We start from the raw sequence: 72,089 nt of genomic DNA, 5'->3' as shown, positions 1-72,089 counted from the left end.
TCATCATAAATTTCAGGTTTTGTTATGGCTGCTTATTATCTGTAATATTTTGCATCACATTAGAACGTGGTAGCAGTTTTGATACTTGGAAAATCTTACAAAAAGGAACAAAAAATAGCGTTGACTTTGACCCTGAGACTCTCCCACCTTAATTGTAGGCACATTCTTTGTCATTATATATAGGCCAACATCACAAAAACAGTTAGAAATATGGTATTGGGGGACAGGTAAATACTTTTTGCTATAAAACTTTTCCTCAAGGTGTATTTTGTTGTATTAGCTTTAGAAATATATATGGGAAAACTCCGATTTTGCTGAGAGTTTATAAAATAATTATCACCTCTGACCATAAATACAGTTTGAAACAGATTTGAAAATGTTTTTATTTATAATTGGCCTCCTTAGCCTGCTTCTGGGTGGGACAGATAGATAAGATCTCTCTCCTTTCATCTTCTATGTTCTCACACACTTCTATTTCTTGCCTTTACAGATATAAATATTAAATAATAGGTTTTATTTTCATTATATCCAGAGGTTCCAATCAGGATCAGGACTCCATTGTATTAAGCATTGTAAAAAACACACACCAAAAATGAGGTGCAATTCTGGCCTCATTGAAGTCAATGCGAGTTTTGCCATGGAATTCAGTGGGGACAGGATTTCATCCATAGTCCTGGACCTGAAGAGTTCACAATCTGAGAAACAACTCATGTAATTAAATAATTTATTTTTATTACAGTAGCACCTAGGAGTCCTACTCATGGACCAGGAATCCAGTATGACACCATTTATTTCACCTAGCCTATGTTGTCTGCCAGTACTGGCCCAGATTTACGTGTATACTCCAGCTGTTTTGAGTCATTCTAGTGATGCAGAATACCCGTAGACATGGCTTGACCAGCCAGTTAAATGGGGTTTATGACTGCCTTGCTTTGCTGGAATAGCTCAAAGTCATGGGAGCAAACTGGAGAATCTGGTCCACTGAGTTTTTAAATAAATTCAGAACATATATTGGGATTGTGTACTAATCATTTGATATAGAAAGGTTGATTTTGTTTATCTATAAATCCTGGGCTATCATGTGTGAAGTGGTGCTAAATTAACTGAAGAATGATTCATTGGGATACAATGTAATTCATCTCTCAATCCTTGGAAGCAGTAGTTTTGATGGTTTCCCTAATGGAAATAGACGTTGCATCAAGATGAATCTGACTCCTGTTGAACAAGAATTAAGTCATTGCTAGCCAGTTATGGAAAATGAAAATTTTCCAGTCTGATACTTTTCCACTGATTCAGAAAATGAGTATCCAAGGCTGGTTTGAATGCTGAACCAGGATATAACCTGAGCCAGGAAGTATTCAGCATCCACAGAACCCACAAGTAGAGGGTAGAAAATTTTCTTTAACTGTGATAATGATCTTTCAATTATATAACCCCATTAATCCAAATGGGCACTCAAAGTACTTTACAACCAAAGCAGGTTATTTCCTAGTAGGGGAGTGGAAATTTGTGAGGCTCACTCCTAGAATATAGTAGTAATAATTATTTCTGAGGGATCAGGTTTTCTTCACTCGCACATGCGTCCTTCCGCCCTCCATGAAACACACTGATGGGTTCCACTCTGAGTACATAATTGAGGGGATTTGCTTGATATGGGTCACTCAGGCCTTAGACATCGTTGTTCCAACAGAAACCATTTTGCTAGGAGCCCCTCTAGCTACAAATGCCCATCAGTCCCTTGGGTGGTCTAAGCCTTCAGGAAGTAGTGTAACAACTATCTGCTGTAACTTGAGTCAACTTCCGCAGTAGGTTTGGAGGGGATAAGGGAGTAAGATAATCTGGCAGCCTAATCTTTGTCTCTCTCCTTAACCCACCCACCAACCTGTCCTCCTTTAGTCTTGTCTACTATTATTTGTGATTTGCATTGTGGCATACACAGCCTCCATACACTGAACTACTAACTAGTGAAGTCTCCAGGCTTTCTGCATGTGAACTCTTGTCTGATATATCATTTTTGTCTGAGACTGTAAGAATTTTGTAAAGGGGATTTGTCCAAGTGTTTTATAAAGTGCCATGTACAGTCCTAGTGCTCTGTAAATTATAAATAACTACCACAGCTGAAAAATAAGCTTTAAATCAAAATGATACCATTTTCATAGATATTCCATTGACTAGGAAGAGCCATTTTAGGACCGAGTGCCCTAAAAAGCTATGAAAGGACAACTACCACTTTTACATATAATGGGATAAGATTTACTTCCTCAAAGATTCCTTTGACACAGCCAATCACAATTATACTTTGCTACATACATTTAAATATAATTTGAAAGAGTGTCATAAATGTATCCTTTTTAATTGGTTAAACTCCCTACATTAAAAATAATCATGGGAACATTTAGGTTAGCATTGGCAACAGTGTTTCAAAGAGGAAAATCCATGTAGGTAGTTCCTGTTTCAGCTCTCAGCAAATGCTATCTAGAAGCAGGAATGGCAGACCCTCTCCCAAAGTGCTATTAGCAACAAGATATGGAAACACAGATTGGACTGGAGAAACTTGGCTGTACAAAACACCTATTTGAAGTCCCTTTAGTCATTTGATTTTTTTCCCCTAATGAAATGAACCAAATTTTCCTTCGAAAGTATTGGTTTTTGCTTTATGCCTCTTCTAATATGGAATAAGAAAAACAAAGAGTATTAAAGGTATGTGGCGGCGGGGGAGGGGGGGGAGAGGGAGAGCTGCTGCTTCTTTTTCTTTTTTTTTTTTGGTCCCAGACTCATTTTCCACCTGTAACTACATTCTACGATTGTAACAATAACTCTGCCTCTAGGAGCCAAGTTGCTTAAGGGTGTTGTGATTTTAAAAAAAGTGTTGTTAAAATAAAAGGTAATTTTAATGGGGTAAACGTTGGGCATCAAATTACAGTAGCGAAGTACCACATGGAATCTATTGCTTGAGAGAAGTTGACTATGTATGGCATGTAGCAAAGTGTGAAGCAAATCAAATAGACCCTGTACTCCTTCTGTTACTGGAGTCATTGACAACGTGTGGGCTTCTCAGTGATGCTGTAAACACAATTTGCCACTGGATTTGAATAATGTATTGTCTCATTTAGGACCTGGTCTAACCCCCATTACAATCAATGTGACTCTTTTCACTAACTTCAGTGGGAGCTGGATTGGGGCCCCAGTCCTACACTGAATTCTGCACAGTCGGAATCCTGTGTATGCATGGAACCCCACTGATTTGGATGGGGTCAGTGTGGGAGAAAGAGTCTGTCTGCATGGAGCTTAAGTCATCACAGTGCATAGACAGCAATTTTATCAATAGCTGACAATATCAAGTAATTGGCAGTACCAACTGATTAAGTAAAACATTTATTTTGCATATCTCTATAACTGTGCACTCTGTAAGCCTGAAGGTACTAAACTGACAGCAGAGAAAAGGAGGAAAATATTTTTCAGACATTTCCAAGTGTTGCATGAGTAGGATTAAAATATTTTGTGGAATATGGCATCAATTATTAAAGATCAAAAACAGTTTGAGCACAAAAAGTATGTTTTACTTTAGTTTTAATGTGCAGTAAAAAAATGCCAAAACAACTCTTTAAATTAGGAATTGCACTTATTGTAGAACCAGAACACAAAAATAATTCTAAAACAATTATTCCTACAACTATTGCCAAATAATAGCCTGATCCTGCAAACATACTCACACAAGTGCTTCTGCTAACCTCCTTTTCTCAGTGGAACTACTCACAAGAATAAAGAACTACAGTGTAAGGGCTGGTCCACACTACGGGGGGGAAATCGATCTTAGATACGCAACTTCAGCTACGTGAATAACGTAGCTGAAGTCGAATATCTAAGATCGGATTACTCACCCGTCCACACCGTGCGGGATCAATGTTCGCGGCTCTCCCTGTCAATTCCAGAACTCCGTTGGGGTTGATGGAGTTCCGGAATCGATATAAGCACGCTCGGGGATCGATATATCGCGTCTCATCTAGACGCGATATATCGATCCCTGAGCAATCGATTTTAACCTGCCGATACGGCGGGTAGTCTGGACGTAGCCTGAGTAAGAGCTTACAGGCTCGAACACTGATGGTCCAAAGGATCTGTGCCACTTTATACCAGCAGAGAAATAGGCCCTGAGAATCAAAGGGCTAAATTCAGAGATGACAAACATGGTGACGTTGCACATTGGTAAGACAATGTAAGTAGGCTACCCTGCTTTTTCTTACACTTTCTCAAATCCTCCTGCAAGTGTCTTTTCCCACTACACATTTCTACAATGAGTGAGTTACATGAGATAGCCAATGTCAATGTGTATCTTATGCTATCATTTTTGTCATCTCTGATTTAGTCCTTATATATATATATATAATTTGTTTTTGAATTCAAGTATTCTAAAAGAGAAAGAATCAAAGTTGGTAAATGTTTTAGTTTGTCACATTTAATTTTTTTCAGCAGGACCAAATTAAAAAAAAAGGAACCTATTGGAAAATGACATTTATGGATATCAACACATGGAAACACATTACTTTGGAAAGAATAGAAATAAAAATACAGGTCTATAAAATACGACTTGGTAGAGGCTAAAAGAACATAAAATTGCATTACAGTCATTTTGACTTGGCATTAAAGTTCTGTGCTGTATGCAGTTACTATTTATGAAAAAATATATACCAGGTCAATGTTAACAGTAATACATTAGTAACACAGGGTACATTGCCAGCAAAACTTTACTGCTTATCAGTAAATGTATTACAAAATATTTTATTATCAACTTAAACTCTATACTATAGTCTTCATACCATGAAGAAGTAACATTAAGGGCAAATTTGACTTTAAAAGAGTTTCTCTGGATTTGCACTAGTGTAATTGAAGGAAAAATCTGGCCCTGTGGGACTAGACTTGAACTCAAAAGAGGAAATTTAATGTTAGAAGTTTGATTCTGTTCATTAACGTCAATAGGAGCTTTGCAATTAATTTTAATGAGAGCAGGATCAATCTCTGAGATAAAGATTTGGGGATCAGTTTTCAGAAGTCTTTCTGACATTGGACCCTAAATCCTATTAATTTTCAATGAGGCTTAGGATGTGTGTATCTTGTAATTGGAGGGGTAATTTGTAGTTTGTATATACATGTCCACGCTATCTGTACCTTACGTAATGCAACTAAAAATAGCAGTGAAGACACAGTTGCACAGACTTCAGTACAGCCTGTACAAGCCTGCACAGTCCTCCTCAGCTATAATTGTATTGCTAGCCCATGCTGAAGCCCATGCTGCCATGTCTTCAGTGCTATTTTTATCAAGCTAGCTGGATTAAAACAGCTCTGTGTACACCTACATGAGCTGCACATCCTAAATCTGATTGCAGCCTAGACTGCAGGGGCTTCTAGGGGCCAGATTTTAAAAGGTGTTTAGGTGTCTATAGAGGCAGATCAGTTTCTACTGGGATTTTAAGTGTCTAGGAGCGTAACTTCCATTGAACATCTTCCCATTTCTCTCTGAATTTCTTATATTTTATTCAGTATCTTCTAGTCATAAGTCTGGCACTTAAGGTCCTCCAGCTGAATGTTGAAAAGTTGTCTGATGCCAAGCCTGAATTGATTGTTCTGGCAAAGGAAGTTCTAACTGATATCATTTGTTTACAAGAGATTCATGTTGCGCTGAATGAAGCACATCTGTTTAAGATAATTGGGTTTGATCTGTTAAGTCACGATCTTCATGCAAAAGATGGTTGAGCCACATACATCTGTAGTGATATATTGGATTCTCTCCATGTAGAATGTTGACCCTTTTGTGACATGACTGAAGTTGGTGGGTTTCAAATTGCAAATCGTATATAAGCCACTGGGTGAAACATGGGGTCCACAAGTTCTCCCAAGGCTTATGCATCTAGCAGTGTAAGTTGGCAACTTTAATAGTCATCATAGCAAGTGGGGTTATGTGACAGCAGACCTAAAAGGTGAACAACTGTTGGAGTGGGCAACAAAGAATGATATTTCACTGGTCTGTGACCCTAAGCAGCATGGTACCTTTCATTCAGCACGCAGGAATAGGATCTACTGCCTAGACATGTGCTGGGTTACATTGTTTGCCAATCACCTGAAGCCAGCAGTGTGTACTGAACTTAATGATTTTCCACGTAGCCAACATCATTCATTGTTGATGCAGATAGGAATACATCTTATTATTATAAGGACCATATAGATGTCAAGATGGAACTTTCAGAAGGCAGACTGGGGCTGCTTTACAGAGTACTTAGAATGCACTGTCATAACCATCCCATTAAACATCATCTCTGTGGAAGATGCAAACTGATGGGGTAAGGGTTGCTATAGCCCCGCAGCGAAGTCTGAGCAACCACTCTGAGTCTTGGGGTAGTGTGGCCTCATGGCCAAAGTCAATACAGCTGCCCTTCTACAGGGTGAGGAAGCCTTATTGACAAAGTCGATACTGCTGCCCCTTGCATCGGGGTGGGGTGACCTATTGGCCAGAGTCAATATAGCCAGCTTCTCTATCAGGGCAGGGTGGCCTTACAGCCTGTCATGGTACAATTCCCCACTCTGAACCTTAGCGTTCAAAAGATGGGGTACCAGCATGAATTCCTCTAAGCTCAATTACCAGCTTAGAACCTGTAGCGCTGCCACCAACCAGGAATTCCAGTGCCTGGTACACTCTGGTCCCCACAAAACCTTGCCTGGGGACCCCCAAGACCCAGACCCTCTGGATCTTAACACAAAGAAAATAAACTCTTTTCCCCCACCGTTGCCTCTCCCAGGCTTCCCCTCCCTGGGTTACCCTGGAAGATCACTGTGTGATTCAAACTCTTTGAATCACAAAACAGAGAGGACAATTCACCTTCCTCCCTCCTTCTCTTTTCCCCTCCCAGACTCTTCCTGAGAGAAAGTAATCCTGGCACAGAGAGAAATCAGCCTCTCTCTCCCTCTTCCCTCCTTTCTCCCCACCAATTTCCTGGTGAATCCAGACCCCATCCCCTGGGGTCTCACCAGAATAAAAAAAACAATCAGGTTCTTAAACAAGAAACTTTTAATTAAAGAGAGAGAGAGAAAAACAGTAAAAATTATCTTTGTAAATTTAAGATGAATTAGGTACAGGGTTTTTCAGCTATAGACTCTGGGAATACCCTCCCAGTCTAAGTATACAAGTATAAATTAGAATCTTTTCAGCAAAATACCAGTTTGAACTCCTTTCAGCCAAATACACATTTGAACTCCTTCCAGCCAAATACACATTTGCAAATAAAGAAAACAACCATAAGCCTAACTCGCTTTACCTACCTAGTACTCACTAGTCTGAACTTATAAGAGCTTGTATTGGAGAGAGATTGGAGAGAAACCTGGTTGCACATCTGCTCCCTCTGAGCTCCCCGAGTGAACAACAACCAAAACTAACAGCACAGCACAAAAACTTCCCTCCCTCAAAATTTGAAAATATCCTGTCCTCTGATTGGTCCTCGGGTCAGGTGACAGCCAGGCTCACTGTTCTTGTTAACCCTTTCCAGGCAAAAGAGATATGAAGCAGTTTTGTTCTATTAACTCTTACTTATCTGTTTATGACACAGCCAGAGTCAATAAAGTTGCCCTTTCTGTCAGGCTGAGTGTCCTAGTGGCCTGAGTCAATAGGATTGGTGAGATGGGCTGCTCCCCAGGGTCAGCGGCAGCCAGGGTAGGAGGACCTGGATCCTCCATTTCCACCAGGTTCCAACCCAGGGCCCTGCTGGTGGCTCAGTGGGGATCCTGCCAAAACACGACGAGCTAGTCTCCAGTTCTATAACCAATTCCCTGCAAAGTTTCCCTGGGTCACTTCCTACCCATTTCTCCACAGTGTGCCATCGCGGTCACTCCTTCTGAGGCACCCAGACTCTGGGGTTTGTGGGTCATCACTGTCTGATTGGCCTCTGCATTCTGAAGTGCCATCCGTCCTTCCACAGGAGCCTGCAGCGCACTTCCTTCTCCAGTGAACAAGCTGGACTGCTCCCTTTTATACTTAGTCTCTAGCTCGAGCATGCCCAGGAGCGCCAAAGGGGCATGTCCTCCTTGACCCAAAGAGGGGAGCTAACCCCTGCAGTCCCAGTGTGGAGCATGTGTGCCCTGTCATAGCATCTGATTTCACAAAGAATTTCACCATGTGTGGAAGGCATGCTGGCATCAGACCAAGCTGATTTTCGCTGCAGTCGTAGTATATGTGATCATGTGCTGGCACTTAAAATTTTCTTTGGAAATGGATTCCAACATAAACTGAAGACTGGTTCAGTTTTCCTTGACCTGACCATGGCATATGATATGGTTTGGCACACAGGCCTTTTGGTAAATTATTTAGAAATGTGCCAGGTTGGTTAGTATGTGCAATGGCTCTTTCTGAGAAATTGCCATTTCCGTGGGCATATTGGTGATAGAATAAGTGCCTGGAGACACTAGAAGAATGGCTTCCTGCAAGGATCTGTATTATCTGCAAGTTATTCAACTTATATTCAAATGACCTACCATATACTGGGTCTCGAAAGTTTGTTTATGCAGATGATATATGCCTCGGAACACAGTCACACTCCTTTGACATACTTGAGAGTGTTCTGAAGATGGCAGCTATGGCAGATTATTGTCATCAGTGGTGCAGAATACCAAGTGGCAGTAAGGCGGTGTCAAGTGTCTTCCACTTATATTATGCACAAGTGGGCCGAGAGCTAATTATAGTTCTCAATGGTCAGCGAATAAAACAAGATTTACAGCTAGTCTATCTAGGCATCGGATAGAACTTTCATTGGATAGAACTTTCATATATCATGACCATCCTACAAACACAGCAACTAAGGTCAAAATGCGCAACAACCTGCTGGGAAAACTGGCCAGAATGACATGGGGTGCCAAGGCCCAAACGTTATGCACTTCAGCCTTGTCACTCTGGTATTCAGCTGTGAATTGCACTCCTGTATGGGCTCGCTTATCTCACACAGTGATCAAGGTACAGCTTAATTCCACCATATATATTATTTCAGGCACACTTAAATCTACTCCTCTATCGTGATTACTGATTCTCTGCAATGTTGCTCCATGCAGTGTTCGCAAAGAGGACAGCATAGGTATGCCATATCTACCATTAATTAAAGACTTGTTTAATCCACCACATGGTCTGCCCTTCTGGTGCCTGTTGTGGATAAGTTTACCGAATGAGTGATTTATAGTAGAGGCATAGTGAGTTTCATGGTCCACAGAGAAAGTGACAAATAATTATCTTATCTTGGACCCCATTCAATGCTGGGTTTGATTTACCATAAAGGCAATGGAGCTTTCTGAACCGGTTTCATACCAGACATGAAATTTGTGCTGCAGTAGAATTTCAATGTCATTTTAGAGACAACCCACTATGTCAATGTGGGCAGCCAAAAACCATGACACATATTGCTGCAAAATGACTCAACTTCCTAGAAGTCTTCATGCCTTGAATATTGTTGATAAGAACACTATGGCTTGGCTAGACCAGATTGCATACGCCAAATAATAATTCAGTATCTTTCTAGGAATGTGCTACTCAAAAGATAACATTCTAGGTGTCCACACACCAGTGCTCTATGTAGAGAAACTACTAGCTACTAACTCCCTGCTCTGCGATGTAATCCCTTTGTACATTTAGCACAAAATTGCACTGAATCTTTTAGCAGCTATATTCCATTGCAAATGCATGTGTAGTTTGCTGTCTACCTTATCTTTTTGAGCATTACTTCTTCCCAAGTTTCTCCTTCCTACTGAATATATATAATTTAGGTGCCCCCGTCTCCCCTGCAATTTATTGTTTTCTGCCCATGTTTCCAGTCTCTCTAGATATCTTGTATTATTTCTCTGTCCTAGCAGCTCCCTCCAATTTAATATAATCTGTACATTTCATTAATGGCTGTTTATTTCCTCTTCTGGATCACTTGTGAAGAGGATAAAGAAGACCAGATGTATCACCAAACCCTGGAATACCCCCAGTAGACACTCTCTCCAACTCAATACACTGCTGTTTATCATTACCCTCTGTTTACAACCAGCTAGCTAGTTTTCAAACCACATTACAGTGTCAAGCCAATTTGAACTGAATTAATATTTCAAGTAGGTTTTTCAGGAGACAAAGTATTAAATATTAATTAAAATCTAACAATAGCACAATTGCTGTGTTCTGCTCATTCCCCAATATTATAATTCTGTGAAAAAGTAATCGAGTTTGTACCATCAGACACTTCTGCACTGGTGTTCACTGCACATTCGATCTGTTGCGTGTTTTTACTGTCCAGATATGCAGCTATGCACACACACCAAGATGTGTACAGTGATGCAGGCACCTCTACATTGGCCGAACACTGCACCATCCTGTTTACTAATGGCATGCATAATGGATATCACTGGAAACTAACCCTGTATGGTGCTATGGGCAATATAGAGTCACAGATGTGTAGGACTGGAAGGGACTTCAATAAATCATCTAGTCAAATCCCTTGCACTCAAGATAGGACTACATAATAACTCTACCATTCCTGACAGGTGTTTGTCTAACCTCTTTTTAAAAACCTCCAGTTACACAGATTCCAGAATCTCCCTAGGCAATTTGTTCCAGTGCTTAACTATCCTGACAGTTATGGAGTTTTTCCTAATGTCCAACCTAAACCACCCTTGCTGCAATTTAAGCCCATTGCTTCTTGTCCTATCCTCAGAGGTTAAGGAATATAATTCTTCCCCCTCCTCCTTGTAACAACCTTGTATGTACTTGAAAGCTGTTATATGTCTGCCTCCTCAGTTTCCTCTTTTCCAGACTAAACAAAACCATTTTTTCCCCAATTTTTCCTCATAGGTCATGTTTTCTAGACTTTTAATCATTTTTGTTGCTCTTTTCTGGACATTCTCCAATTTGGCCATAATTTTCCTGAAATGTGGCATCCAGAACAGGACACAATACTTCATTTGAGGCCTAATCAGCATGAAGTAGAGCTAATACAACTATTTCCTTTGTCCAGCTACATGCATACTGCTGCCAAGTAGTTCGTTGTCCTGGCATTATTGCCGTCCTGTCTCTGGTTCTTGCAGTCAAGATACCAATGTAGCCAGGGAATGGAGTTCTCTTGCTAACTCAGGGTCCAAGCTGATGTCACCTCTGCCTAGTGGGGATGTGTAAGTGAGCAAATGGTGTAAGTGAGCAAAAGTTACAACAGTTTGGACCCTGCTCTACATGGTCACAAAGCACTGAGGAAAACCTGGGTTTGGAAAACTCATTTGCATGATAATCCAAGAAAATCAAATATTTTGCCCAGAAAACTGCGCTGAGTGGCTCTGAAAAGCTTCTGGCTTCTTCTCTGTAGTGGAAGGGAAGAAAAATAGCAGAATGGCTTTTTTAACTGGCTTCTTTTTGTTTAATAATAATAGCATTTTGCCAAGTTTAAGTCCTAGTTTTCTCCAGTCTAATTTTAAATAATCCAAAACCACGAGGCTTATACCACACCCTCTCTGATTAAGCAGCTGGCAGAATCCTTATGAATGATACATATTCAATAAAATAATGCATCTTTGCTCTGCAGAATACACTAACAGCTGGTATAAAAAGACTTTTGCTGAAAAGTATACACAGTTAATATTCTGAGTAATAAAGAATGATTAGATTATGCAATATTTGTAATTTTCCATAATTCAAAAACAAAGGACCAAATTTCTCTTGATGTAACTATTAGCCAGTGGAACTACATCTGGCCAAAGATACTACTTGCTGCCAATTCAACATTAAAGTCTGCATTACCCCCCAAAATCTTAAGGAACATTTGTAAAGAATGCAAGCAAACACATCAAAAACCATTGTGTTCTTTCAAGCAATAATCAGTTAGTAAGAGGATGGGGAGGTTATACAACAGGAAATCTAGGAAAAAAGTTAATTCATATCCATCTTGTGAGCACTCCAAACCTTAAAGTAGACCCCTGGAACCTACACTGTCAATTGAAATGATGATATGTTTTGTACAAAGTATGCCTCATGAGGTGGTATTTTAAAAGTCTTAATCTTTTGAACATTAATATCCTATTGGATTGTATGTGCTATCATTGTATGGGAAGTTACCAAGTATTGCTAAATGTGTTACTGAAATATGTTCTGAGGCTGGGAACACTCACAACCAGCCTTTCAGTTACAACGAAGGAGCAGCCATTGATAATCAGTCGTAATCCACTATCCCAGAAACTCCTTAAGAGAAGGCACGTACACAATGGAGTCTGCTTGACCAATGCGGACTGCCTGATCCCCACATCACAGCAAGGACCTTTATAGCAGTTGGAAGAAAGTATAAAAAGAGAGACAGTGACATCATCACTGGACCTTTCTCCCCGACCCCATCTCAATACCTAGAAGCACATTTGGTGTACAAAGACTTTGAACTGGGGAAATCTGGACAAAGGCTTGAAGGGAGTCCCAGCCTGTGTATTGAGGAACTGTAACCTATTTGTACCATCTGTCAGGATGAGAAAAGCTGTTTGATTCCGCTCTTGCTTAGACTAAAAGTTGAGGATTTAGAATAGGTGTTTACTTTTTACTTTCTTAAGGTAATTATCTCTGACCTTTATGCTTACCACTTACAATCACTTAAACTCTACCTTTCTGTAGTTTAATAAATTTATTTTAATGTTTTATCCTTACCATTGAGTTTTTCTAAAGTGCTTGGGAAATTTACTTAGGTTACAAAAGCTGGTGCATGTCCACTTTCCTACGAACAACTGGCGAACCAAGTAATTAACGTACACTCATCTGGCTTCTGACAAGTACAAGATGGTACAATTCTGGGATGCAAGACTGTGGAGCTGGGGGAATTGGCTGGAGTCTCTCTATTGATGGTTCATGAATGACTGGGAGAGCATTCATGTAACACTGTTGGGGGTGTCAATGCCTGTGGATGTCTCTGTAAGTGCAATACTTGCCAGAGGTTTGTAGCATGACATTAGCATCACAATGTGAGGATACCCCAAGCTAGTGGGTTTTGGAGGGCTCAGCAATCCCACAGTCCAGATTACACTTCAGGGACCCCATCACAGATCCCGCCTAAATAATTACCTCTTCTCCAGGGCCCACACAAGAAGTGAAATAATAATGACTATGAAGCGCCACATTTAAAATAAAAAAAAACCCAAGTAGCTCCCTTCTCTGAGTCTCCCAGTGTGCCTTGCCTTTTCTGTGTCTCTTTTCTGTGCTGTGAACTCCTCTAGTCAGGGATTGCTTATTTTTGGCCATTGTACTGCACCATGCACCTCACTACTGCTTATCAAATAGTAAATAAAAACAAGACTAATCCAATTTAATTTTTGATGTTATGACAAAAATCCTATCTTACTAATGGATCAGCCAAACAGAAGCAGGTAACAAGCACATGAGCTGATTGTTTCATTTGGCAGCTGCTCCGCTGATGTTTTCACACACCCTTGTAGTTTTAAGAAGTGGGAAGGGTTTTCATCTTTGATTTAGGAGAGGAAAAAGCATGTGTGTATTTCAATGTCGGCACAAAACTTAGTTATTACATTTAAATCTCATCCCAGCATTATTCTGGCTTCTGATTGTTTAAACAAAATTGCTTTGGCTCAGAGCACGTTAGCCTTTTAATGGATTGTTTCATCCTTCTTGTTGTTACTTGCAGTGAGTACAAATGTTCTGTGCCTCTCTTATTGCAAAATTAGGGCTCAAGACCACTCTCGCTGAAGTGAATGAGAGTTTTGCCATTAATTTTACTGGGATCAGGCCCATGCTATTTAACCGGCATAAGGTAAAATCTAGATAGAAGCAAATGATTTTAATGGTATCAGTCTCTGTCTCTTATAGGAAGAAGCCCACTCCATATGGAAGGTTGTATGGAGCTGGTAAACGTGTTGACATTGCTCAATCTATATAGACATTGTGCATTGTAGATAACTAAGAGGCTATTTATGCTGCATCATCATTTCTGTTCTTCCTCCACAATCAGAATCTGACTGAAATTATGTTGTAATAAGAAATGGAAAAAACTCATCTTCGTACTATAGAAACAGCTGAACAGAAGTTGTCCAGGTCTGTAGATCATTTGCACTCTGAAGGTGAGAAGGAGGAATGGCCAAGGCCCCAGCAAATACCTACTGCCACAAATCCCATAGGGCTATGGCAAAAGGGAGTGCAGATCTGAGAAGATACAGAGCTGAACCAGGGCCAAGCTGCTGTCCAGCCGCCCTGAATAGGGAAGTACATGCTACCTCCCCTTGGTCTTTATGCTGGTGAATTCTCCACCCCCACTAACACATTTTGGTAGCTTCCCCTTAGCTGCAGAGTTCTGTTAGACAAGAGAGTTAAGAATAACCCCAATTTGATCACCTGCATGGCAAAACACATACCCTTTCCCTAGCCTCCCTATGACACACATACTCTACAAAAAGTTACCCAAACAACCCCAAATCCACCTTCTCTCCCACACAGGCTTTCTTCACTGCACAAAAGGTATGTGTTTTTATATTGAGATAGCTGCCTTGGTGTAAGATGCTAGTGGATATAAAGTACTGTAACTTCTACCTTAATGTAGCTAGTCAGGGCAAAACGTGTGGAGTATAGGATCTTCCTCAGCTAGCTCCCTCTAGGTAAAACTACCTGTACCTTGTCTCTACTAGGATTTTACCTTGAAATAGCTATCTTGCTGTAAAAAACACTTTTTGTGACCCTGCCAGCAGGTAGGGGATCTTGGGGGACAACTACTGCACTGGTGGGGTGCAAAATAAACTTTATTAAGAAAATGAAAAAAAAAAGGAAAAATTCAATAGTGAGGGGTATGGGGTTTGTTAAGGTAGACAATTGGGGCGGGGTTTCTTTTAGTAAATAGTATAAGGGGTTTCAATAGTGGGGTATAATACAGTGGGGTACAATACAGTTGGTAACCAATTAACACTGAAGTATAAATGTAACAGGTAGCTAACAATTTCTGTGTAAAGGGTGTGTCACAGCAGCATATAACCAACTAACAGTTATGGGTAAAATGTGTTAAATAACCAACAACGCTAGGTAAAAATGTGTCACAGTGGTGTAAATGTAAAATGTGAGGTGTGTCAGAGAAAAAGGGTAACCAATGGGGTTTTATGCTAGACTTCAGTAATACAATTGAGGTTTGGCAGCAGCAGGAGCAGGGTGAACATGTGGGGGAAGGGATTAAAAGAGAGGGGGAGGCAGGCAGCGGTAGAGGAATGAGGTTGAGGGATAGGGGAAGAGGAGCACATGGTGGAGCAGAGACCAAGGCAGAGATGCTGCGGAGGGAGATTTAAACTCCGGGAGAGACAGAGAGCAGACAGGCTGCAAGTTTAAACAGCAGACAGACTGCAATGAGTGATTAGGGAGCTTGGGGGGAGACACGGGCAAGCTTGTGGGGGGGGGGGGGGGAAGGTTAGGGCAGCGGGAAGATGGACTTAACCACAATTATACAGAACACAGCAAAATCTTATGATCTAACTTAGCCAAGACTACACAAATTAGCAAGTAACAGAGCACAATACAAACAATTCTTTAAACCTAACAACCACAGCTATGCAAAATGAAATTACAACTTATCTAGAGTAAGAACCCGATTCTAATAGGTGCACCTTACACTATGCCGATTCTTTGATTGGGAGGGGGAGCAGTTCCAGAGGGCAGAGTGGTGTGTGCCCAGGGTACAGCCCCCGGGGTGGGGGGTAGCTGCAGCAGTGAGGCAGCTGCAAGCTGGCAGCCCAGGATACAGTCCAGGAAGGCACAGCTTAGCAGCGGCATAGACTTATTTTTAGCAGCAAAGGCACTGCGGAGCAAGAAACAGATTACAGATACAGACCAAGGAGTTAGCTTGGATCTGTCTGCTGGGGAAACAAGGCCAGCAGCTAGGACAGGGGGAGTCTGTAAGAGGGAGTTCTTACCAATCCCCAGGACAGCAGCAAGCACAGAGGCAGGAACAGCAGTAGCATCGGAGGATGGAGCGAGGACTTGATTTGCTTACAATAATCAGGAGATCTCCAGGCACAAATTCGTTGTTCGTGGGAAGGGAGTTTAAAAATGGGGGTATGCTCAAAAACAAATGAGAGCGGGGAGAGGGCCCCCCCAAAGACCCATAGCTGATCAGACCAGGTGGCAAAGCAAGGACCTTCTCCGAGGTCTGATCAGAAAATGTCTGGCTTTAAAGGCAAACTCAGGCAGTTTCCCACCAGTACTTTTGATTGGCTCCTCTTGATACAGGGGAGGAGAGAAGGCAGGGAAAGGCTGCAGGTAAGCATAGGCATGCCTGGGCATGTTCTGAGCCACAAGTATGACTCATATACTTAATTAATTGGCCACTTCAGGTCTTGCATTTCTGGGCAGCGCCCCCCACACCAAGCCCGGGTCTGAAAAAAGGAGCCAAACAAAGAAGCAAGAAGCCCCCTCCCTAGGCAGAGCAATGGCTCCAGTTAGTCTGTACAAGCCATTTCTATGAATAGGGCTGTGACTTTAGTTAGCACAATGGCCGGGAGGGGTGGCCACACAGGACAAACAGAAAGGAGAGGGGAAAAAGGAATGCAGCAGGGGAACAGCTGTAACAGACATTTTATAATGAAGACAAAGCCAGACACATCTGACCCTGTTCTTGGAGTAGGCACGAAAAGAATAAAAATACAGTATTAGAAGGATAAAGTTCTAGACAATTCCTTTCCTTGAGACATATAAAAGAGGAAACAAGCACAGCTTTCTGCATAGCTCACTAGCATGCATTTATGTAGTTTCATAAATCACACAAATATTTTGTTGATGAAAACAATATAACTACCCACACAAGGACAGAAATTTGACTACAGGATATCATACATGCTTAATGCAAAATCTTTTTCAGGTCTTCCTGAAACACATGCTAAATGGAATAATTTGCTTAGGATCTACAATCATAGAAATGTAAAACTGAAAGGGCCCCCAAGGGGTTATCTAGTCCAGTCTCCTGCACCGAGGCAGTAATATTATCTAGATCATCCCTGACAAACGTTGGTCTAAACTGTTCTTAAAAACTTCCAGTGACAGAGATTCCACAGCCTCCCTAAGTAATTTGTTCCAGTGCTTAACAACCCTTTTAGTTAGGAAGTTTTTCCTAATGTCTAATCTAAATGTCCCTTGCTGCAATTTAAGCTCATCACTTCTTGTCATGTCCTCAGCGGTTAAGGAAAACAATTTATCACCCTTTTCTTTATAACAACCTTTTATTGTACTTGAAGACGGTTATCGCATCCCCCCTCATTCTTCCTTTCTCCAGACTAAACAAACCCATTTTTTCAATCTTTCCTCATATGTCATGTGGTCTAGAGTCTAAACCTTGACTCATTTTTATTGCTATTCTCTGGATTTTCTTCAATTTGTCCATGTCTTTCTTGAAGTGTGGTGTGCAGAACTGGACACAGTACTCCAGTTGAAGTCTTCTTAGTGCTGAGTAGAGTGGAAGAATTACTTGTCATGTCTTGCTTACAACACTTCTGCTAATACAGCCCAGAATGATGTTCCCTTTTTTTGCAACAATATTATATTGTCGACTCATATTTAGTTTGTGATCTACTATAACCTCCTTTTCTGCAGTACTCCTTCTTAAGCAGTCATTTCCCATTTTGTATTTGTTCAGTTGATTGTTCCTTCCTAAGTGTAAGTACTTTGCATTTGTCCTGATTGAATTCCATCCTATTTATTTTAGACCATTTTTCCAGTTTGTCAAGATTTTGAATTCTAATCCTGTTCTCCCAAGCGCTTGCAATGCCTTCCAGTTTGGTCTCATCCTCATTACTTCATAAGTGCACTCACTATGCCATCATCCAAATCATTTATGAAGATTTTGACTCAGACAGAACCCAGGACAGATCCCTGTGGGATCCCTCTTGATATGATCTTCCAGCTTGACCCTGAAGCATTGATAACTACTCTCTGGGTATGGTTTTCCAACTAGATGTGTATCCAGCTTACAGTAGGTTAATTTAGGCTATATTTCCTGCAAAGGAGCAGGTTACAATAGACTTGTCAAATGTCAGCATTGAAACACAAATTCCCGACAGTGTTCTTTTTATGATTACTAGATGCTCTTTTTCCTCAGCAGGGTTAGCAAAGAAGAACTTACACCCTAAATATTGCCTTGTTTTATTCCCTCCTTTTACCTATCATTGTAGTAACCAACCTTCTCACCAAGACAGATGGATGTGCTTGTATATCACATATTTTAGGGAACTGACCCCAAAGTAACATTTTAACAGACCATTTAACATTTTTCTCCCTATAGTAGAACTGAGAGGACAGTAACTCTAGAGGCTCCAAATTTCACCCCCGTCCCCAGAGGCTGAGAGGACATTCAGGTCCCATTAACACCACTCCTTTACTTTCCAGGTGCACCACTGATGGGGAACTCAAGTAACTCACTTCCTTCTCCACGAACTCAGCATATTAACACCAAAGCATTCTACATAGCCTCAATCTGGCCTACATAGTAAGAGTATTAAACTAGGAGCTACATGGAAATATGCACATCATTGTTCAAAAACTGACCTTCATGATATGCTAGAGCTTTCATCTGGGCAGACAGAAACCATTATAACTTTATTATTTGCTGGATTCTTTTCTTCCTCCCACATATCTTAAATAAAGCACAAGAGGTGCAAGAGCTTCAGAATAAGGAAGAAAGCATTTATTTAAAGTCAAGGAGGATATACAGCAGCAGCAGCACAGGGCTTAGATCTACAGCATTTATAGATATAGGGTCAGATTTAACTTTATGCAGGAAAGAGCAAAATAGCAGGACAGGAGTCTTCCATGGAGGTCTGTCTTTCCCCCCTACCTCCCCTATTCTGAGCTGTATTGTTCCCTTTTCAACTCTGTCTCCAAGTGGAGCATGCTCTACAGGGCTGGAGAGGCAGGGACACTTGGTCCCAGTACCGCCCTTTACCCCACCACACCCATCATAAGCACATAGGGCATGCCTACACTGCCTCAGGGAGTGAGCCTCCCAGCTCAGGTTCACAGACTCATGTTCATGAAGCTTGTGCCAGTGCTCTAAAAATAGCCGGATAGACATTGCTTTGACATTGTGGCTTGGGCTGGAGCTCACAACTATTTTTAGAGCACTAGCATGAGCGCTGACCACAAGCACAAGTCTGTGGACCTGGGCTGAGATTCTTGCTCCCAGATGCAGTGTAGATATGTTCATAGAGGCCTGCACCCATTCATACAAAAATTGTTCAGTTATTTCCCCGCTGATCACACACCTGCACAAGAATGTTTTGTCCTCTTCATAGCCTCAAGTAGCTATGACTTGGAATGCCCCCCTGCAGGGAGGTCTTAGTGCTGCCATGCCTACTGGCACTGTATCAAATTGGAAATGTTACTCAGTGTTCTCTTTAGATTAACTTTCAATGCACACAATTTACAGTAGCGGCTGCTGAACAGTGATGGCTACATTTTGTCGTTAAGTCTTCTTTAGGGAGGATGCAGCAGGGATTGCATTGTACTGGGGATTCCAAGAGGAATTCTGATTGATTCAAATACCTCTTGAGCCTCATTTGCATCCTCTTTTAAAATGTCACACTATGAACTTCCCTCACCATACCAGGCCAGCTTTGCTGGCTAGCATCAAAGCACATAACCATGTGTATGTTCATGCTCTTACTCAGGGCCTTCTAAAGGCAAACGCTGATGATGCTGCTAGGTAGGAAAAATGCCTCTGCTTCGCAACAGGATTGTGCTCATTTCTTAGGTCTGTATCTTTAAGACCTCAAAGAATGTGAGACTTGGCTAGTTTAGAGAGCCGTGTCCATCACTTAACTGTCAAGAAGGTTATACTCAGTTACTGAAGCTGAGAAAGCTCAAGGTAAAATTTTCAATAGCTGGGGAAGAGTGTTCTGAACTGATGCTCTTAACCTGTAAGTGTTTGTTGAGACCCTAGAGATGTTTTTTGTGAAAAAAAGATTGCCAGGTGACAACCACCTCTACCAATACACTCTTCCCCTTGTCCATGGGGAAAAAGCCCTCTGTTCTTCACTCAGCAATAATAAAGCAGTTGTACTTTATGGATCATAGCTGCTGGAACTACAGGTTCCTGGGATGCTGCTGCACCTTCTGGGTTGAAGTACTTTCCATTATATACACAGTTTACAGTTTGGCTCTCAGCACCCCTACTATGAAAATTGTTCCAGCATCCCTGTTACAAGAATTCACAATCCTTAAATTAGTGTTTTGGCTAGATAATATAGTAAGTAAATAGAGAGGGCTACAGACAATTAGAGATGCAGGCAAGGTTATTGCTAGGGCTGTCAATCACAGCTAACTCAAGCAATTAACTCAAAATGAATTAACCTGATTAAAAAATTAACCCCAATTGCATTTTTAATTGCTCTGTTAAACAATAAAAGAATATCAATTGAAATGTATAATATTTTTGGATTTTTTTCTACATTTTCAAATATATTGATTTCAATTACAACACAGAATACAAAGTGTACAGTACTCACTTTATATGATTACTACAAATATTTGCACTGTAAAAAAGATATAGTATTTTTCAATTCACCTCATACAAGTACTTAGTTCAGTCTCTTTAGCCTGAAGTGCAATGGTAGTCAAAGCATGAAGGGACATACAAATATTTAGCATACCTTGCAATGCCAGCTACAACAGTGCCATGTGAATACCTGTTCTCACTTTCAGGTGACATTGTAAATAAGAGGCTGGCGGCATTATTTCCTGTAGATGTAAACAAACTCGTTGAGACAGCAATTGGCTGAACAAGAAGAAGGACTGAGTGGACTTGTCGGCTCTAAAGTTTTATACTGTTTTATTTTTGAGTGCATTTATGTAAAAATAATTTTACATTTGTAAGTTGTACTTTCACAATAAACGTATTGCACTACGGTTCATGTATGAGGTGAATTGAAAATATTTCTTTTATCTTTTTATAGTGCAAATATTTGTAATAAAAATAAAGAGTGAGCACTCTATACTCTGTATTCTGTGTTGTAATTGAAATCAATGCATTTGGAAATGTAGGAAACATCCAAAATATTTAAATAAACGGTATTCTATTATTGTTTGACAGTGCAATTAAAAACTGATTAATTGCAATTTTTAAAAATTTGTGATTAATCATGATTAAATTTTAATCATTTGACAGCCCTAGTTATTCCTAAATAACTAGGTGGAGAAGACAGTGATTCTGAGGGGAAACCAAAGTATCTGTAGCACTGGGCTTCTAACACACTGTTTAGAAAATCTGTTTGTGGATACAGGCCAGATATTAAGGAACTATGTTACTTTTTTACTCTGCTGAAGGGAAGGAACTGGCAAGTGCTGAATTCTACATATTGTTTACTTTGGCTAAACAAGCATTATTGTAAGGCGATGTTCTACAGTTGACAACTGTACAGTAAAATGGTTATGTTACAGTATATAAATACTTCTGTTTGTGTGTGTTCCTATTGTTCAGCTCACTGAGTAAAGAATTAGAAAATGAAATGTAAATTGGAAAAAGCACAGAACTGATTGCAAATGAAACCGAATCAAATACTTGAAACTAGGAAAATGCAATGAATGTAGGATTTTTCAAACAGTGGCTGGATTACTTCTCTCTTTCTCTGGTACCACTGAAGCATAGCAATGTAATTTACAACAAAGCAAGCAGTTCAATGGGATTGTTTCTGCTGAAGAAAGCCATCTAAATCTTGATTTCAGGTTTCTAGTGACAGAAAATGCTGCAGTGGGATCTGGAACTCAGTCAGGGTGGTGCAGGGCTCAGTAGAGTGTATGGCAGATGTTGCCATCAAATGAGCTGGATCAGAGACTCTCTCAGATAACCTCTGCTTGATAGGCTTTTATGAAGTCCCAGACAGAACTTAAAAAAGTTAGTGCTTCCTAGATGGAACTCACAAGAGAAGCAACATTTCTTCTGCCCATTTACTCTGGCAGAGGATCTAATCCTTTGGACTCAAGCTTGAGCCCTCTTTGGCTCCCTTGGCACACCACTGGGAAGAACAGGAAGAGAGCAAAATGTAGCCATATCTACCCAGCTGTAGAATTCCCTACTCTGGGAGAGTCTTCAGCTGGTGTAGGGCTGATATGGCTGTGTCCTATGCCACCCTCACAACCCATAGTCACTGGTGTAAGCTATCTCCAGGCTATTCTCACCTGGCGGACAGCCTCTTGAGTGGCTGCTAGTGCAGATCATTGGGAATGGGGATGCTCTAGGAGGATTCACATCCACATTACTCTTGAGTCCAATTCTAACCTTATTTACATTAGTGTAACTCCAATGACTTCATTGCACTTATTCCTGATTTACACCAGTGTACATAAGAGAATCAGTGCCATTACATAACAAAACCCACAGACTGCAATGCCTGAGAAGATGAGCCAAAGCACTGCATAAGGATAAAAGTCATGCGCTAGTAATGGTTTATATTTTGGGGCTCTGGACTGGAAAGTATTTGCTTGAAACCAATTTCTGCTGCACAAACTTTAAAATAATTTCCTGTTTATAACTGAACATACCTGATTGGATTTTCTGAAACCCAGTACAGTAGAGCCTCAGAATTATGAACACCAGAGTTACAAACTGACCTGTCAACCACACACCTCATTTGGAACTGGAAGTACGCTATTTTTTCTCTGCCCGATTGCAAATGTTGTACAATATAGTTCTGTGTTAAACTATTAACCTTTCCCTTTATTTAAGATTTGACAAGGTAAGAAAGCTGTTTCTATGCTTGTTTCATTTAAATTAATATGGTTAAAAGCAGTATTTTTCTTCTGCATAGTAAAGTTTCAAAGCTGCATTAAGACAGTGTTCATTTTTAAGCCTTTGAAAGAACAACTGTAAGGTTCTGTTCAGTGTTACGAACATTTCAGAGTTACAACCTCCGTTCTTGAGGTGTTCATAAGTCTGAGGTTCTACTGTACTTGCTTTAGAGATGAGTTTAATGGTTCTTTTATATGCGTCGAGGGGCATATCCATGGCAGTGGCTTATGGATTTTAAAACATTATATTTTGTGGTACAATTTGGCCAGGAGAGTAATAGGGGTTATGATATAACAATGCACGCTCAGTGTAACAGGGATAGCATAATGGCTGGGTTTAACAAAGCAGATTTCTGAACACTTTGGAGTTTATGGCAGTGTCACTTCAAATTTGTGTAGAGAGGGAGCTCATAACCACTGTATGTACATGTGGTTGTTTATTTTCAGTGTGCGTATCTGGATGCATCTACATTTGCTTTTGCAAGGAAAGCACCTTTTACAAATCAGCTCTGAATGGAAAGATGTCAACATTTGCAATTTAAATTGTTTACATGTGTATGCGGCTGCTGCCTTTCTTCAAGATGAAAGATTCATTTTAAATTAAGAGCTGCTTTGAAGGGAACTGGATTGCTCTGAGGAATGGTAATGGGATATGGAGTATTTCATTTATTCAAATTTAGCCCAGGTCAGTAGGAATTGAAAGTTAGCATCTGATGTTTCTTTGGTGGTCTATTGACAAAGTTACTTGGTGGTCTCAATCCAAGTCCTAATGGACATGCATCAACATGACACATCTCTCATTACTATTAGTCTCGGAGCTCATCTACATGGGAAAGCAAATCAAAATAACTACAATTGGTGGTAATAACACCTTTAGTTATTTGGTTCAGGTCTGTGTGTGGACACCCTAATATCAAAATAAGTGCCCTATTTTGAAATAACTTAATATGGAAAATAAAAGTATTAGTTATTTTGGTTCCTTTTACCATGTACACAAGCCCTTGGACAAAAATATGAACTGAATGGGGCTAAACTTACCTTTAGTTGTGAAAGGTATTTCCTCCAAGTCATTGTTGGAGCACCTTTCTAGAGCCATGCAGGGAGGCTCATATCTCTGTTCTTCCAGCTTTACAGATAAACAGATGGCTTTAGTCACCAGAACTATAAATCCAGGATTTTGCATGAGCAGTCAACCTATTCAAATAATCAAGAGCTGTATTTTGGTAAAATTACATGAAGAAACTTTATCAATACAAAACGTGACCTACAATGAATTTGTTTATGACATGGTGAGGAAAAATTTTTGGATTCTTAAGCGTCCTGTTAAAAATATTCAGCCCTTTGTAAATGATATTTTTCATATATAATGTATATACACCCATAAACAAACTCTGACTGGGTCCAGTTAATGGCTTAGTGATCAAATCTAAACCAGGGTTGTTTCAGTTTGAAATATACTTACATCCCTGTAATGGACAATGTTCAGGGAAACTGTAAAAGGATGGGAGAAGGGAGATGAAAGACCAAAATCAAGTTAGTCAAAAATTCCTTAGAGACTGTCTTCAGCTATCAACTTTTGTTTTGATTATTATTTATTGTTTTAGTGACACTAACTGCTATTGGCTTTATTAAGCTTATGGTTGTGTTCTCAGGATAAACTCTTCTACACAAGGTTTAGAATCTGGCTATTAGAAATTTTTTAAAAGACAAATACTATGTTCAGAAATGACATTATTTCATTTAGAAAAAGGGCTAATTGGCACGTGCAGTAACTTCATTTTCTCAGCAAAAGATCTATAAACAACAGACTGGCTATACTGCCATTATATGCAGTGTTGTTTTAGACCTGAAGAAAAGCTCTGTGTGAGCTCAATCTTGGAGAAGTTGATCCAATAAAATATACTATAACCTTGCCCACCTTGAATCTCCCAATGACAGTTACACTAAGGAGAGGGAATGTAAATGGTCCTCACTGACAGATATCTGTCACAGTTACCGGATGGGCTGTATTTTACATCTATTTTGAGTGCATCCCTTTCATGACAGTTTCACTACCTCTTCTCTCTGGGCCAGGAAGCTAGATCTATTTACTGTACCATCTGCTGTTTAGAAATCCTGTAAATATATATTATAGTAGATAGACCACAACAATCCAAAAGAATTTATTCCACTGTCTTGAGCCAAAATATGTATTTTTAAATTGACTGAATGGTGAGACACACTATTCCCCTTAGTAAAGAGCATAAGACATTTTAGAAAAAAGACCAGAAGGCCTTTATGCTTTGGGGTCTCTCTCTTTTGCCTTAGCAGTAGTTCTCCAATCAGTGCTCTGGAAGAGTTTATTTTCCCTCAAAATACTTTACTAAATCCTTTTGTAAGCCATTTAGAGTACTTGGCTCCCGTTTCTTCACTATGAAATTTATTTCATAAAATTACTTCTCTCTATGCAAAATTCCACCTTTCTATAGTTTATATTGTCTGCCCTCTTTATTTGACACAAGCTTAAATAGCCTTATTGCATTTATCTTTTCAATTCCCTTAACAATTTCTCATAGTTTAAGAGACCCATTCTTCTCTCAGGGCCACCCAGAGGATTCAGGGGGCCTGGGGCAAAGCAATTTCAGGGGCCCCTTCCATAAAAAAAATTGCAATATTATAGAATACTATATTCTTGTGGGGGCCCTGTGGGGCCCAGGGCAAATTGCCCCACTTGCCTCCCCCAGGCAGCCCTGGGAAAAATAAATATTTTAAAACCTTCCGCATATCAGCACAAACCCAGTTTTGAGAAAACTTCTTTTCAAGTCACCTTTATAAGATATCACTGGTTCTCAGCATCATCTAGTGCTAAAAGGCACTAAAGCTCATTAAAAGGGTTGGACAAATATTTACCATCAAAACTTCTTCAGGAAAAAAAAATCACGTCTGCTTTCCTTCAAAATTTGTTGCAATTTTTTTAATTGAAAAGCTGAAATTAGTCTGCCAAAACCTGAATATGGTTTGGGGTTTCAGAAGTGTGTGACCAAATATTTGCTGCTTGCTGTGTGTGTTTTTTTAAAGAAACAATTAAAACATTCTGCTTAAAAAAAATCCAAGACTTTTGAACCACCTCAGCTTGTGACCAAACGCCTGAGCCCACCCAGTCAGAGATTTTTCCAGGTTTCCGATACTCTGCTGGCTTCCTTGACTCATATCTGTCTCCATAACTTTGGGTTCATTTAGGTTAAAACATAAGAATGGCCATATTGGGTCAGACCAAAGGTCCATCCAGCCCAGTATCCTGTCTACCGACAATGGCCAATGCCAAGTGCCCCAAAGAGAGTAAACCTAACAGGTAATGATCAAGTGATCTCTCTCCTGTCATCCATCTCCGCCCTCTGACAAACAGAGGCTAGGGACACCATTCCTTACCCATCCTGGCTAATAGCCATTAATGTACTTAACCTCCATGCATTTAATCTGTTTCCTAGAGACTGGCTCCATGGGGTCCCTCACAAACTGGAGGCCGTTACTGTAGGTTTCTCTTTAGTATAGCTTATGTACATACTCCACAAACTGAGCATTTGAGCTTGTTCCAGAATCTGGGATGAGCCTATGCTGTGAAAACTGAAATGCTCAAAATAGCACATGCATGTGAATGGAGACAGGGTGCTAAAATTAAATTAAACCAAGGAGTCTCACACTGGGGGTTGGGACCCCTGAGGGGGTCACGAGGTTGTTACTCGTGAGCTGTCAGCCTCCATCGCAAACCCTGCTTTGCCTCCAGCATTTATAATAGTATTAAATATATATTAAAAAAAGTGTTTTTAATTTATAAGGGGGGGGTGTTGCACTCAGAGGTCTGCTATGTGAAAGGGGTCACTAGTACAAAAAAGTTTGAGAACCACTGATTTAACCCCTCTAGAGCCTCGGGGAATGCAGGGGAGGGGGTCTCCCTTAGTAGGGTTGGGAAGGAGGTAGGTGGTGTAGGATATTGCTCTTCTCATGTGATCCCTCCCCCATAGCTCTCTTGGCTCTATCACTGTTAATCTAAAGTGTCTAATTTTAAATGAAGCTACCCTCTCCTGACATGAATCTCCCTATGGCACTGAAATTAAATGTAGACTATAAGTTGGCATTTGAGAAGTAAAAAGGATGGTAGCCCTAAGGGAAAGATAACAGTTGGCTATTTGTGTTAAATAGCTGTCTGCAAGCCTCAAACTGCTGCATGAGCTTTAGGGTAGGGAAAGCTGTGCCTCCCCAAACAGCCTGGCCCTGCCCCCTATCTGACCCCCACCCACTTCCTGCCCCCCCCAGCTGTTCCCCTCAGAATCCCTGACCCATCCTGCTCCTTGTCCCCTGACTGCCTTCCTGAGACCCCACCCCCATGACCTCCCCATGCTCCCTGTCTGCCCTGACCCCTATCCAACCCCCTGCCAAATCCTGACAAACCCCCAGAATGACCACAATCCAACTCCCCATACGCCATTCCCTGACCAGCCCCCCGAACCTCTGCCCCCTCCCTGTCGCCTCCCCCATCTCCTGGAGGTGCAGCACGCTGCATCCAGGAGTGGCCCTGGACAGCACTGCAGCAGCATGGCTCCGGTGGCACCTGAGCTCACGCCACTTAGCCACAGCTCGCAGCCCTGCCCCCTTACCATGCAACTCTGAGCAAGAGGAGCTCAGGCCCCACTGGAGCCATGCTTCTTTAGCTCCTCTGTCTAGGGCCACTCCTGGACGTGGCATGCTGAGGGATGGGGGAAGGTGGATGTGGGGGAGGGGAAGCCTCTGACATTCTTGTGAGAACCCCTGCAGGGCCTGGGGCAAATTGTCCCACTTGTCCCCCCCACCCCCTTTGGAGCCCTGTCTTCTCTTTCCAAAAGAATACTGACCTAGTTTCTTAAATATTTTGGAATAAAAATTCTTCATTACCACTCTTATTCTAGTTGATCCTTCTTTTACTTCAGTACACTTCTCCCTTCCCCACAAGAAAAAGTTTGAAAGTTCATGGAGAAACTTGCAGAATCTCCCTTCCTCTTAACCCCTTCCTATGGGATTTGCCATAAGGAGGGGTGACCTCATCCTTCTATCAGCTTACTTTGTTGAGGGATATCTGGAGAAGATGGAGCACAACTGACATGTTTCCATCTGTAATGGAATGGGAGTTGTCCTTTCCCCTCCAGTTCAGAGAGACCACTCCACCTCACTGGGTCACTGTGGGGTCAGTCCAGTCACAGAGGGAGTTAGCCAATCGAGGGCTGCAGTCTAGGAGGCCCTGGCCCTAAAGCTGTGTGGAGTAGCAAACAGTCTTGGGGCTCAGTCCCTCAGACAGGGTGGAGCAACAGACACATTCACCTGGCCTCTTGGCTCAAGCAGACAGCAAACAAATGCAGGCCTCTTGGCCTAAGGTGGGTAGGTGGCCACAGGTTGTAGGGGGACTTGGGGTCCTAGCCCGGGGACCTGAGAATGGTAGAGGACTGCCACTGAGCCAGCGGGGATCCCACCAAAACACAACAATCCAAGCACTTGACAGCAAAACCAGACTAAAGTCTGGATTCCCTAGGCTACTTCCTACTACAATCTGGGGAGGGGTTTTGGTGTCCAGGAATCCTCTGTTTCCTCAGAGTATTTAGTCACCAGGAAGCTCAGCAATTCCTCTCCTGATTCGGTCTCCTCTGGAGGCAGGGTGTACCTGGTTCAGTTGCAGGGCTGGGGGGCTGCAGTCAAGGGGTGTGTCTCCTTCCCTGGCTTCCTTTCAATTGAGCAGAGGCCCACCTCTTATACTTCCTGTCCTTCCTCTCTTGCCCAGCTTCTGGTGCAAGGGCCAGGCCTGGTCTGACTCCACCCACTCGGGCACAAAGGGGTGCCACTCCACCTAACTACACCATCTGATACCATGAGACCTATGGAGCCCAAATGCCATGGAAGGGCTTTCACAGGATGATTGGCAACACACTGCAGTGGCAGAATGCCTCCTCTATCTGTTGGCAGGGGTCCCCTCTGCAGCCAGATGGATAGTGGAGCAAGGGGCCTTTGTATCAATGTTCTTTGTATCTCCATTGCACACATGGTAAATAAGTACATTTAATCATCCTATGGTAGGCTTCTGCATTGACAGGTTAAAAAAGAGTGACTTAGCTCTGCTTTTTGAACCTTAGGCTACTCCACTAACCCTCATCCTCTGTCTTAATTACTTAAATAATTTAAAAGTACCCTTTCATATATAGGGCATTTCTCTAGCCCTTCAAGCTCACCCTTATGCTCAATGACATGAAAAAAGAATGCAGTTCTACACAGTGAGCATAGCTAGGTACATTATCCTTATTGTTTTGCTAATTTGTAGTGATTCAGTGGTCTAATGTCAGCACATTGCACCTCCATGGATTGTATTTGAGTTCCAAGCTCAGACCTGGTCTAATATACAGGCAAAAGCATTAGTGTGGATATAGTTATGCCAGCCAAAAAGTCCTTTTGCCAGTTTAACAAATACCACTTCCCCATGCAAAATAAGCTATACTGGGAAAGTGTCAGAGGGGTAGCCATGTTAGTCTGGATCTGTAAAAGCAGGAAAGAGTCCTGTGGCACTTTATAGACTAACAGATGTATTGGAGCATGAGCTTGTATGGGATGAGGATTATATGAGGAGCCTAGTTAGGGCTAATGGTTTGGTTTTTTCTTTGTTTTCCTTATATGGAACCAGAAGCTGAGGGAGCAAAGCAGTTGTAGAAAGTGACATATGGTGGGTAGCTCAGAGGGACCCTGGAGGACAAATGTGCTGGCCGTCCTATGGCCCTGGGTTGGAGCCTGGTGGAATGGGCAGTCTTGGGCTCCCCTACCACTGCCCCATGACTGGTTGGCACTAACCGCTCAACCACCCAGTCCATCAAGGACCCTATTACTTTACCAGTATAAACTGCATATATATGAAGAGGGCTTTCCATTACTGCTATACCAACAAACTTTTTACTTTCACTTCCCAGGGCATCTGGGACCTATGTGCTGCAGCGACAATCAGTAAACTGCAATTTTCAGAAACCCTTGTCTTACCTTGCACTCTCAAATTATAGCACATTCTCACACTTGCTTTAAGAGTCATCTGGGCATGATGGCTCTCTCTCTCCAATACCCAGAAAACAATCATTGGCATCTATGGAATTGCTTTACTGCAAGAGAGAAGCAGTTAACACTTTTCATCTGAGCACACAAGAAGGACCTTCTAGTGAACAGCAGAATATTGTGGCTTTTGTTTTTCTGCTGTAACATTAAAGAGGAATGATACAACAACTTGATCTCCTCCCCTACCCCATGATTAATATGGTGCAATTAGATCTGAAGTTATCATTCCTGCAAAGTGACAATTCCCATGTTCATATTAACAGATACTCCAATGCTTAGGAGCCATTGTGGGTATTGTGTTACCTAAAGCCCATTGTTAGAGTTTTGGCAAACAAATTACCCCAGAGTGTTTTCTGGATTGCATAATAGTATTACATCTGGTGAGTGTCTAAGCCAAGTAATCCTCATGTCTTTGGTAGCAGCTGTTAATACCACTAGGGTAAAGTAGGCTATAATTTCCCATGTCAGCAAAAGAAAGATGTCTCCCCCTAATATTTTTATTACCATATACATTTAATTGCAAGCATAACAAAGTGTATGTTTTGTCAGGACTGAACATTAAACAGGATTATAAAGTTATTTGAGACTGTGTTTCCTATATAATCTTAGGTTTGTGATTAAAGAGCAACTCACTTTTTTGCAGATATCTTTATTAATTTATTTAATATCCAATGACTACTCGTCAAAGGATACTGTCTCATTTCCTACCAGAATTCCTTTTCTAAGTTCCATGTTGTGCTCCCTCTTGCAAGGCTATTGATTTGCAATCAAGTGGCAAGGCTCCTGGAAAAGATGGCATTCCAGAGGAAATCCTCAAGTGCAGAAAAGGCAGCCTATTACAGTATCTTCATCAGCTGTGACTTAAATGCTGGAAAGAAGGTGAGGTGCCACAAGAGATATATGATGCAAACATTACCACTTTGTATACAGGTAAAGGCTAAAAGAGTGTCTGCAACAACTACAGGGGCATCTTGCTACTAAGTGTAGCAGGAAACACTTTTGCACAAGTCATCTTAGTGTGCCTACAACAGCTGGTGGAACTTGTCTGCCCTGAATCACAGTGTAGATTCAGGGCTGAAAGATCAACTGTAGACATGATATTTTCTCTGGGTCAACTCCAAGAAAAGTGCAGAGAGCAAAACCGAACATTCTTCAGCACCTTTGTGGATCTAACCAAAGCATTTGACAGAGCAGGTCTATCTGCAGTACTAGAGAAGATAGGATGCCCACCAACCCTGTTAAGTGTAATACATTCATTCCACAACACGAGATCAACTCTCTAGTTTGACAGGTCCACTTCAGACAGCTTTGAGATGAAAAGTGGAGGGAAGCAATGATGTGTTCTTGCCCCTACACTCTTTGGAATATTCTTCTTGGTACTCTTGAACTGTGCATTTAAAGGACATGAAAGATGGAGTGCATCTCCACACAAGATCTGATGGGAAACTCTTAAACCTGTCCCAAATTAAGTCAAAGACCAAAGTCAAAAAGGTTCTAATCAGGGAACTTCTATTCACTAGTGATGTTGCCCTCATAGCCCACAATGAAGATCTACTACAAGAACTCCTGGACTGCCTTTCAAGTGCCTGTCAGGCATTTGCTCTCACCATCAACAAAACAGTTGCATTATGACAGTGGGTTCCAAAAGATCCTTCAATCATCTTAAATGCAAACCAGGTAGAAGTAGTCCAACAGGTCAGCTATTTAGGTTCTACAGTGACCATCTCTCACTGGATGAAGAAATAAATGAATGTTCTCATTGGGAAGGCTGCCATCACCTTTAGCAGACTAACTAAAAGGTCATGGAACAACTCAAAGCTTACTATCAAGACCAAAATGCTAGTGTACCAGGCCCGCATCCTCAGCACTTTCATGTATGGTGGGGAAACATGGACAACTTATGCTCATCAGGAGAAAATGTTAAACATTTTCCACCTATGTTGTTTATGCCGCGTACTCAACATTAAATGGCAAGATAAAGTCACCAATGCAGAGTTCTTCAAAGGGCAAATTTAGCAAGTGTGACAGCCCTATTCAAGTAAAGATGACTGCGCTGGCTGGGCCATCTGAACAGGTTGGAAGATGGATTCATACCCAAGGACATGCTATATGGGGAGATATCACAGGGAACAACAACAGGGCATCCCAAGTTTCGCTATAAAGACACATGCAGCGAGATATGAAGGAATTTGGAATTGATCCTGATGTTGCTGGGCTGCGTTGCTAAGAGACACCTGGCCTCCTGGAGAACTCTGGCAAAATCTTGGTGAGTGATCGTAACAAGTAGCGCCACCATCTTCATCAGGGTATCAAAGTCCATGACAGAAACTGCCTCCTACAGCTGGAAGAGAAGACAGCCTGTAGGAAGCAAGCAGCTCCCAACCAAGATATATACATTTTGCAATAACTGCTAAAGATCATGCAAGTCTCAGATTGGACTATTCAGTCACAGGAGACATTGCGAACCATCTACATCATAGGCTGCAGTTCCCACCATCTCTCACAGATGAAAGGATGCCAACATAGGTAGTGATTTAAGTGAGAGAAAGCAGTGTTTAATGAGATCAACTGGCCCTGCAGAAAAACAGCACAGTGAAGCAAAAACAAAAAAGTGACAGGGAAATCTCAGGGTATGACAAATATTTGAGAAGGAAACTTTTCAAACTAAAAGCCTTAGTGAAAACAGTCTCCAACAGAATGAAAACTGCAATAAAGTTACTAAATAATGCTGTACTGTTTGTATCACTCTCCCTTATAGTTTCATCTTGACACAGGACAATATTTTACCAACTACAACTTCTAAGAAAAATATCAAATTTATTTTTTATTCCAAGTCAAAGATTATAGCAATATGTAGTGTTGCTTAACACTCAATTATGTTTCACAGAATGCTGGGCACTGTAATGGATACAGACAGATTTGACTATGGTTTTTTTAAAAAATTTAGAAAAACCTGAATTGTGTTTTGTCTCACTAACAACAAAAGAAAAGCCACCCTAGCTTCGGGGGGCTTTTATATTCATGACTTACAGATCTAAAATTTTGTACCTTTTTAATATACATGCATTCCAATTTTTCCCAGCTTTCTTTTGACATCTTCAGGATAAAATCATCATCTCCTTTAATTCTTGCCATGCTTTTAGGACTAGGAAAGGTATACAATAGGAAAGAGTCAGTGGCTTGCTATCTACCTCCAGTATTTTTCCTGCAGTAAAATGATAGGTGCCCTCAGCACCTTCTGAATTCAGGCCCTCCTGTGTTAAATAATTAATTCAATGACTTGTATTCAACAATTGAATAAAGATTGGACAAATAAACCAAAAAAGTGAACTTTGATAAATAGTGCATTCATCTACTAGTACTGAGCCAGCTCTAATTAAGTGATACCACTTTTGTACAGACAAAGTGCAGATCTTTCTTCTTACCACTGACCCAGCTGCTATACTTTTGAAATCCACTCAGTGTTTACATGAAATGAGAAATGGAAAGCAAAACACTTTCTAAAGCTAACTTCAGAGACTAATGGAGTGATGCTTTTTTTGGCACTAGATGATTAAACATGGCCTTTTCTCTCATAATTTCTTTTAATGGCTCTAGTCAGTTACATTTCTGCAGTTAACAGTTTGGACTCTTAGAAGAGCAAACAAAGTCCATTCTCATTCTTCATGACCTTTTTGACTATGAGCTCTCCAGAGCAGGGACTGTCCCAATATCTGTCCATCATAGTACTCAGCACAATGGGATTCTGATTCTAATTACAGCCTTTGGGCACTACCAAAATAATCAATTTTTGATAAATAACAATCATGCCTTTCATTTTATCCTGTTGCTTGGAAAAGACATAAAAACTTGGTATTGCCCACAAAGGCTCAGTTTCCAGAAACTAAGAGTGTTAGGCCTGTTATCCTGGCTAAATTCCCCAAATAGTTAATTACATTCTGCGTACTATAACTCCTGTCACTTTAATTAGATATGGCTTAGCCATGCACTGTTTTGTGGTCTTGCAGATGATAATGGCTTCAGTTTCCTGCAGTGGAGTCACCCACATTTCAGTTGTGAGTTAATCAATGTGATCCACATTTCCCAAGGAAGCACAATAAAAAAAGTTGTCATTGTCAGACAAAACACTGAGATGCACAATCTAGGACTTCCAGCACAGTTTGGTGACCAGTTGTCCTTTTCCATTGTAAACTCAGAGTAAGGACTGTTTCTTCATTCCTACCCTGAAGAGTTCAAAGCACTCTATCAGCACTTACATAAAGAAGCAACAATATAAAAGATTTACTGAGGCATGGTAAAAAACCCTATAAGTCACTAAAGGACTCACTCCTGAAAACACTTATGCACATGCTTCACTTTAACTGGTTGACTTCAGTGACTCTACTCATGTGCTGGAAATGAAGCATGTGTGCTTGCCAGATTGGGGCCTAAATGACCATCACAGGAATTTCATTAGAATGTGTCTTGTCTATGCAGTTGGCACACAGTTAGCACTACTGCTAGGAGATTTTTATATACACTGTTATGGCTTCTTAAAACATACAATTTATAATCTTAAAATCATATAGAATGTTCTCCTCAGACATCACTATAAGAGAAACTTCCAGCTGGGAATGGTTAGAAGAGCTCCTGCTAGCATAGGCCAGTGGAAAGCTTTTATAAGAGCTGCTATAGTGGGTCAGCCCATGGTCCATATTGCTACTGTTCTGTCTCTGACCAGGGCCCATACCAGAGCAGGAGAGGCGTGTACAGAACATGGCAATTATGGAGTGCTCCATCCGTCTTCCACTTCTGGTAGTCAAAGGTTTAGGGTCACTCCAAGCATGGGATTGCATCTCTGAACATCTTGGCTAGCAGCCATTAATGGCCCTATCATCCATGATATATCCATTTCTCTTTTGAACCCAGTTATGCTTTTTGCCATCACAACATACCATTGCACTGAGTTCCATAGGTTAGCTGTGCATTGTGGGAAAAATTACTTCCTTTTGATTTTATTAAACTGGTTGCCTATTAATTTCATTGAGTGACTTCTGGTTTTTGTATTGTGTGACAGGGTAAATAACACTTCTCTAGTCACTTTTTTCTGCACCATTCATGATTTTATAGACTTCTATTATCTCTTTCTTTTAGTCATTTCTTGTCCAAGCTGACTAGCCCTAATCTTTTTAGTCTTTCCTCATATGAAAGCCATTCAATATCCTTGATTATCTTTGATGCCCTTATCTGAGCCATTTTCAGTTCCACCATATCCTTTTTTATGATGGGGTGACCAGAATAGGACACAGTATCCAAGATGTGGGAGCTCCATGGATTTATGTTTTCTATCCCTTTTCTAATAGTTCCTAATATACCATTAGCCTTTTTGGTCGCTGCTGCGCATTGAACTGATCTTTCTTTGGTGGTAACAGCAAATTTAGAGCCCTTCACTGCATATGTGTAGTTAGGATTACCTTTTGCCAATGTGAATTACTTTGCATTTTTCATTAAATTTTATCTGCCATTTTGTTGCCCACTCAGTTTTTTGAGATTGCTTTGTAACTCTTTGCTCTCTATTTTGGCCTTAACTGTCTTGAATAATTTTGCATCATCTGCAGATTTTGCAACTTCACTCCCCTTTCCAGCTCATTAACGACTATGTCAAACACTGGCCCCAGTACAGATGCTAGGAGAGCCCCTCTGCTCACCTCTCTCCATTGTAAAAACTCACTATTCCTACTCGGTTTCTTATCTTTCCACCAGTTACCATAGGTGGTGCTGCTACACTGTCTGGCTTGAAGTAGTAATAACCAGCCAAATAGATGATTTCTACCTTCAGCACCCATACTATAAAAATTGTTTCAGCTCCACTGCCAGTTACTGATCCATGAGAGGACATTCCCTGTAAATCCATGACTGCTTAGTTTGCTTAAGGGCCTTTGGTAAGGGACCTTATCAAATGCTTTCTGAAAATCCAAGTACAAATATCAAGTGGATCAACCTTATCCATGTTTGTTGACTTCTCCAAAGCATTCTAATAGGTTGGTAAGGCATGACTTTGCTAAATAAAAGCTGTATTGACTCTGCACCAACAAATTGTGTTTATCTAGTATGACAAAGCTCTGTCCTTGTCTCTGTGGGTCCCACATTTCCTGGCAGATTTCACTAGCCTCAGAGGCTCACTGTGACCCTCCACATAGCCCTTCTAGAGGCAGGGGTCAGAGCCTACTGAGCCATTTCATCATAAGCCAGCAAGGAATGTGAAGAGAAGCTGCTCTCCCTTGCACAGTCTCTGTTGTCTCTTAGTGATTAATCAGGAAGGCAAAAAAAGGGGGAGCACCTGGGCCTGTCCTCTAAGCCAGGCTCCAGCCCAGGGACCCTAATAGTATCAGCTATGGTAGCTGACCTTTTGGAAACAAGACACATACAATTCCCTGAGCCACTTCCCCACAACAGCCCCAACTTTTCCTCAAGCTCCACTTCACCCTTACCTCAGGGCCTCCTTCCTTGTGTCTGATATGATGTGTACTGCTCAGTCTCTCCAACAGCAAAACTTCCCCCTCACACTTCCTAGCATGTACACTTCCCTGACTAACTGGGAGGCTTTTAACTAGTTTCAGCCAGCCCCTATTGGCTTCAGGTGTCCTAATCAATCTAGCTGTCTCCACTGCTTTCTGGAAGGATCTTAATTGGCCTCAGGTATCTTGATTAACCTGGAGCAACTGCCATTTGGTTACCATGGTAACATATTTGTTTAGCCTGGGATTAAAATACTTGTTTCTCACTATTTTCCTATAGCCATCTGGCCTTGCCCCATCACACTAGCTATCATGTTTCCTTTAGCTTACCTGATAAAATGTGTACCTGTGGAACATGGGTGTCAATTTGAGTTCCAGAGTGATGTCTGCATAATAGTACACATCACTAATTAGCCAAATTCACTCACGTCTGGCCACCAGCTGAGGCCAAAATGTCTGTAATAATTCCTTCAATTGTTATAACTTTTGTTTCCTACCTGCAGTTTACTATACATAGTGTGCACTAATACCATCCATGGGTATATGTTATTGTAATACTGTTATTTTTGTTCCATCACAAATATTAACATCCTCTTGGGTAGGTTAAATTATCTTGGCTCTTTGGCTTTTGCCTGTAATAATAACCAAGCTCTGGCATTTGCTTCCTGATCTTTTAATATCAGAGTTGATGCATTTTATTTCACACTAATTGAAAACTTTTCTTTCAAGCAGATCTAGTAATGCTATTGCTATTGATGCAAATGCTCTTGATTTATTGTAAACTACTAGATATTTCATATGAATAGAACCACTATAGATATTAATCCAATTTCTATTGCACTGGAAAAAAGACATCATATGCCAGTAAGTGCATTTGAAATTGAGCTCAGTTGAATGAGTTCTATTTTGAAAGTGCTAGTAAACAGGTGGTTGTCATCAAAGACCTCCAATAATTTGTTTACATCTGATTCTTCCTGGCAACACACACATAAAGTTAACATTTGTTTCATGGCAAAGATGACATTCTTTTTGGATTGCAGTTTGTTTCTTATGTTCCTGATTTTGGAGGGAGACTGACTGACGAGTTAATACTTCTCTGGTACAAAACCAGCTGAGAGTCTGAAGTGCCAAATACCTGATCTTTCCCTGCTTCTCATATGGTAGGGCAAGAGGGAGATTAGCAACATTAAAATAACCAAGCCCAGATTAGTGAGCTTGTGGAAGTGGCTCTTTACCGTAAGCATGAGGATGAGAGTTCTCCTGATTTAAAGATAACACTAGGGTTATTAAATAGAACTTTCTTCCCCCTTCACTGGGCCAGTTTCTGTGTTATATTACAAAGGAAGAAACAACAAATCTCTACCATATTGTCAGAGATGATTGAATGGATGGTGTCATAAACAGATAAGTAAGAGTTATAGAATAAAAGTGCTTCATATCTCTTTGCCTGGAAAGGACAGGCAAAGAGATAACAAGAACAGTGAGCCTGCTGTCACCTGACCAGAGGACCAATCAGAGGACAGGATACTTTCAAATCTTGAGGGAGGGAAGTTTTGTGTGTGCTGTTAGATTTTGGTTGTTGTTCACTCTGGGGGCTCAGAGGGACCAGACGTGCAACCAGGTTTCTCTCCAATCTCTCCGATACAGGCTCTTATAAGTTCAGAATAGTGAGTACTAGGTAGATAAAGCGAGTTAGGCTTATGGTTGTTTTCTTTATTTGCAAATGTGTATTTGGCTGGAAGGAGTTCAAATTTAAATTTTGCTGAAAGGATTTTAATTTGTACTTGAATACTTAGGCTGGGAGGGTATTCTCAGTGTCTATAGCTGAAAGACCCTGTACCTACTCCATCTTAAATTTACAAAGATAATTTTTACTGTTTTTCTCTCTTTAATTAAAAGCTTTTCTTGTTTAAGAACCTGATTGTTTTTTTATTCTGGTGAGACCCCAGGGGACGGGGTCTGGATTCACCAGGGAATTGGTGGGGAGAAATGAGGGAAGGGGGAGAGAGAGGCTAATTTCTCTCTGTGTTAGGATTACTTTCTCTCTCAGGAAGAGTCTGGGAGGGGGAGAGAGAAGGAGGGGGGAAGGTGGATTTTCCTCTCTGTTTTAGGTTCAAGGAGTTTAAATGACAGTGATCTTCCAGGGTAACCCAGGGAGGGGAAGCCTGGGAGAGGCAATGGTGAGGGAAAGAGTTTACTTTCCTTGTGTTAAGATCCAGAGGGTCTGGGTCTTGGGGGTCCCCGGCCAAGGTTTTGTGGGGACCAGAGTGTACCAGGCACTGGAATTCCTGGTTGGTGGCAGCGCTACAAGTACTAAGCTGGTAATTAAGCTTAGAAGAATTCAAGCTGGTACCCCATCTTTTGGATGCTAAGGTTCAGAGTGGGGAATTATACCATGACATGGTGTGCGGCGTGTGGGATAGATAGATAGATAGATAGATAAGATAGAATCTAAAAGCCAGTGAGGTTTTTATTTCTCTCCCTGCTAGCTATCTGCAGGCAGACTGAGGTTTGGGTTTAGAAGCAAAAGCCAGTAGGATTTTTTCTTTCTCTTTCCCCGCTAGCTCTGTATAAAGCAGGCTAGAGGAGATTGTTTTTAAAAGCAAAGGTCTTCAAGTTTTTTTGGTCTCTCCCTTCTGAGTACTCTGAAGGCAAAGGCATTAGGATTTAATAAGGATCTTTGTTAAACAAAGGGACTCCAGTTGTGAGTCACCATACACCAGCAAAACACATTTGCAAATGAATGGTTTTTTTTCTTTCTAACTCTGTCAGGAATACCTAGGTAGAAGGAGTTTAAAAAAAAAGACTCTGTTGCTAAGCAACCCGAAGAAGGCAACAGAGGAGCAGCATTTCAGGCAGTAAACAGCAGAGGGCACCCCAGCACAAGGAAGCCGGAAGTATGAGTTCCAAGGAATGGGCAAAACTGGATGCAGAGAAACAAATCAAAGATGCAGACCACAAGCGAGACGTGGAAAAGAAACAAAAAGAACTAGAAATAAAACAAAAAGAGATAGAACTGAGAGAAAAAGAGATGGAGCTGAGAGAAAGAGAAAAAGAGGCTGCCCACAGGAGAGAGCTGGAGATAAGGGAAAAAGAGAGGGAAGAGAGGGAAAAAGAGAAGGAAAGAGAGAGAAAGCATGAACTGGAATTAGCGCATGCTAAGCAGAATAACACAGCCAACCCTAACAACCCTTCGCCAGTTGTTGTTCCACATCCCAGGAAATTTCCCACCTACAAGGCAGGTGATGACACTGAGGCCTTCCTAGAAAATTTTGAAAGGACCTGCCATGGGTACAACATCTCTGAAGACCAGTACATGATAGAGCTGAGGCCACTGCTCAGTGGACCCTTAGCAGAGGTGGTGGCTGAAATGCCTAAGGAGAACATGAACGATTATAAACTTTTTCAAACCAAGGCCAGAATCAGAATGGGGCTAACACCTGAGCATGCCCGTCGGAGGTTCAGAGCCCTAAGGTGGAAACCAGATGTGCCATTCACCCGACATGCCTACCACATTGGGAAGAATTATAATGCCTGGATATCAGGAGCCAATGTTAAATCTCTGGACGACATGCACCTCCTAATACAATTGGAGCAGTTCTTAGAGGGTGTTCCGGAGGAAATAGAAAGGTACATCCTAGATGGGAAGCCCAAAACTGTAACTGAGGCGGGGGAGATTGGAGCCAGATGGGTGGAAGTGGCAGAAAGGAAAAAAGCTACTATCAAGGGGAGTGAATATCACAAGGGTCACACTGATGATAAACCCTATACCCGAGGGCAACCCAAGTCCCCACCTACAACCCAAGGAAAGCCGCCGACTCCCTATTCTCTCACCTCACCAATCTCCAGTAACCCACCTCGGCCCAGTGACCAGTCAGCTGGACGATGCTTCAAGTGTAATGAACTGGGACATATAAAGGCCAACTGCCCCAAGAACCCCAACCGAGTGCAGTTCATTACACCACCATCACACCAAAGATCCCCAGGCGCAGATGCCTCTCAAATACCCTCAGAGCGAAGGGAAACTTTGAGAGTGAGTGGAAAGAAGGTTATCGCGTGGAGAGACACGGGGGCACAAGTGTCAGTTATCCACCAATCCTTAGTGGACCCCAAATTCATCAACCCAAAGGCCCAAGTGACAATCTACCCCTTCATGTCACAAGCTGTAGACTTGCCCACAGTTGAACTGCCTGTCCAGTACAAAGACTGGTCAGGAATGTGGACTTTTGCAGTCTACGACAATTATTCCATCCCCATGCTACTGGGGGAAGACTTGGCCAACCAGGTAAAGTGGGCCAAGAGGGTGGGAATGGTTACACGCAGCCAAGCCAGGCAAGCCTCCAGCCCCATCCCTGTTCCTGAACCATCCACAGAGGCCCCATCTGTGTTAGCAAAGACCCAGACAGATGTAGTGGACCTGGATCCCCTGCCTATGACTGCAACAGCCACAGTACCTCCAGTCCCAGACCCAGACCTGGAAATGCAACCAACACCAGAACCATTGACAGCACTGACACCAGCGCTTGCAAATGCATCTTCAACCCTAATGCCAGAGGGCGCCAGCGAGCCTGAACTGGCAGAAGTAGCAGACAACCATACCCAAGAGGCTCAGCCAGAGCCTGAAATACCACCTGGTGCACCAGCGGACAGCGGTTCACCCGCCATGAAAACAATCCCATCACCTACATCACTTCCTGAAGGACCAAGCCCAAGTCCACAATCTAAGGAAGAACTGGTGTCTCCAGCCTCCATGAAACAGTTCCAGACTGAGCAGGAAGCAGATGACAGCCTTCAAAAAGCTTGGGCGGTGGCACGGAGCACCCCACCACCTCTCAGCTCTTCTAACCGATCCCGGCTTGTTATAGAACAAGGCCTTTTATATAAGGAGACTCTTTCTGGTGGACACTGGGAAGACTGGCATCCACAAAAACAGTTGGTGGTTCCAACTAAGTACCGAGGGAAGCTCTTAAGCTTAGCCCATGATCATCCCAGTGGCCATGCTGGGGTGAACAGAACCAAAGACAGGTTGGGGAAGTCCTTCCACTGAGAGGGGATGGGCAAGGATGTTGCCAAGTATGTCCGGTCTTGTGAGGTATGCCAAAGAGTGGAAAAGCCCCAAGACCAGGTCAAGGCCCCTCTCCAGCCACTCCTCATAATTGAGGTCCCATTTCAGCGAGTAGCTGTGGATATTCTTGGTCCTTTCCCAAAAAAGACACCCAGAGGAAAGCAGTACATACTGACTTTTGTGGACTTTGCTACCCGATGGCTGGAAGCAGTAGCACTAGGCAACACCAGGGCTAAAACTGTGTGCCAGGTCCTAACAGACATTTTTGCCAGGGTAGGTTGGCCCTCCGATATCCTTACGGATTCAGGGACTAATTTCCTGGCAGGGACCATGAAAGAACTGTGGAAAACTCATGGGGTGAATCACTTAGTTGCCACCCCGTACCACCATCAAACCAATGGCCTGGTGGAAAGGTTTAATGGAACTTTGGGGGCCATGATACGTAAATTCGTCAATGAACACTCCAATGACTGGGACCTAGTGTTGCAGCAGTTGCTCTTTGCCTACAGGGCTGTACCACATCCCAGTTTAGGGTTTTCACTGTTTGAGCTTGTGTATGGCCACGAGGTTAAAGGGCCATTACAGTTGGTGAAGCAGCAATGGGAGGGGTTTACACCCTCTCCAGGAACTAACATTCTGGACTTTATAAGCAACCTACAAAACACCCTCCGACACTCGTTAGCCCTTGCTAAAAAAAACCTAGGGGATGCTCAGAAAGAGCAAAAAGCCTAGTATGATAGACATACCAGAGAGCGTTCCTTCAAGGTAGGAGACCAGGTTATGGTCTTGAAGGTGCAACAGGCCCATAAAATGGGAGCATCATGGGAAGGGCCATTCACGGTCCAAGAGCGCCTGGGAGCTGTTAACTACCTCATAGCATTTCCCAATTCCTCCCTAAAGCCCAGAGTGTACCACGTTAATTCTCTCAAGTCCTTTTATTCCAGAGACTTGCAGGTTTGTCAGTTTACAGCCCAGGGAGGAGATGATGCTGAGTGGCCTGACGGTGTCTACTACAAAGGGAACAGTAACGGTGGCGTGAAAGAGGTGAACCTCTCCACAACCCGGGAACGTCTGCAGTGGCAGCAAATCAAGGAGTTGATGCCCTCTCCCGTGAAAGTTTCCCAAAATCAACTGGTTAAAAATTGTCCTTACAATGTGAAGAATCTTGTAGTTGTACATAATTAGTACCATATGTAAGGGTGCATGTGTTTATTGATCTGTTTATTCTAGAGTTCCAGGGAGAAATCACTGCCAGTGTGGTTCCACACTGTTAGCGATTTGGGGGGCGTGTCATAAACAGATAAGTAAGAGTTAATAGAACAAAAGTGCTTCATATCTCTTTGCCTGGAAAGGGTTAACAAGAACAGTGAGCCTGCTGTCACCTGACCAGAGGACCAATCAGAGGACAGGATACTTTCAAATCTTGAGGGAGGGAAGTTATGTGTGTGCTGTTAGACTTTGGTTGTTGTTCACTCTGGGGGCTCAGAGGGACCAGACGTGCAACCAGGTTTCTCTCCAATCTCTCCGATACAGGCTCTTATAAGTTCAGAATAGTGAGTACTAGGTAGATAAAGCGAGTTAGGCTTATGGTTGTTTTCTTTATTTGCAAATGTGTATTTGGTTGGAAGGAGTTCAAATGTGTATTTGGCTGGAAGGAGTTCAAATTTAAATTTTGCTGAAAGGATTTTAATTTGTACTTGTATACTTAGGCTGGGAGGGTATTCCCAGTGTCTATAGCTGAAAGACCCTGTACCTACTCCATCTTAAATTTACAAAGATAATTTTTACTGTTTTTCTCTCTTTAATTAAAAGCTTTTCTTGTTTAAGAACCTGATTGTTTTTTTATTCTGGTGAGACCCCAGGGGACGGGGTCTGGATTCACCAGGGAATTGGTGGGGAGAAATGAGGGAAGGGGGAGAGAGAGGCTAATTTCTCTCTGTGTTAGGATTACTTCTTCTCTCAGGAAGAGTCTGGGAGGGGGAGAGAGAAGGAGGGGGGAAGGTGGATTTTCCTCTCTGTTTTAGGTTCAAGGAGTTTAAATCACAGTGATCTTCCAGGGTAACCCAGGGAGGGGAAGCCTGGGAGAGACAACGGTGAGGGAAAGAGTTTACTTTCCTTGTGTTAAGATCCAGAGGGTCTGGGTCTTGGGGGTCCCCGGCCAAGGTTTTGTGGGGACCAGAGTGTACCAGGCACTGGAATTCCTGGTTGGTGGCAGCGCTACCATGGCCGTATAGAATGTTTCCATTAGGAGGAGACATTGATGATGGAATCAGGGATTTCCTTGATGCAATGCTGTTTATTTACAGAGAACATACAAAGTCCTCTTCCCCTGAACACAGTAGGAATCAAACAAAGGAGACTATTATCTGTTTGCAGCTCCAATCCTCTTTTCAGCCAGCACTGTACCCCAAAAGCCTCTCTCTTGATATTTTCTCAGTGACACACTCCCAGTGCTTTCTCTAGCTGTCCTCTTGATTTTGTGGTTGTTCTGTGTGTCTGTTTCTGCAGCGTTTCTTACTGGTTCTCTCAGAAAACACCAGACACACACAGCTTCACCAATCAATGACCTAGCCCCAGCATTTGTTATATCGGTCTTCAGGGAAACTCTTTGGGCCGCATGGTTCAGTTTCTATTTAAGCCTTGCTATGTGCCTGTGTTTTGAGTGATGCATATATTGTTTCAGCTGTCTGGTTCCATAAAGGAGCTCAACTGATTTTTATACGTGTTCTGAAAGGCAGACCCATCAGCTTCAATGAGATTTAACCCATCCTATAACATTATTTTTCCAAGGTATGAGGCTTTTGCATTTGGAAGACAATGTCCCATGTTCAAAAGGCATGCAGCCTAAGGCCTTGATCCCTGTGGGATCCACTTGGGTGGAGAAATCCCTGCTAGCAAATTGTAGGATCAGGCCCTAAATGGACAACATAATAGTAAGTAGTGTAAATAAATGTGAAATTTAAAACATGTTAATACCATGATTGTGTATGGATTATTTTTTATTTCTTTTGTTTATTATTCTTTATTCATGAGGAACCCTGTTCACCTTTGCTCAGTTACTATCTAATCCTTGTTCAACACAATGCCACATGATGAGAATATAACAGTGGGTCAATACAGGGTATTATAATACAGCTTGTATTACGGCATAATTAAAGTTCTGGTCAGTGTTTATATTCTAGAAACTAATATTTTACTTGATTAAATGAAATGTCTAGATTCTTATCTTTGGGTTCATATGATTTTGACATCCTGTTGCTGACATGGTAGATTTATGAAAAGTGACTAACACGGCTACCCCTCTGATACTTGATGGTAGATTTAGTTACATAATAAAAGCTCTCTGAAAATGATCCTCACTAATCGTATCCACATCATGCCTAGACCCCAATTCAATCTATCTCACTATATACTGTAGTAAGCCTCCAGCTGCTGGAGAGTGGAGGACAATGGAAATGTTGATGTAAATCAGGTGTAACTCCACTAAAAGCCATGGAGTTACATAAGTAGTCTAAAACACAGTCTGGGTTCAGAATCAGGCTCATTATGGCTATATTTTAATTGGGTATTGTAGCTATAGTTTAAGCTTTTTCTTTGCTTTTGGTACAAAGTGTATATAATCCTGAAATTATGTTAAGCCAGTTGCATTTCAGACAGTAAGATAAATAGTAACCAGAGGAAATGAAAGCAGTTGTTTTATTTCACCAGAATCCATTAACAAAAATCATATTTTAAAATTATCTTTTTTTATGCCAAAACATCACATCAAATGCAAAGCAGACAGTGTGCCTGTTCGGCTTAGATTTTAACAATCTTCATCAAGTAAGCAAAAGCAGCCCATGCTTTGGTAACTTGCTTTTTATTCTTAATAATACTCTTGCTTTCTTACCTTTGTCTCTACAGGGCATATTTTAATTTTTTAACTTTTTCACCAACTGTTGGTCTCTTTTGAGTGACACTGTCAATCCAACTTGACACCTTTCCATATGTGCAAAAAGACCAAATTAGAAAAAAAATTTACTCTATAAAAAGGTGACTTCTATAAATTCAGCCATCTCCGAAAGGTCTCTGAAATGGTCCAGTTAAAAAAGGCACAATTTATGTTAATTGTTCCACTACCTGCTAAGGTTCATGAATCATGGGAGCTCTGAGTTAGAAAAACCAATTAAATGTTGTCTTGCTTTACTTTTTCTTTTCAAAAACACTTTTCTAAATAGACTGTCTTAGGACCAACATCATGGCAAATCCCAAAGTGATCTAGCCTTCTTGAAGATCAAGCACCATCTGGATCGATCTCTAGCTAGATCCTGAAGGTAGTCTGGCTGGATGTTCAATTTATGTCCATCATTGGCAATCTGATTGCATCACTGAAGTTTTGGCGACCAGGTGATCTTTGGCCATATGGTGGCATTTGTTGGTAAACACACTTCATAATTCATTGGCGTTCCATTCTAACAACATGTCCATACCACAAAAGCCACTTAAATTGAATCAGTGCTGATGGAGGCAGCTGCTGGGACTGACTACAAATATCTTCATTTTTGATCTTGCCTCAGGATGTCACACCTTTATTATGGATTTACAAACCCTGCAGAGACTGGTTCTTGTACAAAACATGTTCACTTGGAAGAGTATGTTCTACAGAACCTGAAGCTCTAAAAGAAAATCTATACTTGCTTAAACTCCCAAATCTTCTCAGAACCCCAAAGCTGCACTCTTCCCTCTAGGCTTCAAGGATCTACCACTTTCTATCAGATGTCTTCTAGAGGATGAGTGGCCTGATAATGGGGCAAGATTTGGCCCACTTTTCAAAAACTTCCCTTAAATTTGAGTCAGTCATTTTCCATACAAAGTCATTAATTCTCCCAACTTCCATTAGTGTACAAACTAAGTAGTTCAGTATCTAGCTACTTGATATTTTGGCATATATGTTGTTTGAGCATGCTAATTTGGGGGTAGAATTGAGACCCTTTAAAAACCAGGCCCACAATTTTGGAAGCCTGAAGTGTAATTCACAGAAACTAAGCAAGGTTTGTGCTATTAAATGGTATTTTGTCATGTTAAGGTGAATTAACAAAGCCCAAAGTTCACATTGCTTTAAAATTTGCAAGATGAAAGCTTTAATGAACATTAGACTTTGCCATGGATGTTTTATGAACCAATAATCACAACTTTTTCAAGAGTTCTCTGTACTGTCACTGCAAATTACACTGGACTTCAGGATCAGATTCTGTTTGTTCCTCTTTCCTTGGTGTGTGTGTGTTTTGTTTTGTTTTTTTGGAGGGGACCGTTACTAACTGTTTGGCTGCCTTTTTATTATGTTTCATTTTCATTCTCAATTGCTTTTTATTTAAAGAGCTTCATTTTTTTTTAAATCTAAATAACAGTTTAATTATGAAACCTTCTTTCCAAAGCAGATCTGTTTGAACAAAAAGTAGAAGGAATAGGAGTGAGAGTCTCACCCCGATTCTAGCCCATTTATTGCTGGGTAAAAGGCCAGAGTGATGTAAAGAAGCTGCAGGACATAGGGCTTTGGAGATGCTGGCCAGCGCCACCTCCCCTAGTAAGCTGGGGACCAGCTACCATAACTTAAACAGCCTCCCAGGGCTCTTAAAATTACCCTGAAGGCTGCTTCAGTCCCCTATGCAGCGCAGAATCAGTCTTTGATGAGGTGGGCCTGTCTATGAGTTTGTGTTTCTCCTCTTAAATATCACTTGTGTGTGTGTGCGCACACAAGTATCTCCTGTCAATTCCTCAGAAATATTGAGTCCAGTCGGGTTACAGCAAATACTTTCTTCAAAGATTCTGCCACACTTACTCCGTCTTAGCAGTACCTCACTCAGCAATTAGTCCACTTGATAATTTTGTAAAATATTTTTCTCATAATTCAAAGGATTTCTTCAACAATCTATCCTTTTAGCTATTTATCCACATTTTTGTATCATGTCTATTGCCCTAATTTTACTGCCATCATTTTCCTTCCAGACCCTCTGGAGGGAGGGAGAGAGGGGGAGAGGGAGGGGTGTGTGTGTGTGTGAGAGAGAGAGAGACTGAAAGAAATCTTCAGGCCAAACAGTAAAATTTCAAACAGTTCTGAGTGAAAACAGGGTGTTATAATAATGGTAGCTGCTATAATAATTTCATTTGAGTTTAAATGCTTCAAAGACAATTAAAACACCAAATGTGTTGTGAAACACAAAACTAATGAAATAAAAAATGAAATTACAGTCTGAAATTATGTCCATATAATAGAATTTATTTGTTTTACATAGGTTCTAAGACCCCAGTCGTCACCGTGTGAGTATCTTCTGACAATACATTAAAGCAAACAGACTGTGAAACTCTATTTGAAGAAATAAGCAAGTTACTTGGGAACAGAGTCTAATACAGTCACGCATGAGGCCCAAATACTCCCAACCGTAGTCAATGGAACTAGTTGCAGAAAAAGGTGCAATCCACTAGGAGATGTCACAATTATTTATTAAATCAAGCAACTGTCAATACAGAATATTGAAGGCTGTAACCTATGATTAGCAGAACAAGGTATGTCAAAGCACAATTCAACTGGAAACATGAAAAATGCATAATGAAATTTAGTATATAATTTTTGTTTCAAACTTTATTAATGGCACTAGAGCTACTGAATTATCTGGGATTGCAGTTGAAAATGAAAAAGTATAAATAAAAGAACATATGTGTTTACAGATATACAATTCTGAACAGAAAAGAACATTTTAGTTAAACTGAAGTTAGACAAAGAAAATAAATCAAAGTAAAAAGAAATAAATTCATGACTAAAAAGGGGAATTTAATAAAATAAATTTGAACATATTGAACATGCTGAGACAAACTTGGGTAAAACATATTCAAACCGCTCTCGCTATGGGATGAACATTAGTGTGAAAATGTGAGTGAATATAGTGTTATGAAAGTGAAGGATTATGAGCATTGGCTTGACACCAGAATAATGCAGGCAGGCACTGTACAAATTTCCCATAAATCTCTACCCATGCACCTTAATTCAGATCTGCACAACTTCTATTGCATCAGGCCTGGGTTTCTCATAAGCAAAACTGCAAATCATGCCAGACAGCATAGTGGGTTGGGATGTGAACAGACTTACATGAGATCTCCACATCCATTTTCATTTGTGATGTAGGAAAAGATTGGATGTTTGTTTCCAGAGATGAATGGTAACAATTCAGTGTTGCATTAACTAAAAGAAGATAATAAACAAGATATAACCAAAGTAGGAGATTATAGGAGATGAATCCTTCAACATTAGTTCTCTATCCAAATATTGGTTCGTAATAAAAAGAGAAAAATAATAAAATTGTCTGAATAATAATAAGTTTGCTTAGTGATAAAAGTCCCCTGTCTTTAAAGATGAAAAGTTGGTCAACATACATTTGCTTTTGCCAAAATTGTCCAAACTTTTGGGAAAGACAAGGAAAAGTTTGAGCTTCACAGATTCCACAAGTATAAATTACATTCTGTGACCGGAATAATAGGGTTACAAATACACGTGTATCTTCATACAAATCCATGTTTCTGTAGCTGCTTATGTATCCCTCTGTACAATTACACCCATTCAATCACAAAGGTTTCACAGTTGAAAACATTACATTCAAAGTGCCACCAGATACTGAATTCATTTATGTCTGCTCTCTGCTATTAAATGTAATTTAAAAAGAGACGTTCTACGATATAGTTCCTCAGAAAATTAGTCAAACCATACTACTATGCTCCCAAGTTGATCAAACAAAGCAACTATCAGTCACTTTTGGTTGATTTAGTCTTTTTCAATTGGTTAAATATTTTCAGATATAAGCTACAATTAATTTTGCTGTTACCTATAAGTAAACACTGAGCTAATTCCTGATTCTCATGCTTATGGTGCAACTTAATGTTGAACAGGTGATTAGGGGTGAAATTCAATTGTGGCATGAAGGGCCAGTACATGCCCCTCTGTACAATTTCAGCCCCACCTAGGGGCTGCATGGAAGGACCACAGATGAAGAGCTAACTAGGCCAGGGTGTCTGTGCACCTGCTACATCCCATGGAAAGTGTGACTACGTGGGCCCCACATAGGTAGTCATTGGAAGACCGGAATGGTGATGTCCTAAGGCCATAGGATCTGCATTTAAATAGATCCAGAGGACACAACCACCCACACAGTTGGTATGAAGGGGCTGCAACTTCAGTCCAACTCATAGAATGGATAGTAGCTGCAAAGTCAGTGCTGCATAGTCACCTGCATTCAGGGATGGATACCAACTATCCAACTTTTCTGCAGTCTTGTGCATCAACCCACTGGGTGAGCAGAATGAGTTTCACCCTAAGTGAGTGTTTTTAAGTGGTTAATTTTCTTTTATCTGTACTAGCAATCAGAGGTGGTGACATTCTAATGAGCCCGAGGGGGTGCTCGACCCCCGCTCTGGCCCAGGCCCAGCCCCCACTCCACCACTTTCCCCAAGGCCCCACCCCGCCCAGCCTCTTCCACCCTCTCTTCCCCCACTCCACCTCCACCTCATTCCACCCCCGACCTTTGCTCCTCCTGCTCCCCCCCTACCAGTGTCTCCTGCATGCCGCAAAACAGTTAATCACAGTGGGTGAGAGGCACTGGGAGAGACCGGGAGGTGCTGATTAGCAGGGTCAGCAGGAGGTGCTGGGGGGAGAGAGAGTCGCTGTCCAGGATGTCTGCCAGTGGGTGCTCAGCAGCCGCCAATTTTTTTCCCCTTCCCACAGAGTCAGCCCCTATGCTAGCAATATTGCACTAGGTGAAAATAACATTTGTCAATTTACGGTAACAGGATCAGCACTGCTGGGTATTGAAAAATGAGTATCAAACACAAAATATGCAGCAAGCTATAAAACTAGTTCAGTGATTCCTTGGTTCAAGTTAACTTTTAAACAGAAGCAGTCTCTTTTAATTACCATTTACCTATCTGCTCTTCTCTCACTAAGAAAAGGAAACCAAGTGCACAGACTCTGTGTTTCCACACCTTGCAAGGAACAGGATAAAATCTTGCAACAGCCTGTTTCATACTTAACTAAAAATGACACCCACACAGTGAAATGAAAATGAATTCTGAAAGCTTTCTAGCAGACATATAATGAAACAGCAGGTGGCAGAGAACAAAAAGTACTGTCCTTGCACAATAAATTAAATTCATGTATCTTATGGAGTTAGAAATATTTAAAGGGATATTGTCTACCAGGAAAAAAATATCACATTTGAAAATCTTTTACCTGCTATTGTTACAAGTAACACATAAGATTAAAAACATAGATTTTTTTACCAGCATAACAGCAGCAGAGCTGCTGCTGAGTCTGGGGCCAGAAGGGTGTCCACTTTCCCTGCCTGGAGCCAGACAGTAACAGGAGCCAAGGATGTGCCAGAGTTTGGAAATATCAGGAACTTGTGGAGGGAGGGCACCCCTTTCTCTGCCTGGACATTTACATGGTCGCTCCATATCTCTTCACAGGGCTGGGAAGCAGTAACATTAGAGGAACATCCATCTTCCCTCCTTAAACCCCCTGCCTGAGGCTTGGGAGCAATAGGAGTGCAAGGGGCAATAGAAGGGACATTGTTCATTCTCTGAAACTCTTGCATACATTTCAAGGATAGTATAGAAGCTGGAGTGCCTCAGGACAGTGCTGCTAAAAGGGAACCACAGGACTGGGCACAGAAGAAGCAGGAAGGGACACTAGTGGACCTTATCCAATCTAGGATCTAAAGTCTGATGTTAATATGTGTTCACTAATCATAGAATCATAGCAACATAGGGCTGGAAAGGACCTCAAGACATAATCTAGTCCAGCCCCCTGCACTGAGGCAGGATTAAGTATACCTAGACCATCCCTGCCTGGTGTTTGTCTAGCCAGTTCTTAAGAACCTCCAAGGCTGTGGATTCCACAACCTGTCTAAGTAACCTGTGCCAGTAATTAACTACCCTGATAGTTAGAAAGTTTTTCCTAATATCTTATCAATTTCTCCCTTGCTGCAGATTAAACTGATTATTTTGTCCTACCCTCAATAGACATGGAGCACAACTGATCGCTCCCCTCTGCACTCCTCACTCTCTTTTGACATTTATGAAGCCTGAATTGAAGACTAATGTGCTAACGTTGTAAAAGTCAATTATTAAAGGTAATGTGCCTTGTCTACACGCGTCAAGCTGGTGAAGGTAAAGTGTAGAGGAAGGCCTTGAAATCAGTTTGATTGTACAGAATAGGGTGACATAGCCCTGGCTGGGATGATTTAGTTGGGGATTAGTCCTGCTTTGAGCAGGTGGTTGGACTAGATGACCTCCTGAGGTCCCTTCCGACCCTGATATTCTATGATTCTACTATAGAATGTGAGTACAAGTGGCTCAACTGGGCCTTAAAGGCTCCTTTATCAAAATCACGATTGTCTTTAAAAACTACTAAATTCAGGAGTCACTCAGCCCTTCACTGGAAGGATCCAAAATAGATTGTCTACACTAGGAAAAGTTATTTTGTTTGTTGCTGACAGATGACAGGAAGAGGTGCAATCCGGGACTGAACATTCTTTGACTGCAAGTATAGCCAAGAACAAAATAGATTCAACACCATTTCAGAAAAAAAAAGATTTAAACTTAGGCCCCATTATTGCTAACTCCCTTCATGTGGGAGCAATAGTGGGATTTTTTTTTTGCCAATATCCCCTAGGACAAACAATCTCTAGCAGTTTTAAACACCATTTCTAAAATGGTGTCAAACACTGCTCGTCTTTGGCTAAATTTACAGTTAAATCATGCCCAGCACTGGTTCGTCTGCACCCATGCCTGACACCCATTTTTAGCACTGGCTCCTTTTCCTAGGGCAGATAAGGCTAATGTGTTAATCTACTGGTTACATAAGAACAGCTATACTGGGTCAGGCCAAAGGTCCATCTAGCCCAGTATCCTGTCTTCCGACTGTGGCCAATGCCAGCTCCCCCAGAGGGAATGAACAGAACAGGTAATCATCAAGTGATCCATCCCCTGTCAGCCATTCCCAGATTCTGACAAACAGAGGATAGGGACATCATTCCTGCCCATAGTGGCTAATAGCCATTAATGGACCTACTGTCTTCCATGGTTTTTCTCAAGGCTGTCTGAGACTAACCATTTATAATCAAATATCCTGCATGTATACTGAATTCCAGAAATCTGTAAGTGCAGTCTAAAGACACTTCACTAAAACATAGCTACTGTGTTGGCTACAATTTTATATTTGTTTTACATAAAAATATATAGGGAAACAGACAACAATGAAAACTGTTGTGAACTGTATGAAAAACAGGGGGTTTTTATGACTTCACTCGTCTTGATTTAATTGCTGCATTGACCTTATGGTTTATTGGTCCCAAGATTGTACAAATATTTGTCTAGTTAAATATAGAAAGAGTAGGGTGTGGTCAGTTTTGTTAATTTCAAACAATGTAAGAAACATCCATGGGGTGGGGGAGAGAGAAGATAAGTACCTTGCATGACTTGCATGGCTAGACATGAATAAATGTACTAGAACAAACTGGCTCAGTTTCAAATCATATGCCATTTTCTCTCTTTTTTAAAAACACTGGCAAGTTTTTGAGCATTTGTCTTACTTTTCATTGTACAGCTGCAAGATTTAATTTGCTCCAAATGTTTCATGCAGAAAACAGAATGAGTCTGGCCAATTTGCCCATCCCTTCTGTTGGAAAGAAAGATGTACAGGATCCATGATATAATTGTCAGTTGTTCACTCCTGAATACAAACACCTCAAGGCTATTTTTCCTTGATCAAGACTCTGATTCAGAGTTTGTTAAACAAAGTCAATAGGTATTATCCTGAGCAATTTAGTCTCCGTTTTAATTACACTCTTGGGAAAATTATATGTGCCTAATTAAACCTTTCTACTGTAGCCAAAATCTGCAAACGTAAAAGCCATAGCCTGTAGCCAAGTTGATAAAAAGTGCAAAGAGCAAGAAAAGTATGTTTAAATATCAGTCAGTAAACACTACAGAATGTGATCCTATAATATGTCTAAAATATATAATCATTATAAACTCCTATCATGCTATAAGGAAACATTTTTTTCCATCAAGTTTTCAGTAACTGATTTGACTCTAAAGCAAAATGAAAATAGAAGGCTCTTTAAATGATTATTATCTAAATGATCAATTCTTGTTCTTTCTTATTTTTTTTTAAATGTGAACTCCTTCATTTTCTATTAAATGTTTTTGAGGAGTCTGACTGTTGCAGTGCTAAGGTAGATAATGATACATAGAAAGCAACTTAAAGAAATAGGTTGTATGAACAAGCATAGTTTAATTCAAGGTTAGAAAGCAGATATATTTTAGCTGAAAACCAAGTCTTAGAAAAGACTGTAATGACAGACAAAGGCTTGGTCTACATAACAAACTATGGAAAATCCACAACCCTGAGCGACAGAGTTATACCTACCTAACCCGTGTTGTAGACAGCGCTATGTTGATGGCGGGGCTTCTCGGGGAGATGGGGGGAAAGTGCCTTCACTGATGGGAGAGGTAGCATCTTCACTAAGCTCTGCAATGGTGTCACTGCAGCGCTGTAAGTGTAGACAAGCCCCAAGTAGTACTGACCCTTTTCCTGATTATGTGGCATCTCCATTACTGGAGGTTTGCATGGTAACCCTTTCAGTATGATCCTCTTCTAATCTTTTTGTGGATGAATAGTTCTTTTGATCCATACAGGATCCAAGATCATCTTTTCCTGCCTCTTGTTCTGTTTCCATTAACTTTCCTGCCCAGTGCCTCACCCGCTGAACCTCTTAAAATGTGCCTTGGAAATCAAATTTTTCTTTTCATAAGATCTCTGACTAGTGTTTGCTGACTCTCAATAATCTCCAATACCTTTTCTTTGGTTATGTCAAGTATCAGAGGGGTAGCCGTGTTAGTCTGGATCTGTAAAAGCAGCAAAGAATCCTGTGGCACCTTATAGACTAACAGACGTTTTGGAGCATGAGCTTTCGTGGGTGAATACCCACTTCGTTGGATGCATCTGACGAAGTGGGTATTCACCCCCGAAAGCTCATGCTCCAAAACGTCTGCTAGTCTATAAGGTGCCACAGGATTCTTTGATGCTTTTGGTTATGTTGTCTATCTATGAGATTTTCAGAATTCTTCTATCACACCATAATTCAGAGGATTGTAATGTCTTTATTATTGATTGTTTGAACGTCTATGTTTCATTGCCATAAATTTAACACAGGCCAAATTTAAGTTTTTAAGAGTTGGAATTTAGTGTTAGTCTTTAGCTGGATGACCTGATGGCAGCTCAGGTCAAGGCCTTATTGAACACTTACAAGTACATAGCTTGAAACCAGTCTTGTTTACCTGTATGTTATCATTATCAAAATAAGTGTTGGATGTTAAGCTGATAAAAATGTGTTTAGTGTTTATAAAATGCATGTGGGATACTGCATGTATTGATCTCACTTATAATTTCTATAGTCTATGATATAGTTATACTGAGTGCTTGCATTGTAAACCTCTGTAATTGTGTAACTCAACAAACAGGAAAAGAAGCATTAATTAAGGTAAAGCACTCACCCTGCATACAAGAATGACCAGTGAAAGCAACTGACGCATGGTGTAGCATCAAAAGACAGAAACTTTGTTGTTTGCATTCCTAACTCCCTCCAAGAAGGGGAGACCTATGCATGAACTCATCCCATCAGTTTTGGACTCTGGAGAGGATGGATAAAAATCCTTGACAAGGAGAAACAGTATCTCTTTGATGTTGTGTGGCCTCTGAGGCGTGAGGTTTCCTAAACATAAGCATGGAGATCACCATGCTGCTTGGCATGGGTTAGCCCTGAAAAAAAGATATTTTGAATTGGGAAATCACTATTAACTCTGTCGCTCTTAGGATTCAGACTTCAACTCATTTGTGTTATAAGCTTGCTTGATTTAACCAGTAAATAATTATTATTTATTTTTCCTAGTTAATAAACCTTTACTTAGTATATTACAGAATTGGATACAGGCATTGTTTTTGATGTAAGGTCTAGGGTACCAACTGATCTGGGATAAGTGACTGATCTCTTGGGACTGAAAGCAACCTGAATGTGGTGTGATTTTTGTTGTAAATAATCATTCTTCGCTAAGTCCAGCTTGCCTGGGCAGAAAGATAGACTAGAGAGCCCAAGGAGACTGTTACTGGTAAGACTGAAATAGTGATCCAGGAGTTCACATTTGTTACTGGACTGGTGAAATCTAATTCTAGAATATACCACGAGTTTGGAGTGTCTGCCCTGCTTTTGACAGTGTGCCCTGAGGTTGGCACTCACTGTCATGAGTCACTCCAGACGGTGTGACCATCACCATCATTTTTGTCTTGTCCACATTTAACTCTTAGATTAATATTTGTTGCCACGTTCATATAGAACCTCCACCACCTTTGTCAGACTTTCTAAATCAGCCAACAGCCATCTTCATAGTGAATGTTATTTGCCTATTTTCCATTCATCTTAATACCTTCTTTACTTCCTTTGATTAATTTAATCAAATGACCACTATAAATGTTGAATAAAGTCATTATAGTGACATTATACAACCTTTTCTCACTCCTCTCTTGACCTCTATTAGATTTTCATTTTCATCTCCCATTATAATTGGCTTCTGATTCCAGTATAATTGTTTTATTACATGAAGTTCATATTCATCAATCCCTACAGGTCTAGATGTGTTGAACAATTTGTAATGGTAGATTCTGTCAAATGCTTTCTGGAAGTCCATGAAACACAAGTATACTGTTTTACCCATTTTATCGAATCTTTCTAAAATGAGTTTCAACTTCATAATGGTGTTTATTGTGCCCTTTCCCTCTTTCCTTAGAAGATTCTATAAATAGGACCTAGTAAAGAGAAGTCAAAATGACTTTTCAGGTTATGAAACATGTAATTCCATGCTGGAGCGCTAAAATTAAATATTGTTCAGAGTTAAACAGTGCCCCAAGTTCTAAAAATATATATATATTAAAAGTCCCAGAATGGCATTGTACCAGAAGTATTTACAAGAAGTACTGGAACACACCATTCCAGCTCCCCAAAAGAGTATTGGGATGGCATTCTGGTTCCCCGGAAAAGTACTGGAAGAGTGTTCCAAGACATTCTGGCACGTCTTGAATGCTGGAGTTAAAGAACTTTTGAAGAGATTATTCCACAGAAGTTCTGTAAACTGCCTGACCATCCATGCAACAGAAATAGCATTAAAAAAGCTAAGAAAATAGGAGAGGCATTTTTGTTATTAAGGCCCTGACTGGGACTCAGAGATCTGGGTTCAATTCCTGGCTCTGCCACAGACTTGCAGTGTGAGGCAGGTATCCTGGGGAAGTTTGTGCTTTGTGCCTCTATTCCCCATCTGTAAAATAGGCACAGATTCATTTTCTGTCCCACCCACTATTTTGTCTATTTAGATAATAAACTCTTTGAAGTAGAATATTTCCCTTACCGTGTGTTCATACAGACTCCAACACAATGGGACCCAAGTTTTAGTAATGACCCCAAGGGTAGTACAAATGAACAATACAAAACAACTCTATACATAAATCTGCAATCAGTAGATTTTCTGTATTTTTAGCTGAATCTCAGAAAATTAGTTTGAAAGAGACCTATTAGCACATGTACCGATTGCTTCTTAAATTATTTTGAGTAGTCATTCAAAACTAAGTTTTAAATGACTCAGGAGAAGAAGATTCCAACACTCAACTGGGGAAACTATTACACAGACTAACAGAACTCATTTCCAAAGAATATTTTCTCTCTCTAAATTTTATCCTTTCTGTTCCTCTTTAGTGATTACTTCCTTTAAAAACTAGCACTGATTTCCTCCTTCCTCCTTATCATTGAAAACCATCAAGCAAATTACTGTTAAAAATCAAGCAGACTGTGGGTACAGAAAATTAAGAATGCTCCTAATTTAATTGTACATTTTCTCTCTCATTCCTAGTGGTCACATAAGATTAATGTTCTGAATCTGAGCAATGTTGAGCATCTATAAATTCCCTTTGAAGCCAATGGGAGCTGTGGATGCTCAGCACCTTCCAAGATTGTGCCCTATATGTTGAGTGTGGCTTCTTTAGAAATGCTTTGTGCAGAGCACAGAAATGTAGTTCCTTGTAAAATAATGCTGGCTGAAAAACATGATTCCTACACCTTCCCCCAATGTTTGGCTCAGAGATGCTGGCCCACTGGTAACAATGACTGCCTCCCAAAATATCTCTAGAGGATCAAACAAAAACTTATACATTGAGCAGCCCCCACGATTGCTGTTTAACAGAAAGCTTTTTAGTTCTCTCCTACTGCCATGTATTCCTCTAAAAGGGTACAATTAATATCATGTAAGAAGAAAAGAGACAGGGAAGATAGGGAGAGATGTGAGCTGGAATGATAAGAGCTACTTTTATACCTTGTTCTTGTAATAAAGAATAAAGGAAAATTAAACAATTCAATTTAAATCTCATTACCCTCTTCCCAAAGCCTATTTTGTACAACAGCATTTCTATCCTGTATATCTGAAAGGTATTAGCAGAGAACTTCTAAACCAGGCAGCAGCACCCTATATTGTTTGCCAAGTTTTCCATTATTATTGCAGATCTTGCATCACATTAATGTAGAGGATTAGAGTATAATATTATGAGATAGAGGAGAAATATAAATTTGAAGAAGTAAACTTTGGATGTACTTGCATAAGAAGAGGAGGATAAATATCATTTAGAGTTTAGCCCGCTGAAGGCCCAATTTCTTATATGCCGCATTTTCTCATAACATCTTGGAAGTATTACTTTGCTATTTAACTCTCCACAGACCTCCCACAATATTGAATATTTGTGTTTATAAAGATAATCTATTTGCATTGCAAACTCAGACCTAGTGGCACCAAGCAATTAAGGGGACTGATAGCACAAATCCTACTTTATAACAAAAGACTGTGTAGAAAGCAGGTGCTGTGGGCTGTTTGTGGTTTGGATATTGTCCAGTAGAGGTCCTCCATTTTAACTCTTTTATACTATTACTTCTGCTAGGGTTTGAATTAAAGTCACCACATTCATTTAATCAGTTTAAGGGCCTGGGAGTGAATTTGGAAATGTGCAAGTTCAGTTTATTCTGATCAAGTTTAGATCTTTACGATTCAGTGATGGAGAGCACAAATTTCAAATGGAAATGCACATATTTTTCATGCAGGCATTTTTCAGCTTGATGTTCTTTTCTCTGTAGTTTGTTCAAAGAAGGAAGGAAATGATGCAAGAAATTTGTTGTTTATATAACTCTGGTCAGATGGATTTCTGGAGAGAAATAATAAAATTCAATTCTAATTAACATAGTGCCTTTCGTCCAAATTAAAACCTAAAATTGAATATAAAAAAGAAAGAGAATATGTAGTGTGACTTACAGAAAACAGTGGTATAAAAACCTTGTAAGGTGGATAAAGAGAAGCTTTCAGGCATAACTTGATAACATAGACTGATGCAGCAAAGCTGTTTCAGATGCTAGGAGCTGCAGAGAAGGCTCACATAACACAGTGGTTTGGTAGGCAGGGGACCAGAAATATTTGCAGAGTGATGGTGGCACCCAGGAGGGCAGCATGGTCCATACACTGCATGTTTTGTTCATTTTCAAGGAGAAGAGCAAAGGGTCAAAAGCAGTAGATAGAAAGTTCTTATCTACTATGAGTCTTTATACCCTCTAGCTACTTACCTAGGGTCTTCCTCAGGACTAGAACTTCCTTATGTGAGGGATGGTATGGCAGGAAGCTGATCCTTTTATATTTTGAGATCACCACTTTGACCTATGACATTTGACCTCAGCTTCTAGCATTCTAGAAATTTTTGGCATACTAGCCCTCTTTGTTGAAGACTAGTAGATCCTTGTTGATGTAAATATTGCCTGGTTTGGTGCTTTATTTTTTTTTTAAGCTAAAGATGTTATTTCCAAGAAGGAGGTGTTATAGCAATAGGATAATACTGAACCATAGAACTGTAGAACTGGAAGGAACCTTGAGAGGTCATCTAATCCAGTCCTCTGCATTTATGGCAGGACTAAGTATTATCTAGACTAGGGGTAGGCAACCTGTGGCACGCGTGCCAAAGACAGGACGTGAGCTAATTTTCAGTGGCACTCACGCTGTCTGGGTTCTGGCCACCAGTCCGGGGGACTCTGTATTTTAATTTAATTTTAAATTTAGCTTCTTAAACATTTAAAAAACCTTATTTACTTTACATACAACAATAGTTTCGTTATATATTATATAGACTTATAGAAAGAGACAGTCTAAAAACATTAAAATGTATTACTGGCACAAGAAACCTTAAATCAGAGTGAATAAATGAAGCCTTGGCACACCACTTCTGAAAGGTTGCTGACCCATGATCGAGACCATTCCTGACAGTTGTTGAGTACCAGGGTTGCTTGTTTGATTTGTTAACAGGCTTTATGCAGCTTGAATTTTATTTTCTTTGGAATAAAAGGGAAAAAATGATAATTTAAAATGAAGGATTCTGGGTAATTCCTGAATATTAGCAAGAGAACTGTTTTTGAGTAGAGGGAAGTTGCGTACATCCTTGGTATAGCCTAAGTTAGAAGTAGCCAGGAGCAGTCAGCAGGCTTCACAACTACTTCCTGCAATGTTACTTTCCCCTCCTTTGGCTAGGAGGATGGAAGTCACCCCCAGCTCTAGCCTGTTCAAGCTCCTAAATTTTATCCAACCATTCATATTGTGGTGAATGCAGCCTGTCCCTGTCAAGTGACTGCAGCATATATGGGCTGTACCTAAAAACATACAATCAACAAGAAAGTGGAAGAAAAATACGAGGAAAGACTAAACAAAGCAGCTTGGAAAGGAGAGTTTGGAAAAGTCCAGGAAGAGAAATTTGTTATGCTCACGGCAGACAAACATAGAAGTTAAATAAAAACATAAAACCTTCTTTTAAGAAGGTTGCAACATAAAACATTTTAATACTAAAAATCCAGAACTTTAACACAAAATAACTAAAAAAAAAGAGGCAGGGGTGAGGGGGAGGAGCTTGCTCCTTAAGGCATAGAAGCATAACTCATCCCACTTTGCTCTAGCTGGGCTCTTTACAGACTGACTCTGATCATGTGATTCCCTACAGAGCCCTCTAGCCTGCAAACGGGACCAGGAAACACCTTAAAAATTCACACACAGTTTTGAAATGCACCACAAAGCTGTAAGAAGCGGATAGTAATGTTTCTTTTCTCCCATCCTTTGTCTCTCTTGCCTATCTAGCTTGTAAGCAATTTGGGGCAGGCACTGTCTCTCACTGCAAGTTTGCACAGTGCTGAGAACAATGGGGCTGTGATCTCAGTTGAAAGCTTTTGAGAACTAGTACAAATAAACAACACAAATATCTTATTCCACCAGCATCCCCTTTGACTTCATGGTGTAAGGTACAATTCAACCTGAGTAAGGCATTGACAGCCTGGCTGGGGGTGTTTAGAATGTTGATAAGTAAGATGAACAGTGACGAGGCAAAAGGGTGGAAGTAAGAATATGGCAAGACAGTTCTTTCATCTTTTCTAAAAAACAATTTAAAAAAGAAAATTATTTTATATCATTTTCTTTGTATGTAGAAGATTTTAAACCAGCCCTTCACAGCTACAGAGGAAATTGTTATTGTCCTATGACCAGATCAGAAGCCTAATTGAAATCTCTGAGAGGTGATTGTTTCAATCACTTGACTATAAAATATTTCTTCAAACACTTGACTATAAAATATTTCTTCAAACACTTGACTATAAAATAAACAGTTATAAGATCCTGGCATGGAAAGTGGAGGATCAAGAGAGGAAGGTGGTTGTTTTGCTGTTTGTTTGTTTTTTTAAGAATGTGGGAGACAATAGATTAATCTAGAAAGCTGGAGAAAGTGCTAGAGGAAAAAAGAGTTGCTGGCAATAATGCAGGGAGTAAAATTGGAGAGAAAAGACCAAGAACAGAAGGGAAGGCACCAGAGCAAGTTACTTTTATAGACACATGGGAAACTTTTGAAGAACCAGGAGACACAAGAAGCTATTGTTTAGTTTGTATCACTGAAGACTTTAATTTAGATCCTAATTAGGCCACAATCGAAATGCGTTTTGATATTTCCACCAATTTTTGCAAGTGAACATCTGTGTACATCAGAAAAATCACAATTTGGCATTGTAAGTATATAATCTTCTTAGTAAAAGTCCTGGTCTGGATAACGGCAATTATTTCTGCTAGGGATTGGAGTGTTGTTGAAGCTTGCTGTGCTTTTGCCTGCGCTTTGGCTGGATCTAACTACTGCTATCATGCTCCTGCTTTCAGTAATTAGCATTAAAACTCTGCAACTTATGTTTTTTTAATGGAAATATCAGGGTAGTTGAATATCAAACAGACATTTGAACCTGTGACCTTTTCCTGGGTTTTCATGTTGGGGCATGATCTATATTACGTTAGCACTACTATTTACATGTGTTTCAATTGCACCTCGCAGCCCCAGTGGAGATCCCATTGTGCTCTTCAGATGGTTCCATTGGGCTAAACATTGCACGTTCACATATGAAGGCACATTCTCTACCCTGAAGAGCTTGCACACTAAATAGACAGAGGGAAGGAGAAAGGAAGTATCAGTATCACAGTATTACAGATTGGGTACAAGGCCGGCAGACCAAGTGACTAAGCACAAAGTTACACAGGAAGTCTGTGGTAGAGATTGGACTGGAACCCAGATTTCTGTCCGGAGACTGTATGTTTGCACAATTCTAGCCACTCTTTGATTGAAAGAAATGAATATTTGTTAGCCATTAGATATTAGGCACAGACTTACTGCAGGGAATTTGTTTGAAAAGCAAATCCATGAAAGGCTGTGATGCATTCAGCTATAAGAAGTTAAAGTGAAAATAAAATTGTTGCATGGATAAAACATTACTCTGTAATTTAAATAATAAAATGTATATTGGAAGATAGTTGATAAGTGGCAAATTTTTACAAGCAGGTGTCTGGGACTAGTGCATAAGGCATTAGGAGTAGAAGGCCTGGGTTCTATTTTCAGCTATGCCACTGACCTCCTGTTTAACCTTAGGCAAGTCACTTGCACCTATTGGAATTCTACTTTTCCTACCACTCTTTGTCTGGTTGGTGTATTTAGACTGTAAGCTCTTCTGAGTACAGACTCTCATATGATGTGTATGCTTAGCACCATGAGCTCTGATCTTGGTGGGTGCTCAGATTTTATTGCTACATTCAGGGGTATTTGTAATACATAGAGTTATAATAGAACAAATCTGAAGAAAATAATGACCTATAAAATGAACCACGTGAGATATTTCACACTGTGGTCAAAGACTGACAATTCTGGTCCTGAAGATTTGTAAAAATTAGAGGTGGAAAAGAGTCAAGATTTATTATGTCATCTAGTCCACGCATCCATTCAATGCAGGATATCTTAGCCTTAAAGACCACCCCCCTCCTATGTCTGTTCAGGTATGAACAGAAAGTTTGGTAGATAAATAGCACTATTGAGGTCGTGCTATTGATGTCCTTTGGTAATCTTTCCTCATTCCCTTCTGAGTATTCACTAACCCTGTTGTTACCTATTCACAAGCCATGCATGGGATTACAAAACAAACCCAGCTGAGGGAAAGGTGAGAAAAAAAAATCTACCCTGGAGAAACAAATACATACAGCTACCAGTTTTTCAAATTTCCCATGCCCACTTTCAAAGTCAGCTCAAGTTACCCTCTAATCATCTCCCAGCAGTGGGTCAGTGATTATAGCCACAGGGACATGCTTGTCCTTCCCTTTGATGTGGAGCCGTACAGACAGGAGAAAACGGCATGACAACAACTAAAGAAAAACTGAACCTCTGTGCAAGATTTGCTCTGTTCTGGCATTAGGTGTGCTGTTGTGTAGGTAAGTGTTCTTCACTTCCCTTCCCTTTCCTCCTCCCAAACAGAAGTCCAGATCTTGCAAAGTGCTGAGTGTCTTCTGCTCAGTAGAGGTAGACGGCACTCAGCACTTTACAGGCTTAGGCCCAGAAAGCACTCTGATTATAGCTCTTTGAGTTGCAGACTACAGAAGCCTCTTGAAGGCCCACTTCTCAGATTTAGCAGCCTGCTCTTTGTAGAGAGAGCATCAATTAGGAAACCTGCTATTTAACAGACCACGCATAATTGTCAGTCTTGTGTCCAGACACCAGTCTGATGCTCAGAACTTTTAGCTCATTGCTAGTGTTTACTAAAACTATTATCTAAGCAAAGCTTAGCAAAACAATACATTTGTCAGCACTGCAACATGTTGAAGCATTTTACCTGTGAGGCAGTGTGAATACCTATCAGACCAGTAAGGTCTTTAAACTTACTTTGTTGTCAGTTTATTGTTCTTGGTTCCCATAGCAATAATTTTAACATGTGTTATCAATTCTCCTTCTGAACAGGTACAAAGGGACCTAAAAGAATTAGCAAGGCTGGGTCTGTACTTGTCTGCAGTTATTTTACAATGCACATATTGCATAAGAAGACAGTTGATTATGGGCCATATAAGACTGACTGTCTAACAGGAAGGTTAACCACTAGCAATAAATCACTTCTATTCAGTTTTTTCTCCACTTAAAAATGTCAGACAAATCATATGTTCCCTGCTAGTAAACAAAACACGCTAAATGTGATAATTAAAGAGAACCCCAATTCCATCTTATTCAGTAAGCGGCCATGCACTCAGAAGTATGCCTAGAAAAGCAGGTCAAGAGACTACCTGGTACAAATAAACAACAACAAAGAAAAACAAACAAACAAACAAACAAACCAAACCCAACAGTGTTTGGAAAACTGTTTGAACTATGACCATTGAAAATAAATGTGATATGCTGAATATTATTTGTACAGAGTCATATGCCAGGAAACTGAACCACACTCTGCAGTTTTCTCTTGTGCATTCCACTAGGGGCATGGGGTTTTCCCCTTCCCTGTACCTTTGGTCCATGAAAAAAGCAGGAGTCAGGCTCTACAAAACCAATACACATCCTGAGCTCCAAAGAGAAAACTTCTGGTACCCAATGACCCCAGTAATCCCAAACTTCTGCTCAAGGCTTCCACTTCCCATGAAGGCATGATTTGCTTTAGAGCTATGCTGCCATTGCCTCCTTGCTGGTAGCTACCTCACTTCCTCCTCAAAGGATTTCACAGTGCAGAGAGGGAACCTACAGAAGATAATGCCAGGGGGTTCCTCTTAGCCAATATAGGAGATATTTCAGAACTGCCAGGGTATCTTCCAGGGTCTGATGCGCGGGAGTCCACTGGGATTATAGGTAACTGAATCAGACTCATTTTATGATTAAACACAACATCACTCCCCATACACAGACACACATGCAAATAAAACTGTATGTTGTTTTGAAGCATATGCCCTCTTCTATTAACATAGACAGGCATTATGGAAACTGGCCATGGAGAAGCATCTCCACAGTGTGCGACCACTTTTCCTATGGAAGTCCCTTTACCCACACTCCAAGGGGTTCAGACTCTATAGTAAAAGCGTAGCCACAACAGGAGAGGACAAGGGTAGAAGATAGCCACTCTCAAAGTGCAAAATACATTTTTTTTACTAACTCACTCATTGTAAAATGTATTTCTTTTCCAGTAGATTTTAGTCTAAAAATTGATAAAAGGATAACGGAGAGACATCAACCCCAAAGTCAACTGCGAAGACTTACTTCGTTTAGTCATTTTGTTAGACAAACAGTTTTGGCTTTAGCTCTCAGCAGTGTCAATAAATGTGTCTAGATTTTACATAAGAAATATTATCTACTGCTGACACTGTGTGGGCTCAGTTACAATGGTGATTTATCTCTTATAGTAGACAAGAAGTCTGTAGCAAATTGAATTTTTATACATATTCCCTTGACAAGTGTTTGTTACTTCAACATTACTAGGGTTTGGATGGTTATCCAGTTCATTTCATGTTTCATATTTCATTTCATCATTGAAGTTTGCTTACCTGAAACAGCAATAGGAGTTGTTCCAGTGATTTTAGTGGAGCTGGATAGGACTTTGCCTGCCATGCCCATAAGGGGGAAAAAACACAGAATAAACTTTTTTCTATAGCATTGTTAAGACAACCCCTGGAATTCTATAGAAGATATATAATTCTTTATGTATAAGTTGATTTCCTGAGACAGAATGTTATCTCAAATTATACATATAGGGTCCAATTCACCCCTGCTCAAATGGGTACAACTCCTAATCAAGCCATTTAGAGTTGCACCTATTTGAGTGATAGCAGAATTTGGGCCATATTATTCATTATTTTAAACAATTTCAAACATTATCTTTTCTCTGGAGATATTTCTTCAAAGTGTATCTTTGTAATCCTCTTCTTTACGGCTAATTGAATCTGAGGGCATGTCTGCATGAGCACGTATGGTGTGGCCAGCTGGGGTGTAAATCTACAACGCTCCAATGTGCCGTGCCCTAACTGTCCATTCAGCCCCTGCTGCTGTGCACAAAATTTCTGTGGACATTTGGGGAACGAAGTAGGTATCAGTGATTAATGTTTGGTATGTGGATATGTAGCGAGTCACTGAAATGGACACGTAGAATCTGACTCTTTATAGTGAGTACAAAACTCTACCATTCTGATCTGTCAGCGTTTGACAGCACAAATGGCAAAAGTGAAGCTGAGATTGTTCTTCAATGGTATTTCTGTTAGAATTTATACATATGTCTCTTCTGGATTAAGGACCTTGTAGCTGAGCCAAAGAAATCTTGGAGGGAACAAAAATTCTCTGCAGCTTTTACCTGAAAGCAGCAGAAATTTCTCAAAGCAGACATTATGAGAGAAGAACCAGTGCTAGTGAGGAAGATCTGGGTTGTGAAATATCGCATGAGTTGCAAGTAATAATGTATTGATAAAACCAGATGTAGCAGGGTGGACCACTGCTCCGGCCCTGAAAGGGTTAAAACAGCCCTAGATAAGGGCTGGAGCTAGAGAAAGCAGCCTTTTAGGCTGGGCTGATTGGGGCAAGTGGTGACAGCTCGGGCCATGCCCCAAGCTGAGCAACAGGCCCTTATATAAGGCAGAGAAGCCAGGTGCACAAACAGTCTCTCTCTCTAGCTGTAGAGGGAGATGAACCTGGCTGTGGGGAGCTGGAGACTGGGTGCCTAAGTGGAGCAGGGCTGGGGAAGGCAGAGGAACTGGGGAGCTCCTGCCTGGAGCCCAGGCTGCAACCTAGCTTTAGGCCAAGAGGTCCTGGGGATTGCAGGAGGCAATCCAGGGATAGGCCAGAGTAGCAGGTCCAAACCCTCCTTGTCAGTGATGAGTTGGCTGATACTGCAGTCTGCCCTAGGATGTGGGCCTAGACAATGGCTGGTAGTAGCCATACACTGAGGCAAGTTGGGAATAGAGGGTGGGGGTTCCCTAGGGAGAGGAGACCCTGAGAACAAGGGGTCACTGCCAGGGGGCAGCACCCTATGTAAAAGGGCACTGGGGTCCAGGGAGCGACACAGGGCCAGTGGCTGGCAGGCGGATCACTGGCCTGCAGAGGGTGCTCTGGACACTGGATTGAGCTAATTCCCAAGGACAACCAGTAGGAGGCGCCGCAGGGGTGAGTCTGCCCGGTTACACCAGAGAAGAAATGAAACTGTATTGTTGAGGAAGCAAATGACTAAAGCGTGTACTGTAGTCTCTGCATCCTTTCAAACTAACATCATCATTCCTTAATTTAACAATAGTCTTAAAACAATAATGTACAAGTTTAGATGTCATAATTAAAAAGAAGTTCTGATCAAAGGATGGATAAATGGCTAAAGAGCTGTTATCCATGAAGTAAAGGATAGTGTTAAGGCCCCTGATTTGTAACTGAGGGTATGTCTACGCTACAAGTTGCAGCTGCCCAGCTGTAGAATAGACACTAAAGTGACAGAAGGGGTTTTTCCTTCTACATTATGGTGTCTACACCAGGGTTTAGTCGGCTTAATTACACTGTATAGGGAGTGAAACTTTTCACAGCCATGAGCAATGTAGTTCAGTTGACCTAACTCTGTAGTGTAGACCAGTCCTCAGGTCCTTCAAGCTGCCTGGCTTTTGTTGTTCCAGGTGTTGTCCACTGCCATTATTTATTTGTTTTGCACAAATAAAGGGAGGCTTGGGAAGATAGTGCGATCAGGTTAGTTATATATAACCTGAAACATAAGTTTCCCACTGCAAAACTAGACCTAATAGAACACACCCAGTTACTTGGTGAATACCATGATGAAGTTAAGATGAAACAGGGGTATGTATGTAAATAGCACAGGAGCATCAGATAGGCCTTGGCTGAGCTATCAGAGTTTCTCTCTCTGGTAGCACTAAACCTCAGAAACTTGTTGTTTTTCCATGTTTTCAATGTCTGTGAAAATGACAACTTCTATGGCTTAGCAGCTCTTGATCTCATAGTGGCCATGACAACTCTGGGACTTGTTCCAGCTAGTTTCTAGATCAACAAATATAGATGGCCAGAATCAGGAACTTGTGTTTGGCTGTGATAAGAATCAGGAGATTACACACCCTTGTCATGGACCCTTGCTGTCACCTTCACCAATTCAAGCCTCACATGCGCCCCTCCCATCTGGCCTAAGGATCTACTTTATTGATGTGCCCTTCAAGAAAAGTGGGGCAGATATTTATGGTGGAAAACATAAATATTCCCCTAGGTGATAGTTCCTAACACAAAATCTAACAAAACTGTAGTTTTTATATTATAGCAGGGCATAAGGCAATTTAGATAATGCTTTAAATTGAATGACAGGTTTCAGAGTGGTAGCCATATTAGTCTGTATCAGCAAAAAGAATGAGGAGTACTTGTGACACCTTAGAGACTAACACATTTGAGTATAACCTTTTGTGGGCTAAAGCCTACTTAATCAGATGCATGCAGTGGAAAATACAGTAGAAAGATAGACATATATATGAAGAAATGGGGGTTGTCATACCAACTCTAACAGACTAATGAATTAAGGTGGGCTATTATCAGCAGGAGGAAAAAAAACCTTTTGTAATGATCATCAGGATGGCCCATTTCAAACAGTTGGCAAGAAGGTGTGAGTAGCAGTAGGGGGAAAATTAGCAAGGGGAAATAGTTTTTAGTTTGTGTAATGACCCATCTACTCCCAGTCTTTATTCAAGCCTAATTTAATGGTGTTCATTTTGCAAATTAATTCCAGTTCTGCAGTTTCTCGTTGGAGTCTGTTTTTGAAGTTTTTTTGTTGAAGAATTGCGACTTTTAGGTCTGTAATTGAGTGACCAGGGAGGTTGAAGTGTTCTCTGATTGGTTTTTGAATATTATAATTCTTGATATCTGATTTGTGTCCATTAATTCTTTTGCGTAGAGACTGTCCAGTCTGGCTAATGTACATGGCAGAGGGACATTGCTGGAACATGATGGCATATCACATTGGTAGATGTGCAAGTGAACAAGCATCTGATAGTGTGGCTGATGTGATTAGGTCCTATGATGGTGTCCCCTGAATAGATATGTGGACAGAGTTGGCAACAGGCTTTGTTCCAAGGATAGGTTCCTGGGTTAGTGTTTTTGTTGTGCAGTTGCTGGTGAGTATTTGCTTCAGGTTGGGGGGCTGTCTGTAAGCAAGGACTGTCCTGTCTTCCAAGATCTCTGAGTGAGGGATCGTCCTTCAGGATAGGTTGTAGATCCTTGATGATGTGCTGGAGAGGTTTTAGTTGGGGGCTGAAGGTGATGGCTAGTGGCGTTCTGTTACTTTCTTTGTTGTCCTGTAGTAGGTGACTTCTGGGTACTCTTCTGGCTTTGTCAACCTTTTTCTTCACTACAGCAGGTGAGTATTGTAGTTGTGAGAATACTTGATAAAGATTTTGTAGGTGTTTGTCTCTGTCTGAGGGGTTGGAGCAAATGCGGTTGTATCTTAGAACTTGCCTGTAGACAATGGATTGTGTGGTGTGGTCTGGTCTGGATGAAAGCTGGAGGCATGTAAGAAAGTATATCAGTCTGGTATAGGGTAATGGTTATGTGACCATCTCTTATTATCACTGTAGTGTCCAGGAAGTGGATCTCTTATGTGGACTGGTACTCCCAGTTCTTTTTAAATTGAATATTAACTTCAAATGCATGTTGCAATGATATTCAATCAATGTAATCTTTATATATTCAACTGAGGCTGCTCACTTAAAAATGTGTATGAAAGTTGAGGAATTCTTTCCAAAGAAGGAACATCAATCTTGCTCATCCTAAAATGTTTGTTCACTTCCCATTTTTGGCAACAGGAATGGGGTTTTTAAGGTAAAAGTATTTCTGAATGAGGACAATGGAAACTGATTAAGGTTGAGTGTCACTGACTTGTTTCCAGTTCCTGTTTGAGTAACCAACTGTCATAAACTGATAAGAAAAGTTAATAGCACAGAAGTACTTTATATCTCTTTGACTCTAAAGGGTTAACAAGTTCAGTAAGCCCGGCAGTCACCTGAGCAGAGGACCAATCAGAGGACAGGATAATTTCAAATCTTGAGGGAGGGAAGTTTTTGTGCTGTGCTGTTAGTTTTGGTGGTGGTTCACCCTGGAGGCTGAGAGGGATCAGATGTGCAACCAGGTTTCTCTCCAATACAGGCTCTTATAAGTTCAGACTAGTGAGTACTAGGTAGATAAGGCGAGTTAGGCTTATATTTGTTTTCTTTATATGCAAATGTGTATTTGTATACTTAGGCTGGGAGGGTATTCCCAGTGTCTATAGCTGAAAGACCCTGTACCTATTCCATTTTAAATTTACAAAGATAATTTTTACTGTTTTTCTTTCTTTAATTAAAAGCTTTTCTTGTTTAAGAACCTGATTGGTTTTTTATTCTGGTGTGAGACCCCAGGGGATGGGGTCTGGATCCAGCAGGGAATTGGTGGGGAGAAAGGAGGGAAGGGGGAGAGAGAGGCTAAATTCTCTCTGAATTAGGATTACTCTCTCTTTCTGGGAGGGGAAGAGAGAAGGAGGGGGGAAGGTAAATTTTCCTCTGTTTGAAGATTCAAGGAGTTTGAATCACACAGTGATCTTCCAGGGTAACCCAGGGAGGGGAAGGCTGGGAGAGGCAACGGTGAGGGAAAGGGTTTACTTTTCTTGTGTTAAGATCCAGAGGGTCTGGGTCTTAGGGGTCCCCGGGCAAGGTTTTGTGGGGACCAGAGTGTACCAGGCACTGGAATTCCTGGTTGGTAGCAGCGCTACAGGTTCTAAGCTGGTAATTGAGTTTAGAGGAATTCATGCTGGTACCCCATCTTTTTGGACGCTAAGTTTCAGAATGGGGATTATACCATGACACCAACAGACAGTGTGTTGTGTCTTGGCCACTTAATGTGGAAAGATCAACAAGCAACTGTATCAGGTTTACATCTTGCATACTAGATAATGCATGAAGACTACTGTGGACAATGCATATGTGCCCTGAGGAAAATACAAATTGAGAGAATTATGCATATCATGGGACTTGTTGCTCATTCCAGCATGAACTGCCAATAGGTAGCCACTTTACCATGAAACGTTAACAACTACATTTTCCAATAGGGGCACAGAACTGTAGATTCCTATCCTCTTCCCCCAGCTGCCTCCAACAGCACTTTCCTGGCAATTTGGTGGACTTTACATTTTTTTTAAAATTTGTAAGTGTCTATTTTTAAAAGTTGAACTAGGAGAACTAAATAATTCCTGACAATTTCTCTAAGAAAAACTTTATCAGGCAATCACCATCATCGTTTTGCCATTGGAGACAAGCAAAGGGGAATATGTTTTCTGCCAGGAGCATGAGATGGCTTTGCCTTTAAAATCTACTCTTTGCCCTGAGCTGAACAGCACTTCTCTAATGGTTGAGTCAAGGACAGAGTTTCTGTTGTGGCTGGATAAAACAGCCAACTTAAGTTTGCCCAATGAAGCTTTGAAGTTAAAATGTGCCAAGGGATTGTTTCTGGAAGCAACACAGTAGGCAAGTGCTTTCAACCACCCACTCCCTCCACAGCCCAGCTGCTGCTCCTAAACCTTCTTACAGGTGGCTTGGCTGCTGCCAATTTGCTTCTATTAACCCTAGATCAGGAGCATGATAACTTTCAAGTTAACTTCAGAACTATCCATGAGGAGCAGCTGAAGAGGGGAGGAAAAACAAAGTGTGTGGAAGAGAGAAGGGGATATTAAATATACAATATATTCTCTCTCTGAATTGTATTTTCCCTATTTTCCCTTCTCTTTCCACTCTGAACTATTTGAGTGACATTTATTATACTGAGGCTTTACTTGAAAAATAAATCAGATTTATTTATAAGTTGGTGTTTGTGTCACCATCCTCTCCTGCATCTCAAACCAGACAAAATTAAGGCAATCACTATTGAATGTGGGGGACCTGCAGAATCCCTCATTTTCCTCCCTAGAGGTTTTCTTTCCATAGATTCTATGCCACAATGAGTCCTTCCAACTTGTCAAGAAGTGGTGAATGTAGCTTCAAGTGGAACTTGCCATAGCATTAGCTAAAGGAGGATGCTTGAACAATGAAAAAACACTTTTCCCCCACCCAAACGGACCATATCCCTGCCCCCTGGAGACAACCCTTGGAAATCCTAGCCCCTGGAAACAGGTACGTGTATCACATTTCCATACTTCCACATTTT

This window comes from Gopherus flavomarginatus, chromosome 1 (assembly GCF_025201925.1).
Source record: "Gopherus flavomarginatus isolate rGopFla2 chromosome 1, rGopFla2.mat.asm, whole genome shotgun sequence".
NCBI lineage: Eukaryota > Metazoa > Chordata > Testudines > Testudinidae > Gopherus > Gopherus flavomarginatus.
The sequence above is the reverse complement of the archived record's forward strand: the minus strand, read 5'-3'. Positions refer to the sequence as shown.